The sequence below is a fragment of the Dermacentor silvarum genome, chromosome 9 (genome assembly GCF_013339745.2).
Source record: "Dermacentor silvarum isolate Dsil-2018 chromosome 9, BIME_Dsil_1.4, whole genome shotgun sequence".
NCBI lineage: Eukaryota > Metazoa > Arthropoda > Arachnida > Ixodida > Ixodidae > Dermacentor > Dermacentor silvarum.
The window spans coordinates 37681303-37742250 of record NC_051162.1 but is presented as its reverse complement, the minus strand read 5'-3'; the positions used below and the strand labels follow the sequence as shown (position 1 = coordinate 37742250).

The 60948-nt window shown below is 47.7% G+C and overlaps 1 protein-coding gene across 1 annotated transcript; it reads left to right on the top strand.

Moving 5' to 3' along the window:
• Positions 1 to 6773: 6773 nt before the first annotated feature.
• Positions 6774 to 49768, top strand: LOC119464708 (uncharacterized). Its single transcript, XM_049655267.1, has 5 exons — positions 6774 to 6967; positions 20369 to 20459; positions 27507 to 27641; positions 45767 to 48275; positions 48510 to 49768. The coding sequence occupies exons 4-5, from the start codon at positions 46669 to 46671 to the stop codon at positions 49480 to 49482; spliced, it is 2580 nt and encodes an 859-aa protein (XP_049511224.1). The 5' UTR covers positions 6774 to 6967; positions 20369 to 20459; positions 27507 to 27641; positions 45767 to 46668; the 3' UTR covers positions 49483 to 49768.
• The last annotated feature ends 11180 nt before the right edge of the window (positions 49769 to 60948 follow it).

The window sequence follows — 60948 nt, the reverse complement described above, 5'->3', positions numbered from 1 at the left end:
GCGCCAAGCGCGCCACAACAAAGCTTTAATCGTTGCGCTCCCACATCGTGATACAACCCGAACGGCATTCAGACATATCACTGGGTGCTTGAATAACTTTCAATTTATGCGTAGGTGAAACAAGGTACAAAAACGGAATCCCACGACACCCCTCGCCACCCATGCCTACCTTAGCCCAAGTGGCGGCACAACAAGGCACGCATAACAAGGTGAGAGCAAAAAAAAAAAAAACCACCGCATATCTACGGGGTGAATGATGATGAGTGGGCGAAGCTCCGGAGGGAATCATCGGTAAACCGTGAATCTTCCGTGTAATTCGCCCAGTCTCGCTGCACTAAATCGAACGATTGACTTCCACCAATGACATGCGCCATATGTGACATCATTCCTATTCTATAACAGCGCCCTTCATTATAATTGCACCATCTCCCGCTTAAGGGGACGCTAGCACAAACGCGTTAGAAACGTGCAGTACTCTCTAGTAAGGGGGAGAGGCCACAGCGTCTGACGCAGCCGTTTACACATGCCGGAACGTGCACAGCGTTTGCCGACGCCATCACATGACTGCTGAGAGAGTATAACCCCCGTATTCATAAACGCTCCTGGACTTGACTTGCCACCGCCTTCAACGCGTTTCGAACGCGCTGCCCAAGGCGGTGGCAAGTCAAGTCGAGGAGCGTTTATGAATACAGGGGTAAGGCGGAGAGGCCACAGCGTCTTACACCAGCTTCTTACACGGGCCGTAAACAAACGCGTTAGAAACGCGCAGTCTTTCGTTAATGTTGGGTATTTATTGTTATCGTGGTGCGTGTGTCCATGCGCTTCGTGGCGTAGTGGTTAGCGCCGCGCGTTCGGAAGCGAGGGGTCCCTGGTTCGATTCCGCGCTGCGGACAGAACTTTCGGAATTTTTTTTTTTCATAAAAGTAGACGTGGCTACCTACTACGATGACGACGACTACTACTACTACATACTACAGAGGAGGGACAGACCCACACCCTAAGGTGGTGGTGGTAAAAAGCATTTATTGTGTGTAAAGAGAGGTATGGGCCCCCCTGTGGGGCCCTGCATACTGGGTGGGATCCTTAGGATCCCACCCTAAGGAGCTTCGCCCCTAAAAGCTGCCCTCCTCAGCGACTGTAACTCATCCTTCTGAAACCATCAACGAATATGCTCACGCCAAGTCTGGCCCGCACAATTCACGACCACTGGCTCCAATGTACGCACCATGTGCGCGCCCGTTTGAACTTGTACGAACGCGGTGAACGCCTTGGACGGCCTGGCTAGCGTGACCTAGATTATGGGAGAGTGTCCAAAGCGCCGCGCGAATGCATGGGAGGAGCGAGGACCTTTTTGTGTGAACTTCCGCGCCGCGGCGCTGCTGTACCGGACTCATACCCGTAGTCATGGCTAGGTGGCGTATGCCACCGCCCGGTTTAAAGGGTTCAGCCTCATCCATCCACCCATCCTTCCATCCATCGTACAGGTGACATACGCCACCTGTACTAGGTGGCGCATGTCACCGCCCGAATTAAAGGGTTCAGCCTCATCCATCCATCCATCCATCCATCCATCCATCCATCCATCCATCCACCCGTGGGCTTTCTCCGCTGCGGAAACCGCGCTATAGTGCCTAGAATATACTTATATTCTAGGCACTATAGCCGCGCCAAGGCGGCGGGCGTCTCTTACGAGCCTGATTATCTGATAGTTTGGTTGCTATTAGCCAACATCGCAATAATTTGGGATATATTAAGTACCACGTTACCGCAAGGTAATACCGCAGTGACTCACCGCACAGAGAACGCGTTTGCCGGCTGTGAATGCGGGTATTTTGTCTATTTCCATCTAGCTCGCTTGGTCCGCGCTTACGCGGCTGTTTGAGTAACGCATTCCGCGCGCTTACTTCATTTAGTTATGCGTGGAATGAGCAACGTGAGCATGCTGCAGAAGAAATCAAGCTGGAGATCGCGATGACAACCAGGAGAACGTGGGAGATATGGCTAGCTCATGCTAACCTTTTACACACTATCGTTCCGTTTCTTTTATTTTATGCATTCGATTTGTTTTATAAGACTGGCTCCCGAGCTCTCCTGTTTCTTTATTAAAGCGAAATCCTTAACAGGCTCTTGGGAAGCGTAATGTGTCCGTCGGTGGGGCCGCGGTACCAAAAATAAATACAAACCGCGTAACTCCCGCGTCTCGTTCACTTGGTATATATTCCAAAGTATACCGTGATAAGGCGCAAATGTGTGACTAAGACGACCGATGGGTCATGGCATTAGTAACTTGACATACTTGCATTCACGTCGCAATTAACGACAACAATATCATGTGTGGTGCAAACCCGTATTTTTCAGCCAGAAGTCCCTTTGGTGGTGTGGGTGTAACGATATATATATATATATATATATATATATATATATATATATATATATATATAAGAACGTGTTGAATGCCAATATTTGTCGAACTTGCTCATATATCACGAAAAACTGAGAGCAAAGGTAAAGGGTAATAATGGTAATGGTAATTTCTGGGGTTTTACATCCAAAAATCACATTTTCAAAAGATGAAGCGCCAACAGTGACAGCACACTAAGAAGGAACAAAGACAGGAAGCGCCTTGTCCTGCCTTTGTTCCTCCTTAGTGTGCTGTCACTGTTGGCGCTTCATCGTTTGAAAGCTATGTACCATGCAACTAGCCCCACAACGTGTTTTACTGGCAAAAATCACAATATGGCTATGGGAAACGCCGTACCCTTCACTTCTCCTTAGCCAGCGGAAGAGAACACTATTAATTCGCCTTTATCGCCTAATTTCTTCTGTCACATTCCCTTCTTCTTCTTGATTCTTTTCTATTTATACTACTTGCATCTTTTCTCACCCTCACATAACTGTTTTCTTTTCTCTTTCATCTCTTTATCCAGCTTTCGTTGTTTGGTGCCCTTGGTTACGCTAACTACGGTGGGGCGTTGCTCCGGGGGTACTATTCGCGGAATGTGTGGACTCCATCCTCATACCTGTATCATCATCATCGTTCTTCTTCGCGCTCCCCTGCACACGCCTTTTCGTTTGTTTTCTGTACCACATCACATTGTTTTGTGTTTCTTTTCACTTACCTTCCGCCTACTCTTTAGATATTTCCCAGCTGCAAGCCTTTTTCAGCACATCATTGACCTCCTATTCCTGGATTTTGGGCCACCTGCATACTACCACCGGCCCGCACCTGCCTGGTCTTTGTTTTCGATGGCCTGCCTTGCCGCCTTGGACATCTTTCCTATTCATCCTACAGCCCTTCTTTTTTCCCTCTTTGTATCAAGTGCTTCTGTGAGCTATGTTTTAATAAATGCAGTCGAGATGCATCCGACCATGCCGATGCTGACCTTTGGGAATATCGAGTTTTTCGTTGCCAACGCTCTCATCTTGGCATTTCGTTCGGCTCTTCTCGCAGTTGGTTTTTTTCCCCATTGGCTTTTTTTTTTTCAAAACTGTTTTGGGTTCATACCCCTTTTCATTTATGTTTCATTGGTTCAAACCTGCGATACCTGTGGTGGTGCGGGTTTCCCTCATTTTTATTTAGGTTGTTTTTATGCAACGAGGGGCACAAAAAATAGCCGTATTGGAGGGCTCCGGTAATTTAGACCGCCTGGGGTTTTTTAACATGCACCTATATCTATTACACGGGTGTTTTATGCATTTCGCCTCCATCGAAATTTAAGCCGCCGTGGCCGGGAATCGAACCCGCGTCCTCGATCTTAGCAGTCCAACCTACCATATAGCACGGCGTGTTTAGGTAAAGGGTACGCGAGAAATATACGGCGGCAAAAAACAAGACAAACCAAAATAAATGAAACGCTAACAGTGCAACATTGTGCAAGTACGCCTCATTTCATAACTACGAGCGAACGTCAGAAAACGAACGTGATGCATTGCGCATGCGCAACTCGTCTTTCGCCTTCTTGTATTGCAAGAGCGCAAACACTAAGCGAATTTTGACATGCAAGTAACTTTAGGAATATTTATTGCGTATGCTCGCTGGTTGGTACAGAGCAAATATACTTACTGATAAATAATTACGTACTTGTAGTTACGTAATGAAAGAAGCAACTAATCACCAGAACATAAACTTCTCATGTTTTACTGGTGGAAGGTAACTATTTTAGGGATATCTAGAATCAATAGCGGTATTTGTAGTGCATCAAAGATTGTAATTTTCAAGACGATTTTCCACTCAATATAATTCGAGCGCAAACATCATCACGCGCCATGAATGCTTGTTAGTCTATGTCAAAAATCACACGTTAAGCAATAACTATTATATTATGAGGAGTTTATGTTGTTATTTTCAGAGAGAATTCACGGATTAATAAAACAAGGCTAGTGCTGGAATAACTTTTGCATAAGAAATGAGTAAATAGCTAGGCCCGTAGTAGCTATTTATTCATTTCAATGTAGAAAAATTTATATTTGTTCACCTTTTTTATGTTTGTTTACCTATTGGCTGGAATGGATTTTCTTTCGAATGTGTGAATTGGAAACCAGCTTCGCTCACGGTGAACCTTAAGGTACATCGTGCGCGAAGTTTGTATGGAAGAGATAGCGTACAGCACAGTGGCGCACCAACGGGGGGGGGGGGGGGGGGGGTGTTCGGGGGTTGTAACCCCCCCCTCCCCCTGAGGCTGACTTAACCCCCCCTTTTGTTTAACCCCTTTTCTTTCATTACGCATTTGAGTACTGCAACTAAGATGTGAGATGCGCAATCGTCTGCACACTCGCAAATAACGCATTTTTGACAATTTCCCGTGAAGAAATTGAAATTAGAGCTGTTTAGATGGTATTGGCAACCTGTCAACCCCCCCCCCCTCCCTGGCAGAGATCCTGGGTGCGATACTGGTACAGCAAGAATTGTTCGTGTACGCTATCTCTGAAGCGAAATAGGCCAACAATAGACAGTTTTAGTTTAGCGTGGTTACCGGAATAGCGGGCGTACCGGAATAGCGGGATCGAAGTGCGCATGCGCAGAACGCTAACCGACCCATACCGTTTACCGTGCGCACGCTATTTCTCAGAGTTAACGTTACCGTGTTAGCGTGGTGTACGTAGTGTACGTAAAACATGGCGGCGGTCCCGGTCGCCCGCTTCGAACTGAATTTGGCGTTGTTTTTGTAGAATTCACTTCGTTCGTAGCAAATGACTGCGTAAACGGCTTTTGCTTAGTCTCATGCCGCTTCGCCGAGAGAGTGTTATGGCTAATCTTGAGGAATTTTCGAGATCGCTTCTCGTTTCGAACGCGCCTAAGCCTAAGGAGAGAAATTTTTTCGAGATGCGAGCGCCATCTGTCGCTAAAGTCGGGAGATAGGCGCGACGACGGCATATGGCCTCTGAGATGGGATAATTTCGGAGGCTGTGGTAGACAGCTTGTACTGCTTGTCTGTTTCGTTGCAGATCGACGGACATGTGAAGTAAAAATACAACGCGCTCCTGGCTTCCATCGCGTTGCCTATCGCACTTTCCGGACGCACACACACATAGAATTAGGTGCCCTGTGTATGCGAAATTCAAAGCGTAATGCAATAGCGTCCCGCACGTAAACTACGCTATCACGCTATACTAAAACTCTCTTTCTGCAAAGTTCGTTTGCGGAACGGTAACGCTATTTCCCGTAACCCCGCTATTACGCTAACGCTAAACTAAAACTGTCTAATATTGCGTCGTTAGGGCCGTCTTTGCTCTTTCTCTTGCTGCCCTTACGCCTTCTCACGGCGCTCTGTTCATAATAAAGTATTGTCGAGGCTAAAAAATAAGAATAAATACATATGCATATGGCTCTAAACCACTACCGACCGTGAGCGAAATGCACGTTGTGGTGAGCGAAGCGGTCACTGCACGCACGTAAGTATTTCACTTGACTGCGCAAGTATTTTACTTTTTTCGTTACTCTTATTCTTGCAAGCATGGTGCTATTGCCTGTGTACGCATGCGAATAACGTTTCTTTTTTTTTTACGTTCTTTTCTTGCGCGGGCTCATTTAGCACGTTTCTACGCACGCACAGTTACCGTAATACCGTTCCCGAACTCTAGCACCGCAGCTAGGCCGCACTGATGAGTTTGATACGTTAGTTTTTGAATTATCTTGCTGCCCAAGCACAAATAAACGCTAAAAGATGGGTAAGTTCCATGCAGCACCACACTGTTTAGGTTAAATAGAGCTTAAGTGCTTTGCGTGAAAAATTAACGCAAAAAACTACAGCGCGTAGCAGACGACCCTCGCTTCCCGCGCACTTCGCGAGCGCGAAAAGCCCACGGGTCCGGAGCAGCAGCGGCGCGGCGCGGCAGTTCACAGAAAAAGGCCCTCGCCGGAGCCGGCGCTTTGGACACACTCCCATATTCTAGGTCGCGGTACCTGAATCGCGGGGCTGTTTTAATCAGCGCTACGGGTCACACTTTCAATTTCGCAATAAATGTAACTAACGGTGGCACTTAACAACGAACAAATATTAAAATTTTTTGCATGTTTGCAATGTTTGAAGCTCCACAGCATGGTTTGATTTGATATCTACCACTGCGGGATCAACACAAGTTCCGGTGCCGCTTGTCATTTCTGATTTCGGTTTCATTGTTGATTGGATAAAAAGCGAGAAATTAGCGAGTGAGCCTTGTTACTATCAACCTAATTAGGTAAGGCCAAATAATGTTAAATATTTTATACTGCATTTCAGCAAACTCTCTAACGCTAATGGTCCGCAAATTTTAAAATCGCAGTTAACCCTAACCGGCGGCAAATCGCCAAAACACAGGAGCCGCGTCGGGTGAGACCTCTAGCGGATACTCTGTTGTCAGCAAGGCTTAGATCAGTGTTTTATCGTGTCCCGGCGTTGTCGATGTGCGTCGTTAATGTTCGACCCTTCTTGCTGTTCGCTACTTCGTCTTTGGTCGATTTTCTTGTCTGGAACATCATCGTGAAACCGTGAGTCGATTATACGCACTTTCAAAATGCTGCTAACATCGACCGTTTAAAATGGCCTTTCGGTGGTTTTGAAGCTGACTCGATCGTAACGAAACACAAGAAATGTGTTTATTTCTGCACGGGGTTGCTTGTAATTCGGTCCTGCTGATATTTGAATGTCAGGCGTCGTCTAGTGTGCGAATGGGTGGGATTAGGCAGATGGATTGTGTAGTTCTGTCGATCTTGCTTCGCACAGCGGTCAGCTGTTACGAGTCTACTGTGTAGATCAGGCACTGCTGTTCCTTTCGGTGCACGGGTGCCTTATGAACTGTTTTATCACTGCGAAGAAGAAGAAAAAAAATTTTCTGCGTAGGGATTAGCCGTACTTCTGCAACCTGTGGAGCATGCACTTTGGCATTGGTGGTATGCTACAATGACGCAGTAGTAATTTGTACTTGGGATTAGTCATATTTTGATTTGGTAATATACATGGGTTGCACGTGGGGGCGTCAGTTCCGGCTTACAGAGCGAGCGATCGAGCGCCATATTTAAGAACACGACGTCAGGCTACAGTCGGGCTGCCGCGTGCTGCGCGTGCTGCGCGTGCTGCTTACCGCCGCGCCGGAGCTTGTCGACATGGCGAAAGAAAACGTGCCCGCACTTTGCCCTTCGTACTTTCAAGAGCTCGTGGGACCGACCCGGGTGCGTTACCGAGCGAAAATTGATATGTGCGATGGCATCGACCCCTACGAACTGCGCATCGGTGAGGACGCTGGACCGAACATCGATCTCTGCCTTCTGTGACACTCGGCGACATCGTCAGTTATTTGGTGCTTCCATCAAGCCACGTCACTCTGCAGCAGATGAAGGCCTACAAATCACTGGACGGCCACAACTACTTCACCAGCGAATGGGTAGAGAGTGTAGCAGCAAAGCAGCTTGCATCGCAGCGTGTCATTGTTCTAAGCCAGGTTAGTTGACGCTTTTTAATGTTACGGCCGATGTGAATGTGCATTTTTCCAACGTCGCTGCAGTTGTGCTCGTTTGTATTACTTTTGTGCGCTACGGTTTTGTTGCTTACGATGGCCGCACGCGGCAACGATAAAAATGATCCAGTGGTCAGAAAAAAAAGCATAAATTGTGATGATATGACCAGCGAAATATCGGCAACCTTTATTGAAAGCTAGAGCTGAACGCTCATTTCTGGAGGCTTTCTGAGCTTGCCTGAACCTAGTAATGCACAAGTAAAATCAAAATCATCTAGCTCCTGTAACATTTTAAGTTAGTGTGTTGATAAGGCAGCATGGAACTACACAGCCTGCTCTGTTGTATTCAGCAAATCTAAGCTGTCATTTGTAAAACAGTACTTAGTGAGATTTCAATCAACCTTTCAGGTCAAGCACTCCCATCGCCTACGAGTCACCGCTGAAAGTGTGGATTTTGGCCAGAACAGATGGCACTGTTACTACCGCTCATTGCACTTGCATGGTAGGTGTAGGTGAAGCGTGTTCGCACGTTGCCGCAACACTTTTCGCTATTGAAACTGCTGCGAGGCTGAGGGACTCTGTGACTTGCACAGAAAAGAAACGTCGAAGGCTACCACCCCATATCCGAAATGTCGAATTCAAGAGGCTAAGGGAGATTGACTTCTCATCAGCGAAAATGAAGAGGAAAATGGACAGCAATACAAACAGCAGTTATGCTGAAGAAGCCCCATCTCCACAACCAATCCCAGCTCCAACGAAGGCAGAGATTGAGCAGTGCTTTGCAGCAATAGCAAAAGCAGGGACCATGCCAGTGTTGTTCATGCTACATGAAGAATATAGCGCACTTTATTAGCCACCACAAGAGAAAGAACCTGTGATCCTCTGTAACCTTACGTGTGAAGAGCACACGTCTGAGGATTTGTCTGCCCTGGTACGCCGGGCTGAAGTGTTTTTAAAAGAAATGGTGATAACAGAAGAGATGGTGCAGCATGTGGAAGCCACAACAAGAGAGCAGTCCAAATGTGCCATGTGGTTTGCATATAGAGCAGGCCGGGTAACTGCTTCTGTTATGAAGTGTGTGTGCAGCACAAGTCTGAGCCAGCCGGCAATTCGTTTATTGAAAAGAATATGTTACCCAGAGAAAAACAAGTTTTCTGCTGCAGCGACAGAATGGGGACGGAAGCATGAAGGCACTGCCATGTCCGCCTACCAGAAACAAGCAGTGCAGCACCACACCAATATGACACTGAGAAGAGTTGGTGTTTAAGTACAAAGTATCCCCACCTTGCTGCATCCCCAGATGCTTTTGTCAGCTGTTTGTGCTGTGGTGAAGGCATTAGACAGCTTTAGTTTAGCATTAGCGTAATAGCGGGGTTAAGGGAAATAGCGTTACCGTTCCGCAAACAAACTTTGCAGAAAGAGAGTTTTAGTATAGCGTGATAGCGTAGTTTACGTGCGCGACGGTATTCCATTACGCTTTGAATTTCACATACATAGGGCACCTAAGATATGTGTGTGTGTGTCCGGAAAGTGCGAGAGGCAGCGGAATGGAAGCCAGGAGCGCGTTATATTTTTACTTGCCATGTCCGCCGATCTGCAGCGAAACAGACAAGCAGTACAAGCTGTTTACCATAGCCTCCGAAATGTTCCGATCTCAGAGGCCATATGCTTTCGCCATGCCTATTTCCAGACTTTACCGACAGGTGGCGCTCGCATCTTGGAGAAAATTTCTCTCGTTAGGCTTAGGCGCGTTCGAATCGAGAAGCGATCTCGAAAATTCCATAAGATTAGCCATAATACTCTCTCATCGAAGAGGCATGAGACTAAGCGAAAGCCGTTTACGCAGTCATTTGCTACGAAGTGAATTCTACAAAAACAACACCAAATTCATTTCGAAGCGGGCGACCGGGACCGCCGCCATGTTTTACGTGAACTACGCAAACACGCTAACACGGTAACGTTAACTCTGAGAAATAGCGTGCGCACGGTAAACGCTATGGGTCGTTTAGCGGGTTCTGCGCATGCGCATTTCGATCCCGCTATTCCAGTACGCCCGCTATTCCGGTAACCACGCTAAACTAAAACTGGCTATTGTTGAGTTCAAATGCCCCTACTCTGTGGCAGAGTCTGGGATAGAAGCTGCGTTAGGAAGCAAAGGTTTCAGCCTGGAGACTAGTACTGACGGACTTCACCTGAAGAGAACTCATGGCTACTTTTATCAGGTGCAGACACAACTGGCAATGTGTAGTGCAAAGTATTGTGACTGTTTGGACACCTCTTTCAGTGCATATAGAAAGGATAATGGAAGACAATGCATTCTTTCATGGAATTGTGGGATCTGCAACATAGTATTTCACACATGTTGTCCTACCAGAGATATTTGCAGGGTATTTCACCCGAAAAGATGCACTGGAGGCTGGCACTAGCTCCCAAAAATCTGTCTACTGTTACTGTTAAGGCCCAGAGACGGAAAATGGTGGCATGTGAAGGGGAACTCTGCCGATACAAATGATTCCACTACACCTGCATTGGACTAAAGCGAGCGCCGTAGCAGAAACTCTGGTTTTGTGCAGATTGTGAGCCACTAAGGAAAGCATTGGAGAATCGCAAAGGCAGGCGTTCAGGTTTTCAGTGGACAGAAACAATTACGAGCACTATCCAATCGTTTGTCTCTCCACATGAATGTCACCATTTTGGCTAAATTTATATGTTGCATTGTACACATCCGCACTGGGCTCAAGTGAGAAAGTGCTGCATATTACTTTGTGTATCAGACAAGCTTGTAGCATGTGTAAAGTAGGAGAGATTAGAGAAAAATGATCTCTGGTATGACAGAAAAATTGATGATGAAAGCAAAATAACAAAGCATACAAAAAGCAGAAAAACGTTTAATGCACAATGAAAGCATCAAATATACAGGATAAAACTCTGCAATGATGAGGAGTGCTAGCTCATTTGTCAGACAGCTGCAAAGAAATATCGGCTTTTAATGCGCACTTCATTTCATTTAAACATGAAGTATGTGCTGTCAGCGAATTGCAATTGAAGTGTTTGAAGAAAGAATAAAAAGATCACACTAGTCTCTGAACTGTCATCAGGTTGTGGCTTCAACTACATTTGTTTTTATCACTGACATCATGTGACTCACATCAAAGGATTCGAAAGTGATGCCATTTGGAAGTCTAATTTCTTCTGTGCATTTTTATGTAATTAAACAGTGTGTGCAAGTAAACATGAAGAAATATTTTCTGCATGCAGTCAAAATGGCCAGAATTACGGACACACTTCAATGAATGCATGCAAGTACTGCCATCTGCAAACTAACACGAATGTGTCAGCAAACTTAGCCACATGGTTTTGGATTAGGAGGAATGACAGACTGGCAGGAATTAGTGCACAGCACACGACAGCAATCTTGTCGAGTGGAGTGAACTGGTGTCCCGCTTTGCGAGTCGCATACTCTAGTGGCAGGGCTGACTTCATTATAACATACTTGTTTCTAACCAGGCCGATTACCCTGCGGGAACGGAAGTAGTTAGTTGATGCACTTGCGAGCCAAGCTGTCTGTTTAAGGCGCTGAGTTCGTCAAAGTGCTGCTCTAACTGTAACGGAGTCGAGACGGTTGCCTGACAACGGTCGATGGCAGATACGAAAGGATGGGAAGTATTCATGATCTGGTCTGCCGTTGTTGCTAGGTCTTCAATGGAGGTTACCCAAGGTGAGGCACATAAAATCATCCATACCTGATTCGGTAGACACTGAATGAAGAGCTCACGGACGATTTTTGAGTCCGTTGAAGATGAATTGCCTCCGAGTAGCAGGGTCATGCGACGAAGCAGCTCGGTCGGCTTTCGGTCGCCAAATTCCTTCGATAGAAGCTGTTGAATGCGTCACGACTCGGAGTCAGTCGTGCGTTGAAGTAACTCCCGTTTGAGGATGTCGTAAGGCTTGTCGGGTGGGGGAGTGAGCAAAACGTCGCAGATTAAAGCTGTGGTGGTCGAGCTGAGTGCACTCACGACATAGTCGTACTTGGCCGTTAACGGTGCGATGTGGTGATGGCGGAACTGCGCTTCGATGTGGAGAAACCAGAGCTCACTATGTGCGGGCCAGAACTCGGTAAGCTTGAGTGTGGCGATGGAAGGTGCGGCATTGTCTTGGGAGTTTGATTCCATGGCGTCTGAAGAGAAGCGGCGGGACGAATAGTTGCGATGCAGGATCACGTCCGGGTCACCAACTTGTGGGAACGGAAGACTCTGAACAAATAAACATTTATTCGTCGGGGCAACTAAGCTGATGTTGCGGCCATGATGTCGAGCTTCTTCTTTTGTCTTCGTCTTCGTTGGACGCGAAGCACACTGTCCACTGCAACCCTTTCAACATGTATTCTAACATTGGCAAGTTTCCTTGTCTCTACATCTACTGTCGAGAGTTGCCTTTTGCCCTTTGTGAATGCAGGAATGTGCAGCCTTGCACAGACCTACAGTGTCCGCAATGTTAAAGCCTCAATCAGCCAACACCACGTCCCCTTGTGACAAATGGTCAAGAATGCCACTGAATTCGGTAATGTGCTTGTCAGGGGTCCTTCCTCCCTAGCCCTCAGAAATAAAAGTGATCACCCCCTGGGGGCATATTCCTATGAGGTACTTGGCTGTGTTTCTGCACTTATTCTGAGACCAAGTCTCACACCTAACACCACGTCCCCTTGTGACAAATGGTCAAGAATGCCACTGAATTCGGTAATGTGCTTGTCAGGGGTCCTTCCTCCCTAGCCCTCAGAAATAAAAGTGATCACCCCCTGGGGGCATATTCCTATGAGGTACTTGGCTGTGTTTCTGCACTTATTCTGAGACCAAGTCTCACACCTTGGCTTTAGAAATGATGGCCGCTCAAGTTTGATCTCGAAGCAATCGAGTACTACAGCTACCTTTTCTCCGAAAGAATCGAAAAAGGCCTGTGGCATTGTCCTTTTTATAGCATGCCTTGAGGGCCATGCTATTAATGGCCGAAGTCTAGCAAATGCAACATGCAGCCATTTGTCGAATATTCGACTTACAGTTGATTCATCCACACTGAAACGGTAAGCAAGGTCTTGGAATGGCAGATTCAACCTCTGCTTCATCAGGAACACCAAAAATTCCTCGAACTTTCCCAATGAGTTCTGCGGTGTGTGCTTGACACACACCTGCACAAGGTTGAACACTGACAGAAGGACCGCAAAATTCGGAAGTCCTGTGTAAAAGGCCACCTTCTCGGGCTGTTCACGAAGGGATACCTCTGACATTAACACAGACTGTTTCTGGCTTTTCAAAGTGGCCAACTCACTGGTTACTTTCTGGTAGTCCTCTTGGAGCGCCTGAAGATCTTGGCACGTGAGGTCGGTTTGCATGTCAACTTCTGCAAAAGGTAATGAAACGAGTCGGAAGTGCACATCAGCATGAAGCCCAGGCATGACATAGGACACCCTTGAACAGTACGAAGTACAACAAGTACGGTATTTGTGATTTGTAGTGGATTTAGATTTTTAATAATTGTGCATTATTACATTGTGATTTGTGGTAAGGAAGAGATGCTATTTTCTGCAGCCATTGTAATCAGCACTACTCAGTGTCTTTGGGTTAAAGTGAAAGGTAATTAAACAGTGGAAAGAATAAGAATTCCGTAGTGGAGGGCTCAGGAAACATTTGACCACCTGGGTATCTTTAATGTTCACCCAATCTAAGTACACGGGCCTTTAGCATTTCACCTCCCTCGAAATGAGGCCGGGATTCCATCCCGCAACCGTCGGATTCGCAGTCAAGTGCCATAACCACTTACCCGATTTGGACTCCAGAATGGGGCCAACTGGAGAGAGCTCATCGCGCTCTGGTTCTGTGTCCATGACAGGCAGCACGAGCGATGTTGCAGGCTCCGTGGACGGTCTGCTCGCTGCGACAGCATCCAGCTTACTTTTCCGTCGCTGTTCACGGCAGTGAAAACGCACGGTTGCTGCGGCAGTAGTCTGGTCATAACAGCCGTGGCCCAGTTGTAGACTCAGTGCCCAGGCGGGGTTTGTGTGATCCATTAAATTTGCAGGTTTCCCTTTTGAAAGAGGATACGTACACGTATGTTGCACAGTTAAGCCACAGTTAACAATTTCGGGCACGTTTTTTCGAGGGAAAAGCTAGTCTGAACGTCGCTATGGGAGAAGCAATGAGAAGCAATGGGAGAAGCGATGCAAGTGCGTCAGTAAACTGGTTAAACCTGGGCATAACTTGAAAATACCCGTACCTATGATGAAGTGAAGACTACAGACACGGATGTATTTCTCGTTTTTCAAGTGTTCTCTGTTATGCGTGCCAGCCAAGCATTCCGGCGCTTTTCGGACAACAGCCTTGTTCGTGCGCACTGATTTGTGATAATCGCGGGCAAGCTAAACATTCTAAGGTTTGGCTGTGCCTTGTCTTTAGAAGAACAAGCTCCACTTCTTGTTCTGCAGCCGAAAATAGCGCAAATCGTCATGTTGAAGCCAGAGACGCGTCCACAGAACAGATCTCGCCGATGCGAACCTCCCCACTACGACTCCAAACAGCTGCAATTGTGCTCAAACATGGCGGTTTCTGGTCCTCTCGTTCCCGGACGTGACGTCCGTGCAACCCATGTACTGTTACTATTTGAAATATTTAAGATTTGTGCCCTGTTGTGAAGATCAGTGCCCTCCCTTTTGCATACATTGCGATTGATATAGTTCTCTCGCGGGAGGCATAACATGCAATAAGTGTTTGCTGTGATCGCTAATGTCAGCCATGTGTTTGTGCCGCTACCTTCTCAACTGGAAGTCCGCACGTGCGTTGCCGGCCAATGGCAACTCGTCTGGCGTGCGGCGCCATCTTGCACGCTTACAGCTGACAGCGTCTCAGGCTCCGTACTGTAGAGATTTTAATATTCATTGTGCAGCAACATGTGCATAATCTACATAAAGACGCGTAAATTACAAGCATACGCTTCTAATTTACCAGTCTTTTAGGAGTGGATGTATGCATATGATGAAGCTGTTGGGCACATTGGCTATGTGTAATGTGTATCTTTCCACTGAATGCAAACAAGACAGAAGCTTGGAATGACGGGCAGTGGTAGAACAAGTAATGTAGCTAATGCCAACATTTAAATTAGGGTACTTTTAATTTTCAGGGCAAGCCTGACAAAGACAGGTAGTCTTGCTGAAATGTTGGCTCCAGTGACATTTGTTCTACCACTCCTTTTTATTGAATGTGTCGTAATCATTATCCATACCAGCTGCTATTGATATCAGCCATAAACCTCCTCATTTAGTATTTCCAAAGTAATCACACCATAGCTGCCCAAATTGAAATTGTGAATTACAAGCAATATCTCTCTCTAGCTGCAACTCTTGCCTGATAATTTAGTTTTGACATCTACATACAGGGATGTGCAGACACCGCTTAAGATCTTAGAAAAAAGATGATTATTGCACGTATCACTGCACTGTTCTTGCTCAAATTTAGTGCAAAGTTCACATTTTTTAGGTCTACGTTGTCCACTGTAACACTTGGCACAATCACTTGCCTGATTTTTAAGAAAGCAAATTGCAAAGTCGCCTTCGTTTATGGGGATGCAAGCTGCCGCAAAACGGTGCAAGCATAAACTTGTGTCACTGCCTGCTGGCAGCTGCAGAAAGCAGCCATTCAGAGAAGGTAGCAGGATGTTTTAGGGGAGCGGGCAGCATGTGGCAACCCTCCCTGAATCGCTGGCTTCTACAGCTGCTGAAAGACAGCGGCACAAGTTTATGCTATCACCACCTTCATAGCAGCTTACATCCTTATAAACTAAGGAAACTTCACATTTTGTTCTTAATAACTGGGAAAGTGCCAAGTTTTACATTGAACGGCGTAGAACTCAAAATGTGATTTTTCTGCGAAACTTGAGCAAGAACAGTGTAGTGGCAAGTACAAAACATTTTTTAGAAGATTTGAAATGAAATATGCACATCCCTGTGCAAAAGACACCATGATGATCTCCACTTAATTACGTTGACTGCAGCACAGAGAGGTAAAAGACTTGCTATATCCAGAAATATTGATATATTCTCAATAAATGAATTCAGTGTTGTCCTTGACCATGTTCCCCATCCCATGGAACACATTTACTGTAGTGTGCCACTGGCTACCTGTTATCCATATTACTGCACCTGTGTTCAACTGTACCGCATATTTATCTCAATACAGTATCATACTCGGATGGGATGCTTGATTCATATGGCTGTTTTTCTCTCTGTCTACTGTGATGCCTTAATGCCGAACAAGTCACACTAGAACACTGCAACTTGGTCGTTGCATGTACAACTGCTTGTTTGGTTTATCATTTATAATTGTAGGTTTTCTAACTGATGGGGGGGGGGGGGGTTGGTGGTGCAATATGAGCTCAGCTATATTTATGAGCTGTACTTACACCATTGGTGTAAAGGATACAAAAGAAAAATTATGGGTAGTTTAATCGATTATTTGTCTCATAATTTATTTTGTATCAATATATTTGTTGGCATAGAAAATTGCCACTTAACGCCTTGTTGCTCTTCTTTTATTTGAATTGCCAAAATTGAGAAGTTAACTTAATTCCACGTGACCTCCCTCTCTGCAGCACTCTGAATCATGCAGTGGTGACAGCGTGTTAGATATTACAGTACAAAATAGGTGGCTCTACTCTGATTTTTTATTTTTGTTATTCTTTTGCTTACAAAAGCTCTTTTTTCACTACAAATGACAAATTAATTACAGAAGCCTAAACCATCAACCAAACTCCAATTAATATGTTCCTTTAGTATCCATTTAGGCATATCATGTTCACTGCATTTTAATTGGAAGGTTGCACACTAACACAAGTGGTTGACACCGCTCCTGTATGCACCTTAAATCTATGGGGGTGATGGAGTGCTGTGGGCATTACGCCATTAATTGCAGGTAGGTATAGATTGCACCCTTATCAGGCTATTTGTGACTTTCTATCCTACAAAAGTGTAGCCAGCTCTAATAATACGATACTTTTGGTGTGACTAACAATAATCATGAATATGTTGATGCCACTTTCCAAAATAGTACTAACCTAAGATGAAAAATGTGCAGTATTTCGCTGATGTAAATGATTTTGTCATTCATTGCCCCAAGGTTGAAGGCTGGGCTAGATGGTCAATGTCCATCATTAAGGATTTCGAAGCAGAACAACTGTTGCAAACAAGGAAATTGGAGAAGACACTGTCTACTTTTTTTATGTAATCTGTGTTGCATGTATGTCAGCTATTAGCCCCGAGAACTACCTACAGGGCCGGGAGCGGCAACGTCAGGGCATGGACTCACGCCTGTCTGCTGCCATTCGGGCGCTGTCCGGGCGCCTTCTGCAGTGTTTCCATTTGTTCGCTGTTGTTCCCTGTGCTTGTATACTTATGACGGTCATCTCAAATAAATTTTAAGATGTCTTCTTCCGCGCACACTTATTCAAAGAGCTTATTTCCTAGACGACAATTTATTTCTCTAGGGCAACACTGCAGTGCCAGCCGAAGTAGCTCAGACCAGCCCTTTGCGTGTTTTTCATGCGCGGAGCTAGATTTTGCAGATTGAGGGACTAATAAAAAAGCATAAATAGCATGTGAATAATAAAAGAATAAACGCATAAACATAGCACATAAGAATCTAGTTAGGATACCATACCTGCAGTGGTGCAACGAGCATGTCGCTATGCCTGCTACATATGACTGCTGCATTTACTTTGATTTTAACCCAGTAAAACGTGTTTGCTTATGATGAGTAGCTCATGGTATATGTAATTTTTCATTTCCTCACAGAAATGCTCGGCAGTAACACGAGGACCTGACAGTGCAGTTTAGATTCAACCAGCACCACTTGTTCCTTTAGCTGCTTCTCAAAAGTAGGCTGTTCTTCACTGGTTAGTTCCAAGTGGCAGTAATTTGAAGTAAAGCTAATTGAGGCTTACAGCTATTTACAGAATATGCAAAGGATTGTGCGAATGTTTATTCATTGTTCCATGCTACACATTCAGCTCACTTGTGCAATTTACTGCTGCTTGTTTCTTGAGGAACACACATCACGAATCTGTTTGGCGAACTGACAGGCTGCTCGGCCCAAATTTTTTAGTGAAATATGCCTTTTGGACCGTATGGCTGCAGCTAGAAAGAAGCCAAAGCCTCATTCATTAGCAGTATGAGGCTTATTGAAGATATCATTATTCCCCTGTGGAGGTCAAAAATCAAGTGAATTCATTTGAGGCTTGTGGTGTCTTCTCTATGAGGCGGGTATGTGAGGTTCTCTTTTATGTACTCACAAAGCGAATAGTTAGTTCAGTTTGTGTAGTTCGAGACATGGTGAGGCAGATGGCGTTTGAACTTTCCTCTTCAGCGTAGCCTAAGCTGCGCTGTATAGCGTCGAGTATACCTTAGGCATTGCGATTTATTTTATATTGTGAGGCAAGTATGTGAGATCTTGGCCTCTTACAGAAGCTGAATTGAAAGCCAAACATTTTGTTGGTTTAGACTTTTTCTCCACAGACATAGATTTAGAGGTCTTGTTATAGGGCTTCTAATTCTGCTTGTTACTTCATTTGGAGTAATTGAGACATTTTTTATGGCAAGCTGGTTACATGACCATCTAAGAGAACCCATTGGTTGTTGAATACAAAAAGAAATAATTTTCTATGAACTTTGGCCCTGTAGCTTGAAATATAGCATTGTCTCGACCACTCAGCCACGATACCAACATGATTGACACTGTGAATAGCATGTCCTTGCAAGGTGAAAAACGCATTTCACTACAATTTTCTCATTAATCTTAACACTGGTTGGATTTGAGGAACTCTGCAAAGCAATAATAACTATGTGCTCTCTCACAAAGTTAATAGAAATGTTTTGGAACATCCACAAAGAAGGATGAAAGAGTGCAGTTGCAAGAGGCCTGAGGAACATGAAACGTTTCATGTGGCACATGTACATGCTCCGTTTTGAGTGGCACTAAAAAGTGATGCAACTTGTGGTGTGACATTTCTGATGCATTTGGTCAAAGTAATGTTTATTTAAAAAAAATGAAAGCTTGTGGTGAGAACTGTGTGCCAAACAATAAGGATGATGATATCAGTGCCTAGATGTGGGTTAGAATTGGATGAACCAAGTAGAAGATGCTATTACTTGTAACAGTTGATTTGTAAGTTAGGGCAATGTATCCCAGGATTCTTTGAAAGTGTCTCTTCACAGCCTCATAAGTGATAAAATTTATCTGTATTTAATGGTTGTCTGGTACACAATAGAAAGCCTAGCCAGCATGCAGAAACACAAGGAGTTGCTTTCTCAAATTTATTAGATGTTGATCTATAAATTTTTGTCATATGGTTCTGACCTAAATTGTTTTCTGTGATGTCCATGTTTTCATTGAAAGCTGTTATCATGTTCATTGACCCAGAGGACCGCATCACTCCCTCTTTTTCGCTCTTTTTTTATATGGATGTATCAATTGATCTCGTTTCTAATATTTTGGGTAGTTCTTGTTTATAAACAAGGACTTACTTGTCAGTTAGCTGTTAAAGTCACGAAAACGCATCGATAACAATGTTAAACTTTTCATCAACAATGGCACATGCGAGTGTTTGTGAAGCTGTGCTAGATTTATGTTGCATAATTTTGCTTGTTAAACTGAAATAAAAACAATGTCTGCTGTTGTAGCAGAATCCACATTCTGGCAGTGCCTCAATGTCCACGTGGGGGTCCCAACTCCAGATTGCCACATGGATTTGGTCTGCAGTGGCGAGTGCTGGCAATGTTTTGCTTTTCTTCGCCATGTGGCAAGGGTGCAGCTAACGATGAGGAGTTGGCATTGGTAACAACTTAACGGTGACGATGGCAAAGGCATAATGGAAAAGATGGACAGGCAGACACAGCAAACTCAATTGTGAGTTTTTAACTGCTGTCGCAATAAAATAAAGAATGGGTGGCGGCATTGGCCTGAAGTTTCCTAACCAGTTCATGATGTCTGTTTTTGACAATGTATGTTTGGGTGTGGTTATTGTTTATCAGTAAAGAATTATTAATTGCATTTGAAAGGAAACAAAGGCTTAACCACCAAGTTTTGAGAACATTTATGTTTTCACATCTGAAGCTGTGCAGCTCTTGGGGCGCATTTTGAAATGGTCTCATTATAAAAGGTGGCAAAATTATTTGTTGCTTTTTCGGAGAATTCAGGTTCCATAGTAATTACTGTGTTACGGCTATCCAATAAAGCAATAAAGACGAGAGACAAATTTTCTGTCAGTATTCCTTCAAAAGGGAAAACTTCCAGTGGTAACTGTGCCTCAATTGGCCAATTGCTTGCAGTGAACTAAATTGTGCTCTGGGTGGCCAAACAGCATCACGCAGTGCACATTCACTTTGCTACTTTTTTCACAGTGACTCAAGCAGATCTGCTCACGGCGTCCATGGGTGAACCTTCGAGCACCATTGAGTATTTGGTGTTGGCCTGCGAAGTTCCACCTGCATCGTTAGTACTTTATATCTTTCGTTAGTTTTGGAAAGCTAGTGCAACAAACATTTGTTGCTAATCCTTCGCAGTCAGGTATCAGGAAATGCATGATGAGCACATGCTTGCGTGCACTGTATTTTTTCTTTGTGCGTTGTGGCACATTTTTGAAACTTTTCCAGCTACTGATAATTGCCCTTTGCAGCATCTGAATATGAGGACATAACTTTTAAGTGACACACTTTAAGGAGTTAACTTTGAACTTTGTCAGCGCTTTTTTTGTGGATTAGAGCATCGAGGATGAGATTAATTTATCACCGTGCTTTTAATGGAAAGTACTCTCATGATCTTCGTGAATCTCAAGATAATTTTAGTTCTAACAAAGAATACATCTCACCTTCGGTCGACCGGCAAATTTTCGCAAATGAGAGCATTGAAGAAGTGATGCCGAACTTAAGGAAAATAGTTCATGTGATGATTACTCAGTATGGGATGCTAGCTGGAAACTGTGTACACTCTACAAGGTGTTAGGAAAGAAAATTTTTCTGAAATATTTCTCTACTATGTGTTTTCTTCACTTGAGAGCACCTTGTGCAATGCGTTCAAGGCATGTGAAATAGTTCCTGACCATAATGACCGGAAGGGGGGCAAACCCTTATGACTGCAAAAGGTTAAGAGGTAAATTGTGTATATACACTTTTGGTCAGGTGTGATTTTTAAACATGCAGGGTAATCACAAGTTCCAACAGATGTTTGTATATGACCAGAGTGACACAAATATTTGCTTATGTGTTGTATGCGATGAGTGCACATGAAGTCTTTTATTTAATATCCTCTGCTGGTGAGTGCAAAAGAGCGGGCAATTTTCGTTTGCGTGGGTGCATCTTGTTAGCACTGTACTATCTCATACGAGAGCTTGTTTCTCATATTTGCCAGAGCCAGAAAGTCCTCAGAGAGAGATCTGGAGACTTCTTGGTGGAGACTCTTGCTTCTAATGTGCAATAACGTAGGCACTACGAAGGACGACATTCTTTGCTCCGTTAAACTGCCACGTAAACTTCCATCCAAACAGGCTCATCGCGGGCGATACAAAGTCCTTAATAGCCAAGTGGCAGTTGTTTTTCATCAGTGGTGGCCCGTGTCTCTGGGGCACTCGTAACATAAGGTTTGCCACTTTGCAGAGTGCCCTAAGCGGCCCTGTCATTGCCAGAGTTGCCAGCGCCAGGAGGTGATCTTGACAGTACAGGCCTTATGGGCCCACTCTGCGTATGCTCTGCCCAGCCATATAAATTACAAATGGATATTTTGCAATAACACGAAATCATGCTAACAACATGTCATTATTTATTGGTCTGGAGCCGCTAAAGCGGCATCTACTTAAGACGCCCCTCCCCCACCGCGCCAAGTCGCTTTGCTCTCCTCGGCAGGGACCCTATGTGTCAGTCCCTTTGGTTAAACATATGAAAAAAAAAATTCTGCTGCAGAAGGCAAAGGGGGAAATGATGTAAAAAAGCAGAAATAGTTAGAAAAAAAAGAAAAGATGAACACACAATTTGAACCGAAAACCTTGCAGTCATGAATGCAGAGCTTTGGCACGACACCATGAAACATGAACGGAGAGTGAGCTCGTATCTGAGTATTTATCCGCTGTTGCACAATGCAGCTCAGCTAGGGAAAAACATAGCAAAGCATGTCCTCGGCAGTACCTAGGGAAAGGCAGATTTCGAGAAGTGAAAGTCCTAGATGTCTCTCTCACAACTCATGCATGCGCCCAATGCCCAGGCAAATACAAGAAAAAAGGTCTCGTTCATCTCATCATAAGTATTAACTGAGCAGTCTTGCGAAAATGTGTTACCTCACCTTGTTACAGCATGGTACAAACATTTTATGCATTGTAACATCAAATTACCAACATACACATTATGTTAAATGTATGTATACATATATGTGCCATTTCTGATCTTTTGCTGCAGGTACTAGAACTTTGAGTTATGCAATGGTGCATATATTTTATTGTTTGTTTGTTTTGTTGTCTGAAGAACAAATCTTTTATGAAACTATAAGGTTTTTAAAAATGTGTCATCTTATACAGTTATCTTGCTCGTCATAAGAATCCTCGCATTGCATGTAGATTTTGTGCTAGGCGCATGACCGTCCTGCTACATCTGTGCTCACGCACTTCTCTCCATGTCTGACTTCTTATTCCACTATCTGTTTTATGCATGCATCATGTAACCTTTACCCTTTTCAAGGGAGTTGTTGCAATTTTGTGACATTCTATTCTTGTGCTTCTACATTGGAATAAAAACGAGAAAGATGTTCAGAAGGAGATGCGAGGCTTGAAATAATCAGCAATGGTCGAGGAAGGGAAGCCTCCAGCTTGGGCAAACGTTTTGACAAAGTGACTTGTCGAAACACTGGTTCCAGTCGGAGGCTTCCATTTTTTAACCACTTCTGATAAATTGGAATTAGACACTCAAAAGGCCCCTCAGCATGTTTGGGAATTGCAAATAGACAAGTGCGTTGTGTAGATCGCACACTGTCGATTTTGTATGCAACATATTAAACCCGCTGCATGATGCAAAAAAAGCTGAAATTTTAAACAAAAGCCCTGGTGCTCGTCCTCTCGAAGTAGCTCCGCTTTTTGTCGGATAATCAAGCTCACACAAATAAATGCCTCCGCATCAGATGCACTGCCTGCAATTTCTCCAATTGTGGCATGTGACTTTGGTAAATCGTGTAATGCAGAATGTGCAGAACTGTCTGGAAGGGTGCCACACAGCAAGAAAAAGGAGGTGGCGCTCATGACAAGTCCCTCAGCTCTGGTATGGAATAAGGCACAGAAGGAATTTCGCTTGCAAACACTAGTTGAGGCACAGGAGAGTTTTAATGCTGACAGTGAAGTTTGCCTCCTGGCAGCATAGCGACATGGCATTGTAACTATTATATTTTTCATTAAGGGACCAAACTGAATAGTGCTTGTCATAAAATGCTCTAGGCAGAGCGTCACAAATTTCAGTGTACAACTGAAATTTCCAGTGAGGCCTCGTGAGCAAGCCTTTAAGGAAAAGAAGGCGAGATCCTGATTGTTGGGTGTAGTTTCCCAACAAAAGCATGTTGGTGTGTCACCACCTAACACTTGGAAAACTACTTTCTGTACATTGGTGTTTTCAGTGAGGCCGAAGAGAGAAACTCGGCTGGCTACTTGTACAAGTTGCAGTAATCGTCTCTAAAATTGGTCTGCTCAATTCGCCTGCACTACTGTGAACCAGTTCACGGGGCGCACGATAAGTTCAGAAATTGTGCAGCTTGACTTCAACGGTGAGGGCACAATGCAACGCTTGAAATGAATAGGTGCGGGCACGCCGCAGGCTTTATGTTATGTGCACCGTACACATTAGTTTAAGAGGTACCGAACCGCAGGTATGGTCGGCTTCTGAGGTGTAAACACACCCAACATTGCTTAGACACAGTAGCAAGTGGGGTTTTAGCGGTGCTTACATTCATGTGCTGCATCATCAGCTGTGCTGCTGCTTCACACCTGTACGTGTGCACCAAGCGGGCACCATCAATAGGGAGGGTGCAGAAAAAAATGTTACAGTTTCGCCCTAAGGGTGAAGCAATGAATGCGATAGCAACACAGCAATGTCCTACGAAGTAAGGTGAGCGGCTTTGGTAGCAATATGAATTGTAGTAAACATGAGCTGATTAAGTAAGCAGGTGTGCTGCGGCGTAAGTAGACCGACATGAAGAGAAACTCGATGACCACGAGAAGGCGCGTGTGAAACAGTGGTGTTGATGACAAGCGCTGCCCGTGGGCAGCGCGTGCGAAGGGACACACCTGTAGCGCTGCACTGCCGATCCGGGCAGTATTACATGTGTAGCGTGCGTTGGAAAATGTGGCCCGACTATTACTAACTGTGGTGTGAGTGCGCACAAACATGAATAGATCACACTGAATGACTGCAGACAACGACTGTCAAAACGCTGGCAGCAAGCATACGCCGCAGCGGGCGAAGGTACGTGCGGTCTATCGCTTCAACGGAAACTGAGCGACGAATGCACCTAATGGTCAGAGCCGTGTGGAGATAAAAGACGGTGTGAGCGAGCGACGAGCGCGGTTGTTGGCAGAGTAGAAATGCGCCCCCCCTCCGCTCCCTCCGGCGCTCGCTTCCTAGCTTGCGCGTGGAAGATTGAGTGCGTTCGCTCTCCGTGACAGTGTGCGTCCCCGCATGCTTCCGCTCGGGCATACGGCGCGCGGCTAAGATTTTATCTATACGGAACCTCACGGCGACGACGACGGCGACGCCGACGGCAGAAATCCGGTGGAAGTGTCAATATAATTGCTATCGCAATAAAATGATGCACCAGCTCTGCATCTTTTAAAATGAATGATGTCGTTCAGAGGGTGGCATTGCTGAACTGCTGAAACAAATGGGAGGGTGCAGCACCTCATCAACCGGTTCGTGTTGTGCAGGCGAATCAAACAGACCTAATACCAACTGTTTTACGGGTTCCGTCAGATGCAGAGTAGCTTGTCTTTCAAATAAGAGGGCATAGTGTTAGAAAACTTGAGTATAGACCTTTTCATTGGGCGAGGAGGAAACGACACATGATGAGCCTTCCCTTCTCTCTGGATTGTGCGAGCCAGCGCGGCATGGCATGAATGTCTTGCCATTGCATGCTTTGTACGATGTCAGTTCATGCAAGGTCGTTGAAGAACCACTGTGTAACTTTTTGGTGCAGCGGTAACTACAGTGTGCGGAAATTTCTCTTGGCTGCTCAAACATGCAACGTGCATCATCAGCCGCGGTGTGTGTGTGTCGTGAACTATTTTGGCTGTATCAGTTTTCGTGCGACGAAGAGAACCGGCATCTGTGAATTGCCAGCATGAATTGGAAAATATTCTCATTATCTGATCGTTTGGTGTGGCAACTAAAGCATAAAGTGCTCGTGTATGGCCAACCTAATGGAATCTCGAAATGACTATGCACCAGTCATTATAAAGCATTTGCGTCAGCCACCCTCATGACGACGAATGCGGGAGCGCTGGCATGAGCGCGTGCCGAGCACGAGCAAGAGTGCAAACTGAGGGGCGCCAACAAGCCAGCTGCGAAAGAAGACGCTCGAGCCAATGCTGATGATAATAGCTTTTTGCATACACGGACGTCACCGAAATCTGTGCCTTACCACAAGCTTTCGCTTGAAGAGTTTACATCAGTATACTTTCATGTCTACCATTCTGCAACATGTTGACTCATCACCAGTTTTTTTACTTGTCCGTCTGACTTTCCATGTTTCATATTTTTTGTGCACCAGTTTAGGAGGTTTGTCGAGAGCATACAGTTCTTTCGTGCTCAAGTAGGCCTTCCTTTGCTCCCATGTCAGCATAGAACAACACACAGTATTCCACTCCCTCCATGTCATACTGAGATCTGTCACGCTGCCGCTGTCTTTCATTTCTTACTACAGCTGAATACTTTATTGCTGCCATAATCTTCTTTTTCTATTTTTTGTTCTATCACCTGTTTGTTTCATTATGATTTTCACGACTTTTCTCTCCCACTACTGAATTTATGCATCAACCATCCTGTCAAGCCTTGTCCAGCTTGTCTTCATTGTGAGGCTACCTGTTATCCCTCGACATGACCAGCATGCTCCACAAGCACAGTAGCATGGCATGGCTTTTGTTGGTAGTGCCACAGCCACTGGATGAAAAAAAGAAAGGTTCATCCTGGCACCTTTTTTTGTGGCAGGCTGCAATGGGAGTTTTAGCATCTCCACTTTGCGTCCCTTTAAGCTACCATATAAACCGGATTATAGGTCGAGTGGGAATACAGGTCGACACCCTAAGTGTAGGTGGAAAAAAACAGAGAAAAAAAGAAAACAACTAAAAATCTACGAAACGTATTTATTTTCGAAACTGCACCGCTCACCCACCGTCAGAGCTGTAGTCCCAGTTGTCGGAGGAGACTACATAAGCACTGTCCTCGGAATACGACCATTTGTCGCTGGCCGCTTCGAGTCCAGAGCTTCTCGCGAGAGCTCCACGGCTTTGCAGCAAAATGTATGTACGGTGTCTGGCAGCAAGCACTCACGAAGTCCGCGAGTCTGTCCTCAAGCTGCGGGTGAACTGCCCTACACCTATGAAATAACATTTTGCGTGGGTTGCACTTCAGCAGCTTTCCTGTCAGCACCCTCCAATACCGCACACTTCCGAAACGCAAAACTGGCGTTGAGCAGCCAGCAAATCTAGTTTACTGTAACTTGAGCAAGATTGCCATAGGTTACCAGACGACTCACATTCGGCTAAAGACCGTGGTATGAGACGAGGGGCGACCTTAGCTCGTTATTTTCATGAAAAAAATCTTGACTTATATTCTAATTTATACGGTGACATACACAGGCTTTCCTCAGCTTACTTATTCCTTCTGACTGCTGGATGGTTTCCTTCAAAGAGTTGCCTGATCTCCACTGATGCATGTCCTATGTCAAAGCATGCTCCCTGCTCATGACTGCACGCCTTCAGCCATGGCAAATTATTCTGGTGTGAGTAAGTTAGGGCTAAAGTTTCCAGTGCTAGGAAAGTGAAAACACTTGTATTAATCTCATGGAAGGACATGATTAGTTCATCCAAAAGTAGCATGAAGCCACAAAGGAAATGCACAGTTTCTTCAGAAAGAAAGCTTCGTAGTTTTAAATTAAAACATTCATTCTGATGCTTGGATTGAATGCTGCACCCGCGCCTTTCCTTGGCAGCTGCTCTGCCAACTGCGCTAACCGGTCATGGATTTGCTTTCACCCTCCTGGTTAGTTCAGCTGGTTGAGTGATTACCCTGGGAAAATGGTGATGGCAGGTTCGATCTGTTTCCCAGCATGAACATTAATTGCAATGCCTTTTTTCTGAGAAAATATGATTTTTATTTGTAGGTTAATGCTACTATTGAGTGGGTGAGAATTGCTTCATTTCAAGAAAATTTCCTCCACCTTGTGAATTCCTGCAGAATTTTTTTTCATGCATTTTTTTAAACTTGTGCTTTTCTGTTGTTGCTCTTTTGGAAAAAAAAGTTGTGTGGCACCGTGAAACTCGCCTGGACAAGATTCTGGCGAGTTGGAAGTTGGCCGATCCCTTACTTGGCCTGGAGCCGTGAAGACGCAGCAGCCACACGTATGTCACCTGTGTGACTGACAGCAGAGTTGATGGTGAGGACCTGGTTTCTTTTTCTGATCTGGGCACTCCACCCATAACTGAATTGAGCCATTGTCTGCATGGTGTCACTTGGGAGCGGCAACCTTGATATTCTTTTTTTTTATTGTGAAAGCATCAAATTGTCCACTGAGCAAAAAAGCCGGCGTCTGTAGCATCGAAGTGGCACCTAAATTTCTATTGGCTGCAATGCATGTCATGTGCCCGCCTTGATGGAGCAAAACGAGCGAAAGGGAGCACCTGCTGGTGCACCAGGTGTTGCGTTGTTGCGTGAGGGCATTGCTGCGATGCCCCGTCACCCTCGCTCTCGGTCTTGGGAGTCCTGTGTTATCCACACGTTCCTTGTCTGCACAAGGTCTCGCCTGCGTTCTAACTTTGCCTCGGTAATTGCTATAAAGTAATTAATGCAATAAAAACAGAATAAATTCGAAAGAAAAAACTTTGGCGATAGTGAGTTTCAAACCTACGATGCCATGCTCGGAAGCCGAGTGTCTTATCTACTGGGCTAAACCAGCACCTCCTAGATAGCAAGCCTGTGCACTCCGCTTCATGAAATCATGCTAGTTGGACTGAAATGTCCATTGCTAAGCCCGGCGTGACGAAAGCGGCGACTTCAAAATGCTTCCAGCTTACTCGAAAGCATCCCCGTTAGATTCTATGGCAGATGGGAAAGGTAGCATAACGTCACGGATCGAAGTGCACCGGCCTTGTGCTACATATGAGGCATTGGCCAAGCATCTAAACGAACTTGCTTGCCCGTGAGAGTCCATAACACGAAGGACCGCTTAGCAGCATTAAATTGGACATTAATGCTTTCGCATTCACAACTCATAAGTGCTTAGGTGTCCTCGGATTTATTTGTTTACTCTCAATACTGTAAGCCCTTTTGGACTGTTACAAGGTGGCAGCCATCAGTGCAAAATATTTTGGACAATGAAAAAAAAGAACGGAATTAAGTTTTGTTTGCTTTCACAACAAATCACACGGGGGTTCTACCATTAAGAAAAACCTCCAGTTTCAGGGAATTTGTCAGTTCTGGAAACTTTATGAAGAAAACAGGCACTTTTCAACCCAGTTGCTTTGAATCATAGAAATTGGTACCTACAGTGGTCATATCAAAGCTAGTGGTAGGCCCGGAGGAGGCAAAACTTTCAACTGAACCTTTGTTATCCGCAAACAGTGCTGACCTTTGCAAGTTTTGCAAGTGTGAGTGTGGCTGGATGGTTGGAATTTGTCATCGAACACCTCATGCAGTCAAATCTGTTAATGCATCCCACCTGATTTACAGCTTGCTGGTAATACGTCCTGAAAGTTGTGGGCTGTCGTAGTAACTTGGTGAGCTACAAACTAAAAAAAAATTAAATTATGGGGTTTTACGTGCCAAAACCACAGTCTGATTATGAGGCACGCCGTAGTGGGGGACTCCGGAAATTTGGACCTCCTGGGGTTCTTTAACAAGTACCTAAATCTAAGTAGACTGGTGTTTTCGCATTTCGCCCCCTTCGAAATGCGGCCGCCGTCGCTCGGATTCGATCCCGCAACCTTGAGCTACGAACTACAAAAATAAAGGTTACTGTTTTGGGTCAGTCGGCTGCTGCTTGATTTCTCAGCTCCGTGACAGGACTCGCAAAGCTGCTGAACCAATTCACAGTGCTGGGGCAGGATGTCAGTATGCGCTGACACTTATTCTGTATTGGTTATGGCAGAGCAAGCAGATGTGAATGGCACTATCACGAGACATATTGGTGTGTCAGTGGGCAAGTTGCAGTTGCTAGTGTGGACATAGGTTGCTGTAAGTCACTCCTTGGTCGCCAGTAACAGTTGATTGCACGATCCCTGTCAATCACTGGTGTGAATGTCGCTGAAGAGAGACTGGCCCAAACAGAGCAATCACTTGCTTCAGAAATGCTTCAGAACTGTGGCAATGCTTGCCAAAGAAGCCCCTAAGTTCTCACAGATCTTAACATAATAGGAACGACACTGCTACATGCATTTTTTATGTGAAATACAGTCAACGTCCAATTTTTCACTCCCGCGAAAACGCCCAAAAAACCGTGCAGTCCGAAAAAATGCATGTGTAGCGCCCACCAATGCTGCTAAGCGCGAACGCTAAGGTCAGCGTTCTCGGCCGGCGCCTTGGGGCCGGCTGCGACTGACGAGAAAAATAAAGTTGGGCGGCGCGTGCCAGCGGCGCAAGCACGGCACGCGCTAGTCCGTTCTGAAAGCCTGCTGAGCTGGTCCTCTTGTTCTGGCGCTCCGCTGCGACCCCTCGGTTCTCGACAGTGGTAATGCGACCTTGCGCCCACGGGACGTCGCAGCTCTACAGCTCCACCTGCCCACGTTCTGCTGCAAGAACCCGCAGGTTTGGTTCGCCCAGGTCGAAGCCATCTTCGATCTGCAACACATCACCTCGGAGATTTTGCGGTTTCGCCACTTACTTTGCAACCTGTCTCCTGAGGTAGCTCAAGAAGTGGCAGACGTTATCGCTGCACCTTTGAGTGATGCCCCGTACCAGCAACTGAAGCAGAGTATTTTAGAACGCACCACGGCGTCCGAGAGCGCGCGCCTCCAGCACCTGCTCACATCCGAGGACCTTGGAGATCGCCGCCCTTCCCAGCTGCTCAACAGCATGCGACAGCTCCTGGGCACAAGCAAGGTCGACCCGAACGGTGCGCTGTTTAGAGAGCTCTTCTTGCAGCGCTTACCACAGTCCACCCGCCTTGTCTTGGCTGCTACAGAGGACTTGACCCTCGACCGCCTCGCCCAGCTCGCTGATCGAATCCACGACGCGACTTCTCCTTCAGTCGCCGCCCTCTCTTCAACGCCACAGTCCTCACTCATAGCCCGCTTAGAGTCTCGGATCGACCAGCTCGCCGTTTCCATCGACGCCCTTCGGACGTCCTCCCATGACCAGCGCGGCTCTACCTCATGTCCCAGCCGCCGTCCCTCTTCCCCGACCAGTCGCCGCTCGCGCAGTCCTAGACGCTCGCCTATCTGCTGGTACCATCGCACGTTCCAGCACCGCGCCCGTCGGTGCAAGACCCCATGCGAATGGTCGGGAAACGCACCGCGAGATCACTGACGGCGGCATGTGACCTCGCCTTACAACCCGGCCGCCTTTTCATAGTCATGGATCGCATTTCCGGCCTGCGGTTCCTTGTAGACACGGGTGCCGAGGTCAGTGTACTGCCGTCCTCCAAGCGTGACCGCGCTTATAAGTCACCTGGACCTACACTCCGCGCGGCCAACTCTACTTCCATCGCCACGTATGGTCTGCGGTCTCTCACTCTCGACCTAGGCCTGCGGCGCACATTCCGGTGGGTCTTCATCGTAGCCGACGTCCATCAGCCTATCCTCGGTTCCAACTTCCTGACTCATTTCGACCTTGACGTCAGCATGCGCCGCCATCGCCTGATTGACAGCAAGACGCGCCTCTCGATCCCTGGCGTTCTGTCGGCTGTCGCTCCCACCGGCATCCGCACGCTGATCCCAACATGCCCGTATGCTCGTATCCTCGAAGACTTCCCTGAGGTGACAAGGCCCTGCAATTTAAATCAGCCTCCCAAGCACAGCGTCACCCACCACATTGTCACACGTGGTCCACCTGTCGCAGCCCGTCCGCGCCGCCTCTTCGGTGAGTGTCTGGACATTGCTAAACGGGAATTCGAGCACATGCTCCAGCTAGGTATTATTCGCCTGTCGTCCAGCAGTTGGGCCTCCCCGCTTCATCTGGTGCCCAAGAAAGAACCGGGTGACTGGCGTCCGTGCGGTGACTACCGGGCACTCAACGCTCACACGGTCCACGATAGCTACCCCCTTCCACACATCCAAGATTTTACAGGCCATTTGGAGGGATGCAAAATCTTTAGTAAGGTGGACCTTGTCAAGGCCTATCACCAAATCCCCGTTGAGCCGGCCGATATCCCAAAGACAGCCATTACTACACCCTTCGGCCTGTTTGAGTATGTGCGCATGCCCTTTGGGTTACGCAACGCAGCTCAAACGTTCCAACGATTCATTGCCGAGGTAACGCGCGGCCTCCCGGCTGTATTTGCCTACATCGACGACATCCTCGTCGCGAGTCCCAATCCACAAGATCATGAGCGTCACCTCCGGGACCTCTTTCAACGCCTTCAACAATTTGGCCTGGTTGTCAACCCCCAGAAATGCGTATTTGGATCTTCCGAGCTCGAGTTTCTGGGCCACCACATCTCGGAGCTGGGAATTCGTCCGCTGCCCTCTCACGTCCAGGCCGTGAAAGACTTCCCAGCACCCACTACCCTACGCCAGCTGCGTGAGTTCCTCGGCCTAGTGAATTTCTCCCGACGTTTCATTCCTCACTGCGCTGAGCTTCTACACCCACTGACTAACCTTCTTCGCACGACCAAGGGCTCCTCATCTGTGATTTCCTGGTCTCCCGAAGCTGATGCTGCTTTCAGGGCTGCTAAACAAGCCGTTGCCGATGCGGTACTTCTCGTACACCCGAGAACTAACGTGCCAACCCGCATCATGGTGGATGCTTCCAGTGTGGCCATCGGCGCTGTTCTCCAGCAGAAAATCAACTCCGAGTGGCGCCCACTGGGTTTCTTCTCTCGGAAGCTCCAACCTGCCGAGACTCGCTACAGCGTTTTTGGCCGCGAGCTGCTGGCCATCTACTCCACCATCCAGCACTTTCGGCACTTCTTGGAGGGCCAGCCATTTTATATTCTAACCGATCATAAGCCTCTGGTGTATGTCTTCCGTACAAACTCTTCCAAGTACGTCGCACGTGAAGTTCGTCAACTGGCCTATATATCCGGCACATCAAAGGCACCGACAACGAGGCAGCTGACACACTTTCACGCATCACCTCCCTCGGCACTTCTACATCGACTGGGGATTGGGAGGGTCTAGCTCGTGCGCAGGTGGAAGACACCGAGCTGCAAGCGCTGCGTGATCATCCCCGTTCCCTCCGTCTACAACTCGTTCCTCACCCGTTTGTGCCTGGCTCCCTCTGGTGCGACATGTCAGCGGCTACACCTCGCCCCTTCATTCCGACTGCCTTCCGTCGTGTGGTGTTCCAATCACTTCATGACATCTGCCATCCCAGCGTCCGAGCCACGCAGCGCCTCGTTACACAGCGGTATGTCTGGCCAAGCATCAACACCGATGTTCGCCAGTGGGCCCGCTCGTGCCTCGCATGCCAGACCGCCAAAGTGACCCGCCACACGAAGACTCCCACGCAGTCGTTCTTGCCCCCTGGCCGCCGTTTTGACCACGTCCATCTTGATTTGGTGGGACCACTTCCTCACTCTCACGACTGTCACTACATTCTGACAATGATTGACCGCTTCACCCGTTGGCCCGAAGCCGTGCCCATTCCGGACATCACTGCGGAAACGGTCGCCAAAGCCTTCGTTTCAGCATGGGTTTCCCGCTTCGGCTGCCCCAGCATCCTGACAACTGATCACGGCCGGCAATTTGACTGCACACTTTTCACTTCACTCAACCGCCTGCTTGGCACTAAGCACTGCCGTACCACTGCATATCATCCCTGTGCCAACGGCATGGTTGAGCGGCTCCATCGCCAGCTCAAGGCTGCAATCACTGCGCGCCTGGATCGAGAACACTGGGTCGACCACCTTCCTATGGTGCTTCTCGGCCTACGTGCCGTCCTTCGTCGCGACCTTGGCTGTTCAGCGGCCGAACTCGTCTACGGTGCACCCCTGCGGCTTCCTGGAGACTTGTTCGTTTCTTCGGCCCCCTCGCCCCAGCCGCTACAGTACCTCCAACGCCTACAGGACTGCATTCAGCACCTGCGCCCCGTACCACCTCGGTCATCGGACCACAGCATCTTTGTGCACCCGGACCTTGAGTCCTCGTCCCACGTCTTCCTCCGACGAGACGCTATCAAGGCGCCTCTTACACCCTCCTACGACGGACCATACCGTGTCCTCCACAAGACGCAGAAGTCCGCCACCATCCTATTGAATGGCCGCGAAGAAGTCGTTTCGCTGGATCGCCTGAAACCAGCCTACGTCGAAACGCCTCCCAAAGAGCTCCCCGCGGATGTCGCTGGCGCACCCGTCGATATGCTCGACACCAAGACAGCCCCATCTCTGCCTCGTCGACGAGTACATTTCGCCGTTCCGTCTAGGCGGGGGACCCTGTAGCGCCCACTGACGCTGCTAAGCGCGAACGCTAAGGTCAGCGTTCTCCGCCGGCGCCTTGGGGCCGGCTGCGACTGACAAGAAAAATAAAGTTGGGCGGCGCGTGCCAGCGGCGCAAGCACGGCACGCGCTAGTCCGTTCTGAAAGCCTGCTGAGCTGGTCCTCTTGTTCTGGCGCTCCGCTGCGACCCCTCGGTTCTCGACACATGCATGCCTTTTACTGCCCCCAAGGGCTCAAATGGCCACAGGCACGTGCAAAAGAACTCTAAAGGCCTGCCAGTACACTTATTAGGAGTATCGGTACTTGTACTGTGATAGGAGTCTGCGGGTCCACGCATGTATAATTAAAAAATACATACTGTGTCCCATGACAATTGCCCCTTCCCACTCTTGGTATGCTTCACCGCAATACTTCGTGCATGCCTCACCGTGTAACACTGCTGTATTGAGGCTGTAGGAGGACGTGATGGCGGCCGTACGAGCCGTGCCGTCGTCCCTACTCAGAAGGCGAAGGCGGCAAGCCGAGTGGCAGCTGCGACGACCAGCGTCGGTAACTTTCAGAACGACACTGCATGTCCCGAACTTGCACCTCGTGCACACACTGCGCATCTTTTTGTTTTCTATTTGCAGCGCCGACCATAGCGCGCCATGCTGTGGCGTTGGTGGACGCCACAGGGCCCCCCGCCCAGACGGAATGGCGATGACAGGAGTGACGTTCAAGAGGGTCCGGGGTCAGTCTAAGTAGTAAGTCCGTTGGAGGCGAAGGGGGGTAGCAAACCCTCAGGTGGACGAGGCTGCGAGTGGCGCTGTGGACGAGCGGTGCACAGCACACCGGCACAGAGAGGATGTAAGCAGACGCCTCTGCAGCAGTTCACGCAGGCCAGGCGGAACGAACGGGGACCGGGCGCAATCATTGGTGGGTACGACAAGCCGCAAGCTCGATCATCACGCGCTCGCAGATGCTTGAGCTCTGGTGGATGTGGCTTGTGCACACGCTTGTCAGGTCTTGCGCGACCCATGGTCCGGAATCTGCGGGCCAGAGTCTCGGTCTTACCACGGTCAACAGCCGTGGACGTGAGTGGCGCTCGAGACGGCCAGGAAGGCGTCTTTGGACGACGCTCGTTTACTGCACCGGTGCGGGTTGGCGAAAATGTAGGAGAGCTGGAGCAGGAGCAGCCGAGTCATGTTGACAGGCGAGCTCCAATGCGGGCACGATGCTAAGTACTGGATGAGATGGTGGGTGCGAGACAGCATCACGGCTCACGTCGCGAGATGGTGGTGTAAGTTTTTCAGCCCTATCCTCGTCGAGCGATGATTGTTGAAAACGTCCAACATCCGACATTGTCAGAGTAGTCGCTAGAAGGGCCCAATGGCAAGTTGGCAGAAGGAGAGGACGGGGAGCACAGGGCAGGCAAAGAAGGTCGCTGCTGCTGCTGCGTTGCTCTCGCTGGCTCGTAGGTGCCGCGGTGCAGCGACAGCTGACAGGGTTGGAGGTGCGGAGTCGGCACAGGGATGGGCTCGCGCTCTGACTCGGAGGCTCGCTCAGCCGGCAGCGGTTACAAATCCGATGAATTGTGGGTAGGAGGCAGAATGGCAGGAGCGATGTCGTTGGCGCCAGACGAGCCGGCGTAGGGTCAGCGATGGCACCACTGTCGCCTGCATCGCTGGTGGAGAGAAAGGCGATGACGTGGCCGGTGTCATGGGGTTGTCGATACCCTCGATGACAACATTGTGCGCTTACTCGCACGAAAGAGACCCTTGGAGAGAGCTGGAGGCCGGGGACTGTGCGGTAGTGCACGGGTGGTCGACGAGACGGTATCGGGGCAAGTTGAGGTACGCCTGCTGGTGGCGTACGTGCACATGACGAGATGCGGGTAGCGCTGGCGGTGGGAACGCAGGCAGCGATTCACGCACCATGCGGTCAGCCACTGGAAGAGGGTGGTAGGCAGTGGAGCACTGCACAGGCCCGGCCCGCGGGCCGGGCCATTCGAAGTGTTTGTCAGCGGGCTCGAGCTTGAAGCCGCGGACCCGGGCCGGACTCGGGCTTGAAGCTACAGGCCCAGGCCAGACTCAGGCCCTCTCATTGAAGGCCCTAAGTAGGCCTTCGAGCACATGCGAACGTTATGCGTTGCATGGTTCAATGCATTCTTTGCCAAGCTGAAGTGACACGTGCAAGAAAGATGACTGTATATCTTATCAAAGAAAATAGGAAAACAGATGAAGTTCTCATTTTTAACAGCGGATCTGTTCTGCCAGGCGTAATGTGTCTGCTGAATCCGAAAATGTGGTGGGCCGATCTTGGCACCAGTGCGAAGCTGAGCCTGGGTAAGTCTAGCGAAGCATGGTTGGGACTACTTAAGCTTAGTCAGTCATCGATAGGCCAGTGATAGCCAATCAATAGCTAGTTGATTATCGATCAATAAATGCCAGAAAATGCGGGGTATGACTTGGTAGTGCTTAGCCTAGCCCAAATACGTGGCCAATACCTTGCGATAGACAATCGATAGCCAATCAATAGCTAATTGATAATCAATAAATAATCAATAAATTCCAGGAATTGCTGGGGATGACTTGATAGTGCTTAGTCTGGCCCAAAAGCCAGGACTAGCTAGGTGCCCATCAGCTCCGCTGGAGCATTGCGCCGCTAGTGCAAGCTATGCTAATTTTTTTCTTTTCCACAAAACGAACATTGTTTTCTGTGTAAGAAAAAATAAATTACACAAAGAACCTCTCCTCAAACCATTTCCATGTTACCGCTTTTGCGATTGCACTATTACCAGTGTCGATACGATCGCATTATTTTAGCGCTATGGCAAGGGGTGTCTTTACTTGTGCATTTATTTGATGCTGTATGCTTGTGAATTCGCCGGCTTATATATACATAGAAACAAAGCCACAAGAACAAATCTGAAGCCCCAAGCACGAAGATCACTGGGTGTTTCATTTTAGCTGTGCCAAATATAAAAACATTGCCTGTGGCAGATAGCACAATTATAATCCTTGATCTAAACTACTCGATGAGGCGGCCATTACTTTCACGAAAAATCCAAATGCCTAATTGAGTAATTAACATAATTATGCTAATAACTTTCTAAATAATTATCTTACGGCACATCTTTCAATCTACGAATTATAGCCGCTGAGTTCACAATGCATATCCACTTGGGACGAATTCTCAGGACTGAACCAATTTCGAGATAGTAATGTTCAAAGTGTCCAACGAAATGCGTGGGCGCTCCAGTTACTTTTGCGCTTCAATGCATAAAGCAGTGTTTTCGTCAAAAAGGTAACTGGAACGCCCATGCATTTCGTCGGACACTTTGAAAATTATTATCTCGAAACCGGTTCAGTCCTGAGAACTTCTTCCAAGTGGATTCGTTGCAAGAATTTGTTCCAAAGAAGCTCAAGAACAAGTTAAGGACAGCACAAAGAGCGATCGAATGAAAAATTTTAGGCCTAACGTTTACAGATGGGAAGAGAGCGGTGTGGATCAGAGAACAAATTGGGATAGCCCATATTCTAGTTGACATTAAGCGAAAAAAATGGAGCTGAGCCGGCCACGGAAAGCGTAGGATGGATAACCGGTGAACCATTAGAGTTACAGAATGCATACCAAGAGAAGGGAAGCGCAGTCGACGATGGCAGAAAACTAGGTGGGGTGATGAAGTTAGGAAATTTGCAGGCGCAAGGTTAGAATCGGCTAGCGCAAGACGGGTAATTGGAGATCACAGAGAGAGGCCTTTGTCCTGCAGGGGTCATAAATATTGGCTGATCATGAATAATGAATCTGCGACAGGCAATTTTTAAAAAGTTCGTGCAGCTAGAATGAAACACCCTGTATATTTACATGCTGAATGACATTCATAGAACCATATCGTACAAATCATGCAGGCGCACCAGCGGAAAAATAGCAGCACAGGCAATGGTCCTGATCACTGATGTTCCCGTGGGAGAAACAAAGATTTCGGTCTTTTATTGCTTATATACTGCAGCTAATTAAACCTCGAGAAGGTGAGGCTTACAGTACAATCTGTAAGCCAAAACAGAATTTTTCTTACAGGCCGGGCCTGGTCATCCACATGCGGGTCCTAGCTAAGCTTAGTAATAAACGCCTGGGCCTGGGCCGGGCCCGGGTTTGGAACCATGGGCCCGAGCCGGGCTCGGGTCTTTGTACTGCGGACCCGGGCTGGGCTCGGCCCCCGTAAGGCGGGCCCGGGCCGGGCTCGGGCCGAAAAATCAGGCCCGTGCAGTGCCCTAGTAGGCAGCGCCGTAGAAGTTGAGGGCCGACTGCGGCAGTTCATCATACGGGTGCAGGCCAGGCGATGGAACGCTGAGGTGGAGCTGTAGAGCAAGCGGCAGGACATCGAGCAGTACCGCATGCTTTAACTCCTGGATCCATATGGGGTTCAGCTGCAGAGCCGCCTCGAACTGGGTGAACCATGCGCCGACATAGCTGGACGGGAACGGCGGCAGTGGTGGGTCGAACTGCGGCTCCGGCCAGTGAACTGTGCAGCGTGTCGCTCGGTGGAAGGCGCGTTCTCCCGGGTCACCACTTTAGGAGGACATGACGGCGGCAGTACGCACCGTGCCGTCGTCCCTACTCAGAAGGTGAAGGCGGCGAGCCGAGCGGCAGCTGCGACGACCAGCGTCGCTAGCTTTCAGAACGACACTGCGTGTCCCGAGCCTGCACCTCGAGTGCGTGCTGCTGCATCTTTATTTTTTTCTATTTGCAGCGCCGACAGTAGCGCGGCGTGGCTGGGCGCTAGAAGGCGATATGCGAAGGCGGAGTCATTGTTAACAGCGGCAAATTCTTCAATGAAAAAAACGGTACCGAATAGCAAGAAACTTGGTGGCGAACTTCAAAGTAGCTAAGCATAGCGTTGCCACAGTGGTGGCTACAGCTGCCAGTGGATCTGTGTGCGGGAGCGCCAGTTCGAGGCGGTGAGATAATCAAAATGTTGCCGTTGGTGGTGGCTTGGATTAACGCCTTAATCGTTTTATTGTTTTGACGATTTATATGCTCAAACTGCTTATTTTTTTATAACTTGATTTTGAAAATTTTCATTCTAAAAACCAAGTTTTCGATGTTGAAAAAAGAATTCAAGCACATACTAAGTCAAATTAGCATAATAAAGTTTATTATTGCTCGTGATAAAGGAGGTGAGCTACCTGCTGGTAATCAGCAATAAAAAACAAACCAAGAGCGCTCTTCAGAAAGTTTTATCAAATCATCAGGCCATGTTAAATTTAATGCCTTACTATGGACACCCAAAAATGGAAACCGATGATTCGTGGAGATGTCATTCATGTCGATGCGCCGCCACTGACGCGCACTTACAATAGTGTCTTCTGAGCAGTCTTCTTCATCTGATGAACGGCTAATTTCGAAGTCATCGCTTTCGCTTCCAGAAGAAAAAGCAAACTTCGGCGTTTTAATCATTATAGTCTGAAGAGCTAGACGACAGCGAAGGCTTTTTTTGATTGACGACGGACTAGCAACATATGCATTGCATCCACTGGACGTCATATTTTGAAACACGAGTTGCCCCCCAAATAAATGTAAAATGGTGCTCGAAAAAAACATTTCTTGCGCAGTCCTGCCTTCTGTGAAGCGACACACCAACTAGCCCGCAGACGAGCATCTCGTTCAAAATGCTTAAAAGGATATCCCGAGCGGACGAGTGTAATGGTTTTGGGACAGTTCAGCAAAGACGAGCTGTGCTCGTCAGAAATGGTTAAGGGGTTAATGCTATTTTGGACTTGCGGTCATTGCAAGAAGTCCAGAAAATCGGACGGCAAAGTTTTTATATATTGATTCTATGGGGTACGTGCTGCGAAGCCGTCTGAATTATCGGGCATGTCTGAGGCGTCCGGGAAATCGGTCGTTGACTGTATTGGGTGGCAGTGTCCCATGAAATGACTGCCTGACGCTCGTGTCACCACACCATTAATTCCTTTCTTTTTATTTATTATTTTTTTTGCCGACATTGAGGGAAATGGTTGTCAGTCTTTTTTAAGCTTACTACACGACAAAGAATGATCTCCAATGGCCCCTGTCTTGCATTAGCTGTACTTACCCCATACCTGTCCTGTGGGCTGCTTGCTGTCGGGCTAATGTCTTTTTCACGCTAGTTAATGATGCCTCAAGTCTTCCACAAATTTAATATTGTCACCTTGGGTATTGATGGGGTAGAATTAGCACTGCCGAGAGCATGAGGTAAAGATCGAGCTTTTTATTGGGTGAGCTTCGGCTCAGAAAAACGAAACGCTCAGCACAATAATAGTGGCGAGCACATTTGTCGGTCGCTGTGCACGCAATGTGTCAGTTGGGCATCTCATACACACTCGCCCTGCACTGAGCGGAAAATCAGTAACAGTGTCAGCCCGATGAAAAACGATTCCAGTCAAAAAGCAAAACAATGTACGTTTGATACAGTGCAGTCCACTTATAACGATATCGACAAAAACGAGAAATCCGATCGTTATAACCGATTATCGATATATCTGGACTGCGAAAAAAAAAATGCCGAATATACCTTTGCAGTCCCGAAACCGAAATTAACACTTGCGATAAAAAATCGACGTCGTAGAAAGTAGGCCGTGAAAAATGAAACTTATTTATACCTCTAAATAGCGTCGCAATCGTTGGGCACGCTGAAATAAAAATCTGCACTTGCTTTCGCGGAAGTTTCGGATTCACATCCGCTGTGTGCATCGCGTCCATCTGATGCGCGAACACTGGCGGCTATAATTTAGCGTGCATGAATTCAATGAGCGACTCGATCGACGATGTTGCACTTTGGTTGAACCTCGGGGTCGGTGTCAAAGGCGGGCCATTGTCAATCTCGTTGTCACTGCTGCTGCTGTCATCGCCTCCGTCGCACAACGCCGCCGTCTGTTGCGACAACGATCGCCCCGTCGGCGTTCTCTTCGCAGAACGAGGCAGCACTATTTTCACTCAGAAGCTCGTCCATCGACGCACCACCTATTTCATCGTCAGTAGCGATGTGCTCCCAGAGTTCGGACACCACCTTGTTGGTTTTGCCCATGGGGTTTTCGTCGTGGCGCACGAAGCCCGCCTTTTCCGTTGATCGGCATGGACACTGCTTCTAACCTTCATGACCGTGGCGTTCCCGGTTTTCATAATCGTCAATATCATCCACTGCGCGAGCTCGTACTTAAAGTCTTGCAAAATTTGCAGCTTTGTCTCGAGAGACGCAGCTTTTCGCTTTGACGGCGCACCTCCCGCTGCTTCCTGCGGTGCATAGGCCGCGCAGGCGCCGCTTGCTTATCGTTTTCTCCCCCCTCTTGCAAAATTAGTTTCGTCTCGAGGGGCGCACCTGCCGCTGCTTCCGTTGAGAGAGAGCACGGCAGGGAGCGCAGGCGCCCCTGCCACGCTGTCTCACGGAAGAGATAGGATGCCATTCTCTCAGAGCATGGTGGTTCAGTTCTGTGAAGTCCACGCAGATTCTCACATCTCCGGAGGGTGTTGGAACGAGACGACTACCATTTGTGCACACCACTCATTTGGCTCATCAACAGGGGATATGCTGCCGATTTTCACTATTCCTTGTAGTTCGAACTTTGTTTTTTTCATATAAAGAATGGGGATGCGCCTCAGACAGCTGGGCACAAAAGGTTTTGCTCCTGCTTGCAACTGAACCCAGTTTTCCTTGTGCAGCTTGCTTAGTGTCGGAACAACGCTGGAAGTTCTTTCGGGTTCACTTTCTCAGAAATGGTGTTTAGAAATGTCAACATCCGGAGTTCTTTGAGCACTGGCTTGCCTAGCACTGCAGTGCGGACCTCATCTAAGACGGAGACAGCCTGAGTAGTCGTACGGTCGCGGTAGATGAACTCGAGTTGGACCACTCCTGTGGTAGGTAGAAGTTTTCCATCTGTACCATGGCGCTGGCGAGGAGGAGCTGAGAGAAACGGTCATTCCTTGAGCATCTGGAATATTTGCTTTAGGAGGATGGTTTCGTCGGCACCAGTGTCACTTTTGAAATCTACCGCCTGGCCTTAAACCAAGACTGTTACCTTCCACGTTCTAGCATCCAACGTCTTGGTTGCTCCAAGGAATCCTGTTTCTAGAGTGACTTGTTGGGTTTCGACATAATCAAGGTGCCACAACATGCATACGAAGGCGTAGTGACCCTTTTTTCCGGCAATTGCTGCAGACTTCCGAGTGTGTTAGCAGAGTGCGAGGATGATGCACTTGACTGCACCAACAGCATGGGTTCTGTACACTGTTTTTTACCAGAGAATGAAGATGTCTTGTTTGCACACGTGAATATCTGCTGTTTTTGTCTGTTTCGAAGTATGCCAACTTGTTTGGCGACCGGACGCAACTTTGTTCACAGACGGTACTTCCTTGTGGAGCCTCGCTTGTTGCTGACGGATGCGCTCGATCTGGCAGACGGACTGAAAAACCTTTTGAAGAGTGAGGTCTGCATCGATCTGTAGCCTGGCGAATAGCTGCTTATCGTTTTTCCCAACTACCAGGTGGTTGCGCACGAACTCGGAATCTTGTGAACTCGAAAGTGTGTGAAGCACAGTAGTGAAACCTTTGGCCGGCTCACTGTCTTGCTGCGCTCTGGTATTGAATCTGGCTCATTCAAAGATTACGTTGCGTTGCGGTATAAAGTATTTGTCGAGCTGCTTCACGACTCCGTCGAATTTCTTGGTGTTTTCTTCAGCGAGAGCAAAGGTGGCGTAGATTTCCTTGGCTTGCTCGCCCATGATGTAGAGTAGCTCGTCTACTTGATGTTTCTCGGGCTTCACGCACAACCCTCAAGAGGTTTGGAAATGTTCCACTCTTTGTTTCCACTTCGGCAACTTGTTCGGCGACGAAAAGTTGAAGGCATCCGGCGGTTGGATTACGAACGATGCAATGACCTCTAATGATAGGGGTTGTGCTGCTTGAGTTCCAAGATGTGCATATAGAGAGCAGCCACCGGCGTTTGCTTGCTAGCGTCGTCCTTCGCACATAGGATGACTAGGAGCTGATGTCTGCTGGGAGCAGTTCTTCTACACCATGTTGTAGCCTGGAGGGAAGAATGAGACGGCCAGATGAGGAGTCACATAACCGCACATTTAATAGTCCCTCAGACGTGTTCCATCTGAAAAAGAAGGAAGTCACGCACTGGGGGGGCCAGATCACCTCCCACGCACCGTTACGGGGAACTCTATCTCGCCTGGCTTTCACTAGATGACAGCATCTACAACACTTGCTACTGATTGACTGACATGGGCCCGAATCCAATTGAAGGGAAGCTTCACAGAAGGGTCAGTGACGCCCTTCTCAGAACACAGCTGGCTCTTGCTGCTGATTGGCTGACATTTGCCTTTGCTGCAGTGTACAAAGTTGGTAAAATGGAGTGTAGAAACATCATCGCATTTGTGTAATGCCTAGAAACAACTTAGGTGCACATAAAACTGTGGTGGCCCAACTGCGCCATTTGTGCCATTTTTCTACAATTCTACTTGTCTGCGCTTTGATGCGCCCACCGAAGTGCAACTTGTGCCAAGTGCATCAAAGCGCCACCTTTGCCTTGGGCACTACGTGGACATTGCAGTAGCGTGGCCGATCCTTCCGTTTGTGGACAGACCCGCAGCTAAGCATTCTGAGCATAGGCAACGTGGACTTCGCGACCAAACTTCACACACGGAATCCTCGTTTGGACATGCAGTTAAGCCTTTCAGCACTTTATGTTTCTGAATTCGTGAGTAAGCGCATCGAGTGTTGGACTCCTCGAACCGCGGCTAGGCATTTTGTGCATCGGCACTTGGAACTGTGTGACTAAGCACATCGAGCGTCGACTCCTCGAGCCCGCGGCTAGGCATTTCGCCCATCGGCACTTGGGACTGCGTGACTAAACACATCGAGCAGCGATGCCTCGAGCCCGCGGTTAGGCATTTCGCGCATCGGCACTTCGGACTGCGCACCTAAGCACATCGAGCGTCGACACCTCGGGCCCGCGGCTAGGCATTGTTGTTGCACAAAATTGTTTTTCTGCATTTCTAGTCGCTTTTGTATTATGTCTGATTGCATGAAACTATTCTCAGTAGTCTAGAAGTGCCATTTACATAGGCAAAGAAAGTATGTTTGCAACGTTTTCTGCTCAGGGCATGCGAGCTAAATGGCTGCATCAGTCTGTCTCGCTTGTGTCCATTTGCTCTAAAGAAGTACTTAACAATCGTGTAGTAATAAGCTGCACCAAATGTCATGCACTTGCTTTTCTCCCGCTCCAACTGATCTAAAATGCAAGATTTTGTGCTACAGGACTGCTACAATATGCTAATGTGGCTGCGCCTGCATTGCCACAAAACAGCTTTGCTACAAAAAAAATTGTTACAAAACAGAAAAGGGTAGCAGTCGTTGTACTCAAGCTGAATAGGAGGTATAGAATGAAGGTAGTACAAGCCTACACTCCAACCTCTAGTCACAATGATGAAGAAATCGAACAGTTTTATGAAGATGTTGAATTGGCGATTAGAAAGGTGCAAACTCACTATACTGTAGTCATGGGCAACATCAATGTAAAGGTGGGGAAAAAGCAGGCTGGTGAGAGAGCAATTGGCAACCACGGCATCGATACCAGGAACACTAGAAGAGAGATGTTGGTGAAATCGGTGGAAAGGAATCATCTTCATCATCAGCCTATTCGGAAAGGAATAGGCTTCGAATAATGAATACCTTCTTCAGGAAGCGCAGCAACAGGTAGTGGACCTGAAAAGCCCTAATGGAGAAACAAGGAATGAAATAGATTTTATATCTCTGCCGATCCCACCATAGTACAGGATGTAGAAGTGCTAGGTAGGGTAAAGTGCAGTGACCATAGGCTAGTGAGGTCTAGGATTTCTTTCAATTTGAAGAGAGAAAGAATAAAATTACTCAAGAAACAGGCCAACCTAAATGCACTAAGGGTAAAAGCAGACCTATTCTGGCTGCTGCTTGCAAACAAATATGCAGCTTTAGAACAGGAAGATAAAGACAACAAGAGGTAATGAATGAAACGGCAACTAGGTTGATCTCAGAAGCAGCAATTGAAATGGGAGGTAAGGCACCAAGGCAAGCAGTAGGTAAGCTTTCCCAAGGAACAAAGGACCTAATAAAGAAACGGCAAAACATGAAAGTGTCAAACTCAAGAGGTCAGTTAGAATTCGCTGGACTGTCAAAACTGATCACGAAGAAAGTAAGGGATATCCGAAATTATAACGTGGAAAAGATTAAGGAAGGAGTAAAATATTGACACGGCATGAAATCAGTGAGAAGAAAACCAGGCATAGGACAAGGCAAAATGTATGCACTGAAAGATAAGCAGGGTAATATCAGCAATTTCGATGACATAGTAATAGCAGCGGAAGAAGTCTATACTGACCTGTATAGTTCCCTGTGCAGTGAAGCTTTCATTCAAAGTAGTGATGAACAGGATACAGAGGCCCCTTCGCACTATTCAGTGCTTTAGCACTATTTGTTGTTGTTCTTAGGAAATAAAAGCTCAATTGTATTTTGCATTTCTTTTTCTTGTGTTTGGCTTGCTCTATTTTGGAGATGATTTTGCTTGCTCTGTTTTGGAGATAATTAGAAAGTAACTAGACTACTAGTGCATAGCTGATGAAAAATGGATAGTGCAAAAGAAGTGAGGTCTGCATGAGTAAAATTTTATGAGTACATTGATCAGAAGCGTGACTAGTGATGATTTCCTGTGTGTAAAAGCTTAATGGACAATATTATGCATGCACTGACTTACAAGAGCCACAAAATTTGGTATAACCAGGGCCATGTATTCACGCAAGAATAATGGTTCACAGATGTTTTTTGTGGAAGTTATGTTGCAGTCTAACTTAAATAAGTTGCTGATGTTCTTTTTGTTGTACATGCTATTGACCTTTTATATGTTGTATAGTGCTCAGTATAAATGCTCGCATCTTTTTGCTTTTGACACTGAAAAATGCAAATTTGTTTTACAGGCACGAGCTGACCGTTTTAACAGAACCGGATGGCCCTGCTGACAGCCCACTGACTCGAGAGGTTCAGTTGACAATGCCAAAGCCAGAAGAAACATCTAAACCGAAGAAAATGCAACGAGTGTCAAGAGTGATGACTATCTTGCCCACACCTTCACCCACAGAAAAACTCGGGAAAAGGAGTGCTCCACCAATCTCAAAAGTGAACTCAAACTTTCCAAAAGGTAGGATTGTGACTCCTGTTGCAGCTGCGCCAGACAGCGGTGGAGGTAGTGTCTCCGAGGCATTATCAAAGAACTTTGCGCCAGTGGTTCCTGTAAAACTATCGCATAACCCAGCACCAATGATTCGTGTGAATAAGCCTAGTACATTGCAACACCCACTGGGTCAGTTGGAGGAAAACTTAGGCAGGCCATCCACATTGCTTGTGAATAACGAAAGTAGCATGCACTCCACTGCTGGCAGAAATGATGACACTATTCTCGTTGTCAAGAAGATGCAGAACGGCATGACTGTCATAACAGCACAACTGGCGAAATCCGGCAGCAAGGGGCCAAACTGTGGCGGCATGTCCCAGGAATGTTCTCCCTGTCACGTAGATAGAGCCTTGACTAAAGTGACAGCGAGCACCGTCAAGCTGACATCTGGAAATAATTTTGTGAAGGTCACTGCAAATGCTCCAAAAATGGCGGTCACAGAGTCACACCTGTCCGCTGCAGCTATCCCAACTGTAAAGTCACAAGGGAGCTCAAGACGAGAGCAGCAGTCAGGCAACCAGGAAAGTGGCTAAATGCTCGACCTCAGTACAACAAAGCTGGCATTCTCCTGCTGTCGTCCGTGTAACGCCGATACAAGGCTCCACTACGGGCAAGACAGTTCTTGTGGTTCCACCTCAAGGAACAACGATGCCTATCAGTCCTGCTGTGAACAGAAGCGCTGTTTCACCCACTGCCTCTAGCAAGCCAGTGGATGTGGGGAGGCCTGCAGGGAAGCAGGAAAGAGTTGCTGGAGGGGTGCAGGATGTAAACGAAACAACACAGACCATTGGGTATGCATCTGGACAACAGCAAGAGGAGGATGGCTGCGGCATTAAGATTTCAGACGTCATCAGCTTGGCTGGAAAAGGTCTGACTTTTCTGGAACTAGCAGTCCCACAAGAGACTGAAGAAGGAGAATCACCTGATGCCAGTAGTACAAAGTGTGGTGGTGAGAACTACAAAAAGCCTGATACAAATGGAGATGGGGAAACCAACGCAAAACTTGAGATGCCTCCACTCTCATGCATGCTTAGCGTGGGAGCAAATGGGTCAGATGGGGATGTTATCGAGCTGTGTTCATTCCAAGCAAAGACAGGAAATTCTGTTATTGGATCACAAATTGTGTTCAAACCTGCACCTCAAGGCAACGCAAGCGGAAGCACTTGTCCAAGATCTAAGGTAGATATGCTGAACAAGCTGAAGGAGGCCATCAAGGCACTTGAAGAGCCTACACTTCAGGATTGCAATTTGTTTACTGAGAAAGAAAAGGGCTGGCTGGTATCTCTATTACATCGGGTCGAAAAGGATGCCCGGGTTTCAGAAGCAAGCAAGAGAGACCCTGAACAATGTTCAAGTGGTCCGAATGTGGTGGTTGATAAAATAAAAACAGAGCCTGGAGTTTCAACTGTCACCTTGCCTATAACACCATACCAGAGGGACCCTGAACAAGGTTCAAGTGGTGTGAACGTGGTGGATGTTGGCAAGCTTCAAGAAAAGTCACTGGAAGTAGACAGAAACGTTAAAATAAAAAGAGAGCACGGAATTTCACCCGACACCTTGCCTCTAAAAGCATACCAAGGGGTCCCTCAACAAGTTTCAAGCAATTTCAACACAACAGATGCAGAAAAGGTTCACCTCAAATCATCACATGATCAGAGCAGAGGAGTTAACACAAAAACAAAACCTGAATCTCTGCACCGCTCAGTGCCCAGTGCCAAGAATGAGGATGCAACTGTGCAAAAAGAGAGTATCGCTCATAAACCTCTCCGTCGTATCGTCATCACTTCAGATGAGCTTCCATCGCTCAGCTCCGATGAAGTGAAAAATGGACTTGAGGCATTCCTCGTTAAGAACAACATATCCAACAATTTTTCCAAAGATGAAATTATCAAGCTGCACTGGGATGGAAAAGATGTGAGCACATTTCACTTTAGAGATATAGATAGTGAGGAGCTGCAGCAGCCACCCACAGGGATCGTAAAGACGAACAGGCCTTCTATTCTCAGGCCTGTGAAGGTGCCTCAACCTGCAGGGGGCATCGGCACTGAACCTTTTACAACTGCCACGGAGATGAGCAGCAAGGAAACACTGTCTGAACCTGTGCTTTCTCAGGCTGAGAAAGTTGTGGAAGAGTTGATGGTTCCCATCGATGGGTCTTCAGTGCCAGCCGGCTTTAAGGCAGTCAAGCTCAACTGTCGCACAGATACTGGAGAGGTGCTGCAGTGTGTTGTCTTGAAGTCAATAAAGCCCTATTCGTGTTATTAAGAGTACCACACATCCTGAAAAGCAGATTGGCTTCTTGCCTCGTGTAGTTCGATTCATAAAGGAAACTGGCGAAATTACCGATAAGCCTGTGAACCCACATCAACAGATTATGCCATTTCTCGCATCTGCACCGGCTGCGAATAAGTCTACGCCTGTATGCACTGCAAATGTACCCATCGAGAGCACACCAAGAACCTATTGTTCAAGGCTGACCAGCCTCATTAAATCACCTGTACTGCTACTATAGTTGCTGCAGAATCAGTCAAGCACTTGCTGTCTAAAACCAGCACTACGACCTCCAATTCACTAATCAAGCAACCAAAGCTCATTGCTCTCTCATCAGCACCAACAGCGGGTTGCCCTGGCAGCACCATGCCTGTTACAGCGTCAAAAGTAGTTAGAGTCAAGCGCACACCTTCAGTGCCACTGGGGCCTCGGAGTTCACAGGCTGTTCTACCAGAAAGCGCAGTGCATTTGCAGGCTGATCTTGCACCTCCAATAGCATCAAAGCCCGAGTCCTCTGCTGAAGCTGACGATGCAGAAAGGATATTTGAGCCAAAAAGCCTGCTTGAGGTGTACAACAATACATTGGAAGTTGCACCATTAAAGAGAGCAGGACTGAATGACGGCAGTTTGCCTGACACCTCCAGCACGAGCAGCACTGATGCTAGTGGTGACTATGTTCCACCAGTTGTAAATAAAAAAAAGGAGCATCCACAAGCACCAAAGCGCTTGCCCCCCAAAAAATCGACTGTATTACGGGAATACAGAACACGCAGGCGAAAGAGGCAGTGCAGAAAACAAGACCCCCAGGTGGTAGCCCCAAGTGCCAAGCGCAATGCAAGCAACAAGAATGATAATGTAAATGTGGCCATGATGTCGTCAAAAAACTGCATTGACAGACCATGTGTTGTGAGCATGTATCACCTGAATGACCAAGTGCTTGCGAACGGCTTTGTGAACCTGACCACTGTCAAGCACGAGGATCTCTTTCTGTTGGCATCCAGCCCAGTGGTGAGGTTATCGTCAGACAAGCTGGTCTCAGTGGTTGAACTGAAGCCCCGAGCGTCGGACACTTTGCAGCAGAGTGCAGAGGTGTCCAGCATTACAGATACAGACAATTTGGAGCGGTTGCTTAAGGAACAGCAAAACGAACTGGTACAGCTGCGCAAGAAATACAAAAAGCTAAGCCCTTAGCTGCCTTAGGTCTACCTTAAACAGACCAAAGTGTTTGTACAGGACAATGAAGCTACATCAGATTTTTTTTAATTTCCCCCATACGGCAGTGTCGTAGACGAGCGCCAGCCAAGCTCAGTGTCTTAATGAGTGACTCGGTGAGTTTATATTTATGTTGAAAAGTATTCCTGCATTTTATTTCATTTTAGTGCACTATTAGCACTAGTTTGCAATATACGTAACTGCTGTGTGCAGTGGTACATTCAATGTCACTCCCGCCATTGTTTAATAAAGCGTTCTGTCATCTTGTGCGAGTCATCACTGCTTTCACCATATTCTGAATGTGTGTGCTCTTGTGATACATCCTGTGCCAGTGGCATAGCCAGAAATTTATTTTGGGGAGGGGAGGTTCTACCTGGACGACTACCCCTCCTCTCCCTCCTTCACCTCTCTCTTTCGCTCTCTCTCTCTCTAAGTATATATATATAATTTAAAAAGCACAGGCGCACGTAAAAGAGCAAAAACATTTAATTTCGACTGTTTCGGCCGGGGTCTGGCCCTCATGAAGGCGGGACCACAGCCGAAATGTTGAAAATAAATGTTCTTGATTTTCTACGTGTGCCTGCACTTTTTTTAATTTATTGAACACCGGATCTGAATAAATACTTCCTACATATATATATATATCCTGGTCTTGGTGTCTTCGTTAGTTTCGTATGATATGACTAATAAACATTGGTCCCCTCGCTTTTCTTTCTTCCCGTTCATATATATTGTTACAAGCACGGGGAAAAAGGGTTTATTTAGGCATGCGAGAGCAGGAACAGCAGGCTACGAACAGCAGGAATGGCCGCTGCACGCTCGTCGCTTTTCTCTTTCTTCCTCCTTTGATCCACACGTCCCTTTTATGCGCTTTTACGCAACATACTTCTCACAGACAAAGCCCACTGGGCGAGAGAGAGAGAGAAACAACTTTATTTCAATTAAGATCATGCTTGGTCACTGAGGGTGGAGCCCCTCTTCCAGGGCCCCATTGGCTATTGCAGCGCGCCAGGCCTGGTCGAGGGTCGCCAATTGGCTTCCCAAGTCTAGTTCGGAGAGTCGCGCCTCCCATGACCAATTGCTAAGTGTATCGTTAAGTAGCGGCGAGACGGCGTCTTCCGGATGCTGCGTGCATTGGTAAGTGATGTATTCTAGTGTCGGGGTGGAGTCGCACCATGGACATCTGTTGCTGTGTTGGTTACGAAATATTTTGTGCAGGTCTATGTAAATGTGGGTAGGTGTTTGTATTCGGCGCCAGTCCCTTGCCTGTTGAGCTTGGGGTGAGGTGGAGCTTTGGTTCGTCTTCCTAGTCGTCGTGACTCAAGTATGTCTCGGTGTGCTGCCGGGTGTTGGAGAGGCGTCCGTTCAAGTGGTATGTATCGCGGCTCGGCCTGTTATACCTCGAGCCAGACGATCCGCCCGATCGTCGCCTTCCACTCCGGTGTTCGCGGGACACCAGGTTATCCCGTGGGAGGCTTCGTCCTAGTATGCAAAGGACCCCGGCCAGTAGAACTCCCCGAAGGAAGAGCCAGCAGGCGTCTTGCTAGTCTGTGAGTATAAAGCCGACTGGCTCTTGGCCTCAGCGTCTTGGTTGGCTAGGGCTATGGCCGCGGATTCTGCCGTGGCGCTTGAAGTCGTGCATGCGGACGCTGCTACGATCGGTCTCGCCCGGTTTGTCGCGACAGCCACATAAGTAGGAGTCACTGTCTGCCTCTGGGGTATAAGTCCGCATCAGTAAAGTATGTGTCTGCGTCCTCCTGCCTTTTGCGCAGGATGGCTGCTCGGGCTTGTCGCCGTTTCACGTGGAAGTGAGGGTTCATGTGACGTCGGATGAGTTTCGCATGGATTCTTGCTCGTAGACCAGGTGTCGGCCTGCCCGAAAACATGAGCACTGACCGTCTCATCGAGCTGGGCATGATGAACACATACGAAGAACTCGCCACGGCCACACTCATCACCCAGTGCGAAAGACTAAACGCAACACCCCAGGGGCGCTCCGTGCTAACACGACTACGATACACTCTAACGCCACAGTTCTGGGGAGACGAGGCCCACTGGGAAGTCAACTGGCTTGTCATGGTGTGCATGATTTCAACTTGGCGACATGCACGACTTGTGTCCTAGCAGAGCGTCGACCAGAGTTCGTGAGGCACGTGAGTGTACTTCACGTCGCTGATCTTGTCGATGACAACACACGGTCTATTGTAGTTTGCCAGCAGCTTTTGTCACAAGCCGCGCTTCCTTGTGGGAGTCCAAAGCCAAACGAGATCACCAGGGTGATAAGTAACAGGCCAATGTCATGTGTCGTAGCGTGCTTTGGAGTTTTCTTGCGATGCCAAAGTTCGAAGACGCGCAAGTCGCCGAGCCTCTTTTGCGAGGCATAGCGTATCCGCGACCGCAGGATTGTCGTGGTGGTAAAAAGGGAGGACAGTGTCGAGTGAATACCGGGGCGAGCGGGTATATAGAAGGAAGAAGGGGCTGTAACCGGTTGTCTCATGTTTGGCGGTGTTGTATGCATAAGTGATAAACGGCAGAACTTCATCCCAATTCTTATGATCGGACGTAACATACATAAAAAGCATATTCGTGATCGTTCGATTAGTGCCCTCAGTGAGGCCGTTTGCGGATGATACAGCGTCGAGTGCCTGAGGTGCAAGTCACATAAATGTAGAAGCTCTTCCACGATGTCCGCTGTGAATTGACGTCCCCGGTCACTTATAATAAACACAAGGCCCATGTCGCAGAATAACATGAAGTAAGAGCGATACTTCAATGGCAGTGGCTGATGGTATAGCCGCCGTCTTGCAGTAGCGCGTTAAATAGTCAACGCAGACAATTATCCAGCGGTTCCCCTTGGATGACTGAAGAAAAGGTCCTAACAGATAAATTCCAACTTGCTGAAAGGGCAAGCAGGGAGGCAGCACAGGTTGAAGGAGACCAGATGGGGCAGTGGTTGGACGTTTCCGACATTGATATTGTGTGCAGCTGGCGACATGCAACTCAACCGAATGTCGCATCCGGGGCCAGTAAAAGCGTTCTTGAATGCGATAAAGGGTACGCACAGTGCCTAGGTGATCGGAGGTAGGGTCATCGTGCATAGCCTGAAGGATTGCTGGCTGGAGGCGCTCCAGCACCACTAGAAAGAAGCGTGCCCCCGTTCTTGAGTAGTTCCTTTTGTACAGCAGCCCATCACGTACACAGTAACTGCTTGTTGCAGTAGAATGGGCTGAAGTGAAGAGTGGCTCCAATTTGGTGTCTGTCCGTTCTGCTTTGAAGGCATCGATATCAGGAAAAGCGGGTGTCACAGAGGCAACGAGATGATCAAAATTGTCTGCGTCACAGTCCGTCGTAGTAAGCGGCATACGGGAAAGACAGTCTGCGTCAGCATGTTTTCGGCCACTCTTGTAGGACACAGTGAAGTTATATTCCAGCAACCTCAAAGCCTGGCACGCAAGGCGACCACAAGGGTCGCGAAGGTTCACGAGCCAGCACAGGGAATGGTGGTCTGTGACGACTAGTAATGGTAAGAGCGAAATCGCTGAACTACAAAAATTACAGCGAGGCATTCTTGCTCTGTCACTGTGTAATTGCGTTCAGGTTTGCTTAATGAGCGGCTTGCATAAGCAATCACGTGCTGACGGTCGTCACAGCGTTGGACCAAGACGGCACCCAGACCAACGCCACTAGCATCTGTGTGGATTTCTATCGGCGCAGTAGGATTGAAGTGGCAAAGGATAGGTCGGGAAGTCAGCAGGAACTTCAACTGACGAAATGCAGAATCGCACTCGGGTGTCCACTCAAACCGTGCGTCTTTATGTAGCAGATTCTTCATGGGATAGGCGAAGTCAGCAAAACCAGAAATAAATCGGCGAAAGTAAGAGCAAAGGCCCAGAAAACTACGAAGTTGCTTCACTGACTGCGGTGCACTGAATGCTTCAACAGCTGCCGTCTTGAGAGGATCAGGCCGGATACCGTCTTTGTCAACAAGGTGACCCAGCACAAGGGTTTGACGATCTCCAAAGTTACATTTCTTGGAGTTCAGAACCAGGCCAGCATTTTTGATGCAGTCAAGGACAATATCCAGGCGAGTATTGTGCTCATTGAACGTGCGCCCGAATATAACGTCAAGATAGCACATACAGATGTTCCAGTTTAACCCACGCAGAATGGTGGCCATGAACCTTTCATACGTTGCTGGAGCGTTGCACAACCCAAATGGCATCACATTGAATTAAAATAATCCATCCGAAGTTATGAAGGCTGTTTTCTCCTTGTCTGCCGGGTGCATCGGGATTTGCCAATATCTTAAGCGTGGGTCCACTGAAGAAAAATAGGAGCCCGAATGAAGGCAATCAATTGCATCATCAATCCGGGGCAGCGGATAGACATCCTTCTTAGTCACGGCATTTAATCTTCGATAATCGATTCAAAATCTCCAGTTACCTTCTCTCTTTTGACGAGCATGACCGGTGCTGCCCAAGGACTCAAGGACAGTTGTATGATCCCATTTTTCATGTCACTGACTTGTTCCCCGATTATCTTGCACTCGTTAGGCAAGACGCGCGTGCAGATCCTGTATCGATAGTATGGCATGTTCGAGACTCGGGAATCGAGAACGCTTTGTCCGGCTGTACAAAGTCAAACACTGACAGATGCTTAGAAAGCGTATCCACCAAGGTATGGCACTCCCTTGTGCTGAGCGACTTGTTTATCATAGAAGCTTTTTGTCCGAGACGTGGCGAAGGTCAGCAGGTTCACACGGTGGGTCTGTTAATACAGCTATAGATGAAGACGTGTATTTTGTAAAGTAGGGCGAGTTTCAAGCCATCTGGAAGCGAGACGGGTTCTGCCGCGCAGTTGGTCGTCCACAAGCCAGCACGCCCGTTGCCGATAGATACCACACAATGAGGGACAAAAACCTTCTTCTTCACACAATTTAGATGCATTGGCTCTACGGAGACATCGAAACTGTCTGGAACTTCACCGCGACATACAAGCGGCACGCACACAAGGGTGGACGCAGGCACAACAGTATCTGCAGATACACAAAGTTCACCTTGACTGCAAGTCTCCTCTAAGAGCCCGGAAGAAACATGGCCATTGACGAAAACTTCCCCTGTGTGACAATCGACGGTCGCACCACACTGTCGCAAAAAGTCGATGCCCAAAATCACTTCTTGTGTCGATCGGGGAATAACTACAAATTCCGTCGCGAAAACTCCACCAGCCAAGGATACTACAGCAGTGCACACACAAATGGGACGCAATGACTCGCCGCCCACTCCACAAAACGTTGCAGCCTGGTCCCACCAAAATACAAATTTGTGCCCCAACCGACCATTAAAACCGAGACTCATTATGGACAGTTGCTCCGGTATCCACTAAAGCCATTGTAGAAACACCATCAACAAGTACAAGCACTTTGTTCTTAATCATAGCAACTGCAGGGGGCATTTCTGTCGATAGCACGTGTCGAGCGACCTCACCCCCATCGGCCGCGCTAGCTAGTTTTCCGGTTGCGAAGACTAGGTGGAGCGGCGCACTGGCGATGGAGATTGACATAAACGAGGTGCATGAGAGCAAGGTGGTGGCGTCAAGCTCCTGTCAGATGCCGGCGAGCGGCTTCGAAAGCTTCTCTGCCAATAATCGTTGCCGGGAGGAGCGCCAGCTGACAAAGAAGTGGTGTGCGGCCGTTGAGTTGTCCTCACAGGAAGTGTGGTCCTTGTTGAAAACCTGGATCGACCATTCCACATTGCTGGTCGACGATTGCAAAACCTCGCTATGTGGCCCGCGACACCGCATTGGAAACACAGGCAGAAGCCGCAAATTTCGATGTTCCTCCATTGTAGTCACGCATGTTGCTGTCGACTGCATAGCCAGCAGGCGGGTCACATTCATCATGGCTAGGCATCGGCTGCCACGAGACGTGCGTGCGGTGAGGGTGTTGGTCGTAGTCATAGTCTTGATAGCTCATGGTCCCTCGTTCGTGAGGTAGACCTATATTCAATGGTCGCTGCGTGAGCCGTCGGTTGCCATGGGGCCGAAACGGCCGTGTTTCTCATCTCGTGTGGTGAGTACGCACCAGTGATGCCAGGTGTGCGACGGTACATCTCTTTCCAATGGAGCAACTCTTCGCGAACAATCTGCCGTATTGTTGATGGAAGGTCAACACACGAGCTCTGCTCAACACTTGCCATCGTTGTGACATTAGCCAGGCGACCAAACTTTGGTATTATCCGTCACATCTTCACCGTCTCAAAGGTCCTGCAGTGGCGAATGACGTCAGACACGGGATCCACACTTTCTTTGCCGATCAAAAAATTGTAGAAGTCTTCGGCTACTCCTTTCAACAAATGTCCAACTTTGTCATCTTGAGACATTTGAGAGTTTGCGGCTTCTGCCGCAAATTTGAAATTTGCGGCTTCTGCCGGTGTTTCCAATGCGGTGTCGCGGGCCACATAGCGAGGTTTTGCAATCGCACGAATCCTACACAGTTTTAGCACTTCAATATAAATCGTACAGGTTTCGCCGGGAACCTGAGCCCTTTGCAAAAGCGTCTGTTCAGCATGTTTCTTTTTTGCACTAGAGTCTCCAAAACACACTCTGAGTTCCCCAACGAAAAGCTCCCATGAAGTGAGCGTGTCTTCGTGATTCTCATACCAGACGAGCACTGTGTCGGTAAGGGAAAACACAACATTGGACAACTGTGCGGTCGAGTTCCAACCATTAGACCGGCTCACCCTACGGTAGTTCATGAGCCACTTCTCTGGCTTTTCCTCCAAAAGTGAGTGGCACCCGGTAGTATTGGCATGGAACGCCAGGTGCTGGCCTTGAAGCCGTGTCAGAGCTGTCTGGAATCTAGTAGGCGTATTCAGGCATGTCAGGTGAGGGTGGCGGAAGTCCGGCACGTCGACGGCTTCGGCAAAGTTGTAGCAGCATAGGCTCTGTGGTTACGAGGTGTACCCCGCACCGTCCATCAATTTGTTACAAGCACGGGGAAAAGGGGCTTATTTAGGCCTGCGAGAGCAGGAACAGCAGGAATGGCCGCTGCAGTCGTCGTTTTTCTCTTTCTTCCTCCTTTTGATCCACACGTCCCATTTACGCGCTTCGACGCAACAATCTCTATATATATGTGAAGGTGGTACACCGCACAATGTCCAACTCCTAGGGCTCCCCGGACTAGAATGCTTTAACAATGAGGATGCATGCTTTCGTGTTGCTGAAACAACACTTTGTGTAATTTCTGACAAACGTTTTTTATTGCTAAGGCATGCAGCCACATCGCATCAAATTATGCTATCATCCTCATGCTATTTTTAAAAATGATATTAAAGAACAAAAAAAAATTTGCTTACGAATTGATGCATTTATATAATACATATCGATGACCTAGCTGGTACACGACTTTGAAAAGCGAACAGCGCTTTTGCCGTTGTGGGCGTGCTGTATTATTCTATAATTAAAAATACAGAAACGAAGCTTTGCACTAGAACTTCAATAGTATCATATGATGCAAGTTTCACTCACTTTCGGTGACCTGCTGTCGACTTGTTTGAAGAGATGTTTGGAAGTAACTTGCAATCATGGTATTGTAGTCATCACGCGACGAATATTGTTATGTGAGATTATGAGCAACACGATAGTTATTTAATCACACTCGGGAATATTTGAAGCAGACAGTTCGAAGCAGGGTTGCTTCCTGTTTAGAAGCCTTTGTGAAAGTTATGCCGTCCGTATAGTTCGCAGTAAAATAAAGGCCAGTACCTCCGAGAGATTTGAAAGTGTAGCATCTCCTGACACAGTCTATTCTGATAATTGCCAAGACATTTAGTTAGGATGGGCTCTCCGCAGCAAATGGCACGTGTTATGATGGGGTAGGTGAGCCTCATCTATGCAGCTGGCCACGGCTGTCTGGTGTTGAGCGATTGGGCAGTGACAAGATGCTCTCCCTATGTCCATAATTATCAATAAACCTCGTTCTTGACGCCTTCCATGCACGTCTTCCCTCGCCCACCTGCCTCATATCCATCAGCCCACTCCCATCTTAAAATTCTTGTCTGTTAGTCACTGTCTGTCATTTCTGTTTCTGCATGGACTTCGAGGCCATTCACCTACCTGCCCTCTACCTGTTTGCTGTGGTGGTTTCTTAGCTTCCCAGGCCCAGCACCCCCATCCTTGACCTATTTTACCGTGCACAAATCAGTGTTTTGTAAGCCTTTCTTTCTTGTCCCATTCATTCTTACCAGCGTGTACAAACTAGCCTAACAGCAAGCTTTTCTGAAGTTTATTAAGAGAATGAAAGTCGGACAAGGGAAAGAAAAAGCAAGTGTGTGAGGGGTTGTGCTTGTTATACATGTCTGAGACGAGCAAGTCTCAATATTTTTGGCAAGCTTTTCTTGCAGCGTGGTCAACCATTCGGTCATGGACCAGGAATGAGAAGCTCTTCGACGGCACGAAGGCCTCGTGGAGAGCAGCAATGCCTCCAAGTTTTATGCACACGCTTGTCCCATCTTTCTCTGTGCATGGAATTTTTTAGCACTTATCCCCTCTCAGCAGTTATGGTTAAAACGATTCGGAATTGGGTCGAGGCGCTCCATGAGTGGGGCCGCAATGTTCTGTGCATGGGAGTGGGGACGAACCCCATGGCAAACCCCTGACTATGCGAATGTCCCGTACAATTTCTTATAACACCCCGAGGAAAAGCTGGTACACAATCTCTGCAAGTTTATTAAAGTGCACTGTGACCCCATGAAGTTGCCAAGTTATAGAAAATTCTGCTTGGATTTGCCGATGTGTATAATATGAGACATGGCTGTGCAAGTAGCATATTCTTGAATAGGAGTGTGTTTTATAAAAGCGTGTGTAAGTGGTGTATTTTTGGAAATAGTACATCGGTCACATCTACAGTAGCAGGTTCATATACACTCATTACGGAAATGTGGCGGGTTGCATTGGTTTTGTTGATGCAGTGTGTGTGCTGGTTTTATCTGCATGAATAATAGAGAGTTTTAGATTAGGGGGACGCAAGCGTTGGGGCCCCTACGCTTGCATCCCGTTAATCTAAAGGTCTCTATTGTTCGTGCAATGTTTGTGATGTGCGCATGCCGTCATACTTGTATTGGAAGGTGTGCTTGATGGCTACGACTCAAAAAATAAGAAACAAGCAGCGGCCCGAATGAAAGGCAGGGGGTAGGAAAATTTTTTCCCTGTGACCAATTGCCTCTTGTTAGCGGAAACGGGTCTAAGGCTATGCATTTCCAAACTGCATGTGCCTAAAGTAATGGCAGTCACTGCTTTGCCGCGCGGCACTCTAGACGAGTCTACACAGAAACGGCTCCAGCAACGCACAGAAGTGACGTCACTTAAAATTAACGTCACACGCACGCGTATTTCCGCTTTTCCTGTGGGTTTGTAGTTTGATGCCTTGTTCGCACGTGACCATTCAGTAGTATCAGTACGCATCATCCCGTCAGCTGCGCTTGCGGGTCGTGCTTTTCTGCTGGTCCCAAGGCCTAGTTCTGCTGCATCCTCGTAAGCCTTCAACATCATCGTTTTATATGCGCAAAAGCTGCATTGCAGCGTTATTTTATATTTGCTAGCGTTATATTAATCTTTCCTCATAAGTATTTTGAGTATTTGTCACATATTTGCCGATGTTGCTGCTCGTGTTCGCGACCGCTTGCTTCATTCATCCCTAGCGCGTTATTCTCGGATTTGTCAACATATATACTGCTGACTAGAAGGTAGCCATCTTTCATTTGTGAAAAAGCTCAGATTTATTTTCTCTCAGTTTTATTTCTTTTCTTCTCGGTGTCATTTTAGATTGTAATTCTTGCAAAATAAGTGTTTTGGTTGCTGGCGACTCCATGGTGACTCGGCTGTGTGGCGACGTGGACCAGTATTTCCCATCGCGTTGTAGTTTGTCAGTCAGTGTTGCCGCGCATAGAGGAATGAGGATTGAGTACTTGCTGTCAATGATTGCTGACAAGCTAGCTGGTTTTGATGTCATCGTGCACGTTGGCACTAACAATATTGTTGACAGTGTCAATGTGTGCATCGACAAGTATCGCCAGCTCGCTCAGGGGATCATTGAAAGGGATCCCATGGTGCATGTAGCTTTTTTTGCCATTCTTCTGACAACTACATAAAGGTTAATGCTGCTGTGATGCAGTACTACCACGAGGGTGGCTTCACTGTCCTGGGTGGTCTCGTGGACAACTGGCCCAGCTACCTGAGCAGAGATGGTGTCCACCCGAGCCGCTTTGGTAACAAGGTGCTGACAGAGTACCTGTACCAGGTGGCCTGCATCCTGTCCATCCATCTGGAGAGAAGCCACATCCAGCAGTGCTACAAGGAGACCCGGGCACCTTCATGGACCAGCCGGACTCAGCAGGACAAGCATCCCTGCCATCTCCGAGGCTGAGTTTCCCCCACTTGGTTTGCATATTTTCATTTCTTCTCATGCAGCAAGTGGACCTTCCACAGCACCAGCTCCTGTCTGGAAAGCCAGCACTGCTCCCTTGCAGAGGCACGACACCAATCAGGCAATCAAAATCCTTCAAGGTGCTGGCTTTTCACTTTCTGGCGGTGTCCGTGTCTGCTGCAAGGGTAGCAAGGCTTGGTGGACCTGGGACAGTGCCTTCCCCCATTTTCCATGGCACAAGTGTACCACGCAGGGGAAAAGCCGAGCAGAGGTCTGGTGAGCCAATGATCCCTGGTCGAGGTGCAAGCACCACTTGTGTCAGGAGAACTAGGAGAGCCACACAGAAGCATGAGAGTGCTCATTTTATGTGCTCTTCTGTTGGAGAAGGAGAGGCCAGTGCTTGAGAAGCAGGTGTGCCAGAGGCTGTCTTCCACTGTGGTGACAGTGAATGGAAACAGTGAGCGGTGACAGTATCGAAGAAGCTACGGCAGAAGGCTGCGGCACTGCGCAAGCAAGAATGGAGCTGCGACCTCACTGCAGACAGGGAAGGCAAAATTCTTGCTGCGACAGCTGCCAAGTTCTTGAAGTTCGCTTAACCTTTGACAGCAGTTGTAAGCCAGAAACAGACACACATTGACAGTGGATAGTCTGAGTCTGCTTCTTCTCCATCCATGCTGCTGCCTGTGCGGCGACGTTGCCTCGTTGAACCACATCCTCTGGGGCTGCCAGGAAGATCCCCCGCCCGCCGACCTCGTCTCGCCACCCCCCACCAACGAACAATGGGAGGCCCTTCTCTCCAGCACCGACCGAGACATCCAGACACGGGTCCTGGCACGAGCTGAAGACGCCATCGTGAAGCGCAGCCTGGCAGCCTACGTGGCTTTGTCTCCCTCACCCCTTCTAATAATAATGTTATCACTCTCACTCGCTCTACTGTCTCTGGTAGCAAGCTTGAAGGACAAGCCAGTGCCTCTCGGAATGCCATTTGTGATAGTTTTGGCAAGGTGCAGCATGTGGCTAGC

What these genes read in the sequence shown, in the direction of transcription:
- LOC119464708 (XM_049655267.1), top strand. Translation starts at nt 46,669, where the DNA reads ATGCCTATCAGTCCTGCTGTGAACAGAAGCGCTGTTTCACCCACTGCC. An exon ending in AAGTCAATAAAGCCCTATTC is followed by an intron (nt 48,276 to 48,509) that starts GTGTTATTAAGA and finishes CCAGCCTCATTA; the next exon opens with AATCACCTGTACTGCTACTA.